This window comes from Ctenocephalides felis, unplaced genomic scaffold (assembly GCF_003426905.1).
Source record: "Ctenocephalides felis isolate EL2017-DRISC unplaced genomic scaffold, ASM342690v1 CF-g0.4_SCAFFOLD_01170, whole genome shotgun sequence".
Taxonomy (NCBI): Eukaryota; Metazoa; Arthropoda; class Insecta; order Siphonaptera; family Pulicidae; genus Ctenocephalides; species Ctenocephalides felis.
Genome location: NW_020537324.1, coordinates 13,799,071 through 13,869,339, shown reverse-complemented (window position 1 = coordinate 13,869,339; position 70,269 = coordinate 13,799,071). Strand labels below are relative to the sequence as shown.

The 70,269-nt window shown below is 29.0% G+C and overlaps 2 protein-coding genes and 4 non-coding genes across 6 annotated transcripts; 3 read left to right on the top strand and 3 right to left on the bottom strand.

The window, feature by feature from the left end:
- Positions 1–31,927: 31,927 nt before the first annotated feature.
- Trnan-guu lies at positions 31,928–32,001 on the top strand. Its single transcript has one exon. It is a non-coding gene; the product is annotated as a tRNA-Asn (tRNA).
- Positions 32,002–32,562: 561 nt separating this feature from the next.
- Trnac-gca lies at positions 32,563–32,634 on the top strand. The gene has a single exon. It is a non-coding gene; the product is annotated as a tRNA-Cys (tRNA).
- A 341-nt stretch (positions 32,635–32,975) lies between these two features.
- Trnaa-ugc lies at positions 32,976–33,047 on the top strand. The gene has a single exon. It is a non-coding gene; the product is annotated as a tRNA-Ala (tRNA).
- A 484-nt stretch (positions 33,048–33,531) lies between these two features.
- On the bottom strand, positions 33,532–33,605 carry Trnat-agu. The gene has a single exon. It is a non-coding gene; the product is annotated as a tRNA-Thr (tRNA).
- A 2,308-nt stretch (positions 33,606–35,913) lies between these two features.
- Positions 35,914–37,631, bottom strand: LOC113366601 (adenosine kinase-like). The gene is made up of 5 exons (XM_026608233.1): positions 37,490–37,631; positions 37,089–37,247; positions 36,856–37,029; positions 36,159–36,733; positions 35,914–36,089 (listed from the first exon to the last, which is right to left on the bottom strand). Exons 1-5 carry the CDS (start codon positions 37,528–37,530, stop codon positions 35,935–35,937), a joined length of 1,104 nt encoding a protein of 367 aa, XP_026464018.1. The 5' UTR covers positions 37,531–37,631; the 3' UTR covers positions 35,914–35,934.
- A 1,324-nt stretch (positions 37,632–38,955) lies between these two features.
- Positions 38,956–40,829, bottom strand: LOC113366847 (adenosine kinase 2-like). Its single transcript, XM_026608498.1, has 4 exons — positions 40,717–40,829; positions 40,473–40,640; positions 39,323–39,903; positions 38,956–39,116 (listed from the first exon to the last, which is right to left on the bottom strand). Exons 1-4 carry the CDS (start codon positions 40,827–40,829, stop codon positions 38,956–38,958), a joined length of 1,023 nt encoding a protein of 340 aa, XP_026464283.1.
- Between the last annotated feature and the right edge of the window lie 29,440 nt (positions 40,830–70,269).

Genomic DNA, 70,269 nt, shown 5'->3' with positions numbered 1-70,269 from the left:
TTTTTTGTCTCGATTAAATATTTTGCTTGATTTTATAATCAATAAAATAAAAGTAATTATCTTGAATAATAATTTAAAACTTACAATATAAAATTACATTACTATATATAAAATAAAGTTACTAAAAAATTAATAATATAAAAAATACTGTTTGCTTTGCTTGACTATATTATAAAAATAATATAATTGAATATTAATTCTCAACAACTGCATAATTTTACTCAAATAAAATGTTGAATATTATCTCAAAATATATTTTATTGATTTTGCTTTATAAAATAACTAAAAAAATAATATTTACATCAATAATATGCTATTTAAAATGTTTTGCTTTAATATAAACAGTAATTATTTAAACTAAAAATTCGATCAATATATAATCAACTTTTGCTCTTAGTAAAATAAGTAAATACTGTTTTTAAGTTAATTCATTTATTGATTATTTTTATCTCGACCATATTTTTCTCTCTCGACTAAATATTTACTTACTTTTTTAAATGAAATAAAATTAGAGGTAATTATCGAATAAAAATTTAAACTTAGATTTGCTATATAAAAAAAGTTACTATAAAATTTAATAATATAAAATAAATTTTAACTGTTTGTTTGAGTTTAATATAAAAAATAATAATTAAATATAGAATCTCAACGATTGTATAATTTTGCTCAAATAAAATTATTGAATATTATCTCGAAATATATTTTATTCATACTTCCTTAATTTACTAAAAAAAATAATATTTATATTATTAAAAGATGCTATTCATAGTGTTTTGCTTTAATATAAACAGTAATTATTTAAAACTAAAAATCAATTACTATTGCTAGTAGTAAAATATAAGTAATTACTATTTTTAAGTTAATTCATTTTTTTTCTCGACTAAATATTTTACTTGATTTTTTAATGAAATAAAATTAGAGGTAGTTATCTTGAATAAAATTGTTTAGAATTTGCTATATATAAAAAACATACTAAAAAATTAATTACTTACAATGATTCAATAAAATTCATTAATAAAAAAAATTGATTATAATACTCGACAACTATAATGTTTCTCAATAATTATTGAATTTATCTCTCGAAATGTATTTTATTGATATTGATTTATAAAAATACTAAAAAAGTATATTTATATTGATAAAAAAATGCTTTTTTTAATTTAATATGTTTAGCTTTAGTATAAATATTAAATTTTCTAAAACTAGGTAGCTAAAATATATCAGTATATAAGTAATTACTATACCGAATAGTAAAAAACAGTAATTACTGTTTTCAAGTTAATTAATTAATTATTATTACATGAATTATTAATATAATAAATAGATATTATTGGATTCAATTTGACCATAATTATTTGCAGAAAATGAATATTCTTTGTCAGTCAAAAATCTAATTTTATTTACATTTTCAAAAAAAAACACACAATCAGAATCCAGTCAGATGTTGGGCGTCATTGTCACCTTCACATTTTTAAAAATAATTATAGTTCAACACTTAAAATATATTAGTGTTTATAAATACCTTACTTAAGTACTCGTAATTCTTAAAAGCAGTCACTAAAATAGCTAAATGAGAAGTCGATATTTGTATAAAATTATCAAATTTTTGAATCTACAACGAACATTAACGTAAAATCAGATGTATTGGTATCAAATAAGAATATTTTATATATAAAAAATGAATAACTGCGTAGTATGAATGTTTTATACATAAAGATTTCGTTTACTTTTACGTCGATTTAAATAGTAGTTATGCAAATATAAACAAATCACTTAAGCAAACCATGACATGCTTGTTCAACGTATTTTTATAAATTATTAAATTACTAAACTATATGAAGAAATAATAATACAAACCTATATTGCATATCTTTAAACTCCTCTCATAAAAACCTAGGATCAACTCAAGATACAACAACACTTATTGCAGTTTATAAAACCATATGCCACACAAAACCACTGAATCACCGTTAAAAACTAATGAACGAAATCAATTAATACACTCGGATCAGATTAAAATTTTGTATTGACACGCAGTCGAAATACAAATAAATTGAGAAAGTTTTTTTCAAGTATTTTGTTGGAGAGAAACTGTTTAACAGAACGGCGTCTTTCACCTTCGGCGTTCGCCTAAGAACTCGCTCGAGACGACGCGAAGCGCTCGCCAAAGACGTTTAACGTAACACGAATCGCAGGTGAAGCGTGCAGACGCTCGGAGGTAAATATACCTGTACGGCGCCTGATAATCAGGTCATAGGTAGTCGTAAAAGTATCTTTGGTTGATAATCTTCTAGGTGTATTATAAAATAGTTTTAAAGGGGTATTCATGGCATATTCATGGTATTCTAGACCAGGGCTTCTTAAACTTTTTATATAGCAACCCCCTTCAAGCTTAGGAAATTTTAAACGAACCCCTCCTGCATATAATAAAATATATATAGATGTATATCGCACTATTTTACAATATAAAGGATTAAATAATATGTACCCATTCATATCACATATATATATATATATATATATATATATATATATATATAATTGGAAACGTTGACAATAAAACTATATATATATATATATATATATATATATATATATATATATATATTTGAAAATGTTTAATTTGATGTTGAATGTATGATTGATTTCTTGGAGGGCGTAACATCAAGTAAAAAAAAGAGAGTGAAGTAAAGATTTTTTTCAAACATCTTTATTTTTCCATACGTTTCGACGTAAAATTCTACGTCATCTTCAGTGGTTTTTGAATTATTTATATTATCACTAACACATATTAATATAACTTGTAAAAATTAATAATTATAGACAAGCACTAACTGTCAGTAATTTCTTTTTTTAATAAAAAGAATAAAAGATAAAAGTGATCAATAAATAAAATATTATACGTAATACACTTGCATCCGAGGCCAGTGCCAAACAGAAAAGAGGGCGTCCTGGGGTGCATGGTTCCAACCCTCCTGGTGATCCAAAACATAAAAAAGATGGATTCTTAATTATTATAGATGCCGCTATCGTATGAACCTTGATAAGTTAAAAAAAAAAAATTTGTTTGAATGGCGACAGTTTGAGAAAAAAATTTTTTTTCATGTTTTTTTTAACAATTCCGAATTTTTTAAAATACTAAATGAAAAGTTATAGTTTTGAAAAGGTCCATGCGATAAAGCGATGTATAGAGAAGATCCTCTCCAAATTTGAAGTAAATCGGTTCATTAGAACTCGAGATATCCTTACCGCCAGCTCGAAAAAAGTAGTTCCGAGAAAAACGCGTTCAAAGTTTTGAGACTCGGTCGGACCCAAACCGAGGCCACGTCACTTAAACGGATATAACTCAGGAAATAATAGTGATTTTGAAAAATCCTTTTAATGACATATTTCTGAATAACTAAACTTAGAAAATATGAAAAAAAAATTTTTTCGATTTTTTCAAAATTCTACAGTAGAAAAAAATTCAGCTTAAAAAATTCAGCTCAAAAAAGTTACTCAAACATTTAATAACATTTATAGTTCTATGTCTATTGTCGCATAGTGCACACATTCGTTTAAAAGTGCAGTAATTAATTTTTTATGAAGTGATAACGGCAAAGGCAGCAGTAAGGTGTAATCGACGCCTTAACGGATATTTTAGATATTTAATACTGAGATAAAATATCTTATAGAAAAAATAATATTTATAAATTAAATCTTATATCTTATCTTATAATTCTTATCTCATCTTATCTTATAATCTTATATAAAGACGCATTTCTTATACGCTAACACCTACATCATAGGTTCCTATTCGTGTATTTCTATAGCCTTACGTATGCCTATACGTTGCATTCTATACTACATGCCTTACATCTATACCATGCGCTATATTTCATCACATACTCTCAAATCCCTACATTGTATACCGAGTACACCTAACCTATATCTACTATATATCCTATTACCTATATTTTTTTTACACTATACATTAACCCTACCGAGAATCGAACCCGGGTCCGCCGCGTGGAACGCGACGACCTTAACCACGACACCACCGTAACGCTACAATCAACCGTCTTTTTTCGCGTGTCGTCGCGCCACCTCAGTATTAATTATCTAATAATTAGAAAATGACCCGCGGAAACAACAGTGCGTCCCATATTATATTATTAATGGGGGTACCCGATAGGGTAGTGGTTAAGGTGCGCGACTTCCACGCGGAGGTCCCGGGTTCAATTCCCGGTATAGACAATAGATAATATATATAATAGGTAGAGATAATACATAGGGCGTAAGGTTAAACCTATATAATATAGGTAAATATATAAATTAGACAGTAGTATTTATAAGAAGTAAAAGGCATGTAGGTATATAATAAGTTAATGACATTATAGGTATCTCACGGTATGATAGATAATAGATATCTATCTATGATATACAATAATATAATATAGTACGATAGGTAATAGGTTACCTATCATATTATTAGGTTATCTTATAAAGTATTGTAATAAATCTTGAGTACGTTTATATCATAATAAATACATGTAGGTATTAATGAATACAAATAATACCAGAATAAATGTAATTAATGTCATTGAAGAATATAAATTATGTACTCAATGATTGAAATGAAATTTTTGTAACTATATAATATACTAAAATTTTTGTCATTTTACTATACATTTTACTTATTTATCTTTATACTTTGTTATAACTATAACTTCAATTATTAAGTAGTGCGCATTAAAGTTATTCATTATAATTAGTTTATGACAAATAGTTGTTACTATAAGGTTACTAAAAGTGTTTAAATCTAATGAGTTCACATTTTGCAGCGTCACTTTTACTTAAGTTAGTAAAAAAACTCGATTTTTATTAACTTTATATAAAAAAACAAAGTATTTTTTATAAGTTTGTTAACTTAATTGTGAGCTAACAATTTTGATTTATGTTTAATTATTATTGCTACATTTTATTAATTTCGAGGGATGATGGTTATGTAGAAACCTCCCCTACCTGGTCGTCCTAGCCCCCTCCTCGGAGGTATCTAACTCTATGAAAGAGTACTTTCATATAAAAAACGATTCCCAACCCTTTATATTTTGCCTTGAAATTTTACTTAATTAAATAAGGATGTAAATGTAAATATAAAATACCACATTAAAACATCTGGTTCTTTTAAGTAACTGTATTTACCAAAATAGAATAAATACTTGTTTTATTGAAAAAAACTTTTGGTTTTATGAGATAACACAAGTTTTTGCCATCGGCGGTTTTGGCTTATTTTCGTATTCTTCAGCGCACCTTAGGAATCTCCTTGGCCTGTGGTATCCATAATCTATGGAATCCATAGAACCTAAAATTGAAATATTTAGTATAACATTCATTAAATAACATAGATAGATTCTATATCATTGTTGTATTTCTTACATAAATACATTTCGCTTCTCTCAAATCTTACAATGAGTTAAGACTTCAGAGTATCCTGAGCATTATCGTTATAAAAAACTACTAATCAATCATGCTTTACTATATTTAACACTTTCTTACCCATTCTTTTCAAATCCAAGATGACTCTTTTCTTGCTCTTGATCTTTTCGCGTTCCAATTTGATCTCGAAGGCTTTCATTACTTGTTTTTTGCTCGGTGGTTTTTCGAATGTTTTTGGTGCATTTTTCTTCCATGCTTCGGTAAAATGGAAATACATTTCTTGCAAAGAACATTCTGTCACCGCATAATCTTCTACGATGTCATGGGTCTCCTTCAGCAACTCCATGGAACGAAATATAGATGCCCAGTTGAGTTTTGGATCCATCAGCTGGTAGTGCAATACTCCCTGGGTAATAATAGGATATATATATATATATATATATATATATATATATATTTATATATAAATTATTGGTGTATAAAAATATAATAGTTACCGCAACGCTACTTCTCAATTGGCCAGTAAGTCTCACGGTCAGATCTGATTTTAAATCTTGGAGCTTCCTGGACACAAATAATATATATATATATATACATATATATATAATTCAAGCCTTAGAAAATTATTTAAATTTATAGAATTAATTTTCTTATTATTTCAACATTTACATATTAAATTCTCCACTGTCTGTTGCTCTAGTTTTAACTATCGCCGTGTATCCAACACCAAATCGCTCTTTCAAATCTTGTATTTTCCCAATACATTTGAATTGGCCTCTTGCTAAAATCGCCAATCGGGAGCATAACAAATCACAATCGGACATGCTGTAGTGAATATTGATATTTTATTTTATTTTCATAAATTGACTTAAATATAATTCTTATCTTTTTTTCCACGCAGAAGATTTCACTAATAATAGTAAGTTTTTTTCAACCGGGCTTTAGGCTACATGCAGGTGCTAATTGTAAGTTTTAACAGACACTATTTGAACAAATGCTAATTATGTATTTTTCAACATATTTTATTTTGAAAGACTGTAAATCGAAAAGTGTCTATAAGTTGTTAGGGTGTTAAAAGTAAGCAAAAATGTAATAAACACATTTGTCACATTTTTCTTTACTTCTCTACCCAAGTCGGATAAAAATAATCAGTGCATATAAAAACAATCGGTTGACTGCAACATCAATTTCTCTAATAAGGTTTGAATGTACCAATTGATTAAATTTATCAAAATTTTCTTTTTGTGACAAATTGATCCTATTCATTCAATTATTTTACTCTCTATGGATGTCTATTACAAATCAATTACAACTTTTACCTGTCTGATATCATAACGATCGCTTTTCCGGATGTTTGAATATACTCCAGTAAAGTATAAATGCCATGTTTCGATACAGGATCAACAGACTTTGTTGGGTGGTCCAAAATTATTATTGGTGCGTTTGATAAATATGCTATGAAAATACTCATTTTCATTTTTATTCCTGGTGGGTATCTATAGCAAGGCGAGTGCTGTATTTTAGTTAATCCTGAAAATAAATCGCTGTTTTATAAAATTCTATACGAGTAGTCACCAGGACATGAAAATTATAATTTACTCTGCAACATTGAATTCATTAAGGATGTTTTATAGTAGGTATTTATTTGTCGTGCAAAAAAATAAAATCATTACCTAAAAATGAAATCCAAAAATCGATTTCCTTTGCCTGATAATGTTTAGATAATCCAAGCAATGATGTGAAAAATGTCACTACTTCTCGTCCAGTCAGAGCAGTAAATAAAGCACTTTCGCATGGACTAAAACCAATATTGTTCATATACTAAGGGAAATAAAGAAAATACATTAGATATACTCAAAGCAGAATTAATCAGTAGTTTAAAACTTTATTTACTTTTTTTCTATCTTTCATCAGACTTGTGTTCATCAAATAAGCATCACCAGCCGATGGATTATCTAAACCAACTAATATTTCGAATAATGCTTTTTTGCTTGGACCATCTTCCCCGCAAATGCCAAAGCATTGACCAGGCTTCAAAAATAAGTAAGTAATAGTAATTAAATATTTTGATCATTTTAAAATTACAATTAGCCCTATTTGATATCAATAAAAGATTGATTTGGAATACTTGTAGCTCACAATTAGTTGATGTTAAAGTTAGATGTTATCGTTCCAGATCAATTAAATTAAATAAATAGCATTAAAGTAAAATTATTAAAATTAAAATATGTAACAGTACATAAAAATTATGACAACCTCTACATAAAAGCTTATGCCCCGCAAATGAATTTTATTCTTCGAAACTTTCTTAAGATCACGTACATAATAGAGTACTTCTTGCTGCCATTTATCTGAAACAATTACAAGATTAGAAAATTATTTATAATATTTGTTATTTAATCATTTACCTTTTAGTGTACTTTCAACAATTTTTCTTTCTACAAACACATCTAAATCATCAATATTTGGTTTTATCTTATCGATGCGGGCTTTTTTCTTGGATGTTGTTACATGATATGATTTTTTATTGATCATATAATATAATATAAACTGTAAAAATATTATGAAATTATCATAAGTTCTTATTCATAATGTAATTCGAGTAGAAAGTATATTATAATACTTACACAGTAACAACAATATTCAAAACTAACGTTATTACTGTAGGTAGGGATTGGTTCAAATATCTCTTATGTGTATAAATGCATCCTTGATCATCACAAACCATTTCTGAAAGTATTGGCAAATATTGTAGAAAATTGTTTTAACTATTTTTCTAATTAAGAAAGGATTAATCAATGTATCTTTTAATATTTAACCATAATCTAATTCAAATAATCGTGATACTTTTATCATATTAAGTCATGTAAAATTTCACATATATTCAAGCATATGCACACGCATACCTTGCCAATTTAATAAATCGGATTTTTTGGTAAAAACAATCGTTTCTTTGGGCGTTAAATATATGCATGATAAGTGGCAAATTAATCAATTCTTAAAAATTACGTGAATGTTATTAAAAATAAACTAGATGTTTTTTCAAAATGCATAAAAAGCCAACAACAAACATTCCTTACCACAGCAAGCTCTTTGTTCGTTACTTATTATTGTATCACAGGTTAAAAAATCTTTCAAGTAAAAACATCTACTTTTGTCAAAATTAACAATTTGAAAAATGACAAGTCCCAAAGACATCGCGTACATCGGATTTATCATCAGCACTCCATCTAAGATGTCCAATCCATATTTATAAATGTCACGAAACCAATACAGAACTAGGGAAACTGCACTCACTAAAATATATGGTATATTTACATATATCAGTCATTAAAAATTAGTATCCAGTTGCATCTATAAAGAAAATTTTTATAATAAGATTTGCCATTTAACTAGTTAGCTGTGATTGACGAGTAAGTATACCCATCATGAAGATGTGGCAAAAAATTTTAATTGGCAGAGTTTATAATTATAGTAATTGTATTAACTAAACGTAATTCACTCAAAACATTTCATTGAGTTCTAAAAATTAATTTTCTTTAATTCATAACAGAATATCTCTTATAATAGTACTACACACCAGAATATTGGTACCATTAAATATTAATTTGCATCAAAGATAATTGAATACATACCTGATATATAAGTGACAATCATTATGCTATAAATTTTGGACAACTTGGCATTCGTAAAGCTCAATATATACGAAAATAAGATGGCACAGATTCCAAAATACAGTACTAGTTGCACAACATAAACTAAAAAAAAAATTTTGTCAAGCAAATTAAAGGGTTGGAATTAATATAGGTTATTCTTACACCTATAAGAACTGGTTCTTACCCAAGACATGAATATCTTCGATGCCATTCAGGAAATATAAAGTGAATATAATGAAATTCGAGATTATAATGTAAAGTGTCAAGTCCATTATGAATAATGATATCCAATATTTAAATCGTGGGACGCCGGCGAGTAATATCTGGTGTTGAAAAAATGTCAATCTTTCCTTTTGTGGCAGTTTTATAAAACGTAGTGTATTTATTAGTAATGCTAAAAATAGATACAAATTAAGGCTATGCAGTTAATTTTTGTAAAAGTTTATGCTTATATATCATTTGATTATTAACTTCCCGTAGGGTAATTATAGTAATCGCAAAAAATCGAAAATGAAAATTTTTATATATCTTTACGTTTCAGAGGTTTCTGAACATTTTGGCATACCTTAGAAAAAATGGATGTATGTGTGTGTGTGTGTGTGTGTGTATGTGTGTGTGTATGTGTGTGTGTATGTATGTATGTGTGTGTATGTATGTGCGGATACAAATTTTCGTCGACGATTTCGGGAACACGGATCAACCGATTTGAATAATTCAAAAAACATTCGATCCGTATTGATAAGGAGACGTGCTGATTAGTTTTTGGCAAAGGCAGGTCAAGCCGTTCCGAAGATACGGGGCAAAAAGTTCCGAAAACGGTAACTCAGTTTTTAAGAGAACGGAGCGTCCGATTTGAATAATTCAAAAAAACATTTTATTTGTATTGACAAGATGAAGAATCGATACAACTTTCATAAAGGTAGGTCCAGCGGTTTCGGAGATATAGAGAAAAAAGTAAAAAAATGAGCCATTTGGCGGTCAAAAATGATCATTAGACATATGCACATCAAATTATCAGATATTTTATAGAGATTTTAACAATAAGTATACATTTTGTTAACATTCCTATGGGTTCCGTACCAATGCTTATGCGTTAGACAGCGACGCGGCGCTTACGCGCTTTATATTTTGTCCCTATGTAGTTAAAGCAGTACGATTGCTTTGAAAAAAAGTTCAGATCTTCCACAATATGTCAAAATAAAGAAAAAAAATTTTTTTTTCAAAAAAAAAAATTTTTTTTTTTTGAAAAAAATTTTTTTTTTAAAAATTTTTTTTTTCAAAAAAAACTAATTTTTTGTCCAATTTATAGTTTCTCAAAAATCTTATTTTTTCAAAGTAATTTTTTTTCAAAAATGTTAATCGTTTTTAAAAAAAATAAAAAATTTTGGTACGGGAAGTTCCAGCAATTTGCCTTAAGGCACGATGCCCTAATTGCCTTAAGACAGAATTCCACTTACAGCTAGTTTTTTTAAATATTTGAGTTTTTGAAGAATTATGCATTTACCTGTTGGCAAAACAAAGCTCCATAAAATAATCGAAGTAGGAGATTGGCTAAAGATTGATTGATGAAAATTTTCTCTGTGAACAAAATAGCTCTGTAATATTATATATACATATGTATATATATATATATATTACTCACTTTCGCATTATTCCCGTTAGAGGCACATTTAAGGCAGTGAACGACGTAATATAACTTTTATGAGCTTTTACTAAAAGATTGTTATAAAAATTTAGTGCATATGCAATTCCATGCAAAGATAAATGATTGTAGTAAACTCGGATATTGTGATACACAGATCCATCATCTTCTTTTTGTTCGTTAATATCAACTCCAATCTTCACATCGTAACAAAATCTTTCGAAGTCCTCATCCGCCAAGTTTAACAACTCTGGTGATAATTAAAATCTTGTTAATAATGTAAATACTGTGTAATTGGTTTTAACATCCCGAAACACTGACAAATAGTCAAAATTTGGCTTACAAACCCACGCATATACATTTTTAGAATTTTGGTGCGAAATGACTTGTAACATCGAGAAAACGGATTTTCTGGTAAAGACATAATTTTTTTTCTTTCGTAAGTTAATAATTAAAATTCGGCTGCAAGAGAAATGCATGTTTCAATCATAGTACGTAGTACGATAGCATGTTTAATTGAATTGCAATTTATTTATGAACTTGAATTAACTGTTAGTATCTATCATAAGAAGTATATTCGCGTTTTAGACTTCAATATTTTGTTATTAATAAAACATTAAACCTGTCAACATGTCTTCGTCTACTTCTGTGGATTTAAATTCAAATTCTTCTTCCATTGCCTGAATAGCATCGGCATAATTTCTGGTTTTACTATCAACATGGTAGAATACTTCTGAACCAGGATCAGCTCGAAGATCCATCGTTCTAGTAAATGTTTCAGGATAAACCGGATCTTTCAAAAGTAATAATATGATGCTAGTGGCTATAAAAAGTATATTGAGTACCTAAAACAAAATTATTTACATTAAGTTTCTAATTATTCATCTTTAAACTTGTCTTACTTCTACTTAAAAATTTTATATTTACCACATGCAGAAACAATCTCGAATCTTTCCACCAGCATAAGAAATTCTTTTTAAGTAATGCACGAAAATGGTTAGGTTTCTTACGAAATTTCCGTTTAGCATCTATTACAAATTTGTATTATTATTATTGTTTGAATCAAAAAATATTAATAATTTTTTACCAGAAAGTGATTTTTGACTCATCATTTGAGACATCATGTTTGTCGACTGCATTCCTTCATGAGTCTCGACGATTCTGTATTGTATTGTATTTAAATTGTTATATATATATATATATATATATATATATATATATATATATGTATATATATATATTACTTATATTATAAAATTTATTAATGTAAGCAGTTACTATTACCAGATGTTTTAAAGCATAAAAAGTTATTGTATCACCATGTTTCGGGATGTTTTGTATATTACTAATCACTAAATCATAGTCTTATAATAATTTGAAATATCTGTATTGGTGGAGTAAAAAACTTGTGAAATCAAATATATAAAAAACAGACTAACTTATTTACACCTGAATACTTATTATTGACAAATCTGTGTTCACTATTGGTTTAAAAAAGTCCACTTACGTGAGAAAAACTTCTTCCAGTGGTACAATCGAAAGTTCAACTCGTTCGATGCCAACGTTATATTTGTCTTGAGCCAAAGCCACGAAGAAATCAGCAAAATTGACAACCATTTCCAAAGGCAGAATAAATCTTATCACGTTAAATACCGTGTGCTAAAATATTATGTAATTAGTATAATTTAAAAAACTGTTCATAAAGTTTGGTGTTAGTCATGTAATACCTTGGATAAAACCTTTGTGAAGTTACATTTTGTGAAATATGTTCAGGAAAATAATATGATTACCTTTAAAACTGCTTTTGGCAAATAAGTCATAACATACTCCTCAATTTGGTTCGACGAAACAAAGTCTAATTTACTAATCGTTAAATTGTAGCCAATACCATAATGCATTTTCAAGAAATATATACTTCCATTACAAGCAAGTTTTCCATGAACCAAAATAGCAACTCTGTCAGCTATAAAAAAAACTAATAAAAAAAATGTTCAAGCTCAGAGTTTTGTACTTCGAGCTGCACTACTAGATCTATCATCATAAATCATACATTTTGAATATTTCAGTTAAGAATCATTGTATTTGTTATCACTTACCTAAAACATCAGCTTCTATCATGTTATCTGTGGTTATTATTACTGTTTTTGTACCACGTAGTTTCTAAAGAAATAAATATATATAGTCATTCGAATAAAATTTGTTGAATTTTCAAATTGAAACTTTACCATAATTATTCTCCATATTTCTTGTCTTGCGTTTAAATCCATTCCTTTAGTTGGTTCGTCCATGACAATATATCTATAAATAAAATTTAGAATTTCTATAAATACAATAAAGAATTCACATTTTAGTGATGATGAGGAAAATCATTTTGTTTTGAACACAATTCTATTTTATGTATATTACAATACAGTATATACATAGATACAAGCTATAATATTAAATATTGGATGGAGTGGATTGTAATTAATTATACTCACTCGGAATGTCCTACCAAAGCTATCGCTATCGAGAATTTTTTTCTTAAAACTAATGGCAAGTCAGCAACAACAAAATTTTTATATCGTTCTAATTCAACCAACTTTAATATATCCATAGCTTCCAGCTTTGCCTCTTTTTTACTCGAACCTTTCAGCTGCAATCACACAAAGAAATTAGATAATATGGTAAAATTCCTAATCAAATTACGACAAATAAAACTTTTGACATCCAAATAAAACGCAAATCTTGTTTGGTTAAATTAAAAGTAACTAGTTATAATTAAATTAAATTCTTAAATAAGGAACATGACCAATTTGTATTATTCTAAACTTAACCAATATACAAATTCGTAAAATTAAGAAGTAAAACAAACCAACTCGAAGATATTAGAAAAATGACACTTATACATTGTAGCAAATATAAATAATAGACATGAATTACCCTTCGAAAATAAATCAACTGCTGTATAATAGTGAAATAATGAATATACATTAAATGACTATTGCTCAATCCTATCATTGTACGAAGAATTCGTTTATTTTTAACGGCTTGTCCATCAATAATTATTTCGCCACTAGTTTGCTCTACTATTCCTGTAAATATAATAATAAATGGAAAATTTCATAATATATTTATGCAATAGTATATTTAATACCATAGATCGATATAATATAAAAAATCTGTTTTTGTTTCTTTTCAATTCTTTTTGTTAAAAAATGAGACTTTACCTGCTAGAATTGAAGCCAAAGTACTTTTTCCTGAGCCGTATTGTCCCAAAATAGCAGTAATTTGGTATTTATATATATTTAAAGTAATTCCTTGCAAAATTGATGAAACTCTTCCTGTAATTTTATTTGAATAATATTAATTTTTATAATCTATAATATAAATTGTATAATCTTTTATGTAATTTTTTTTTTATATTACCAACAAGGTTCACGTGGATTTTGTGTATGTTATTCAAACATATGGCTGGTGCTTCATTTTTACCCGTCATTTGGATGACAACCCTATCATTTTGCATTTCAGGATATATGTTTCTAAATCTTCTGTTCATAAAAAGCTGTGAAAAAGTGGGTAGATCGATTTTATTTCTATTAATAATAATATAATTATTTAATCTAGTTGATAAAAATATTTATAACGTGCTCGCAAGGATTTTCAAGGAAGCAATGTACCATTGAATATATTATAACTTACATCATGTTTTGGTTAAGAACATCGCAAAATAATAGTGAAAGGACCTTACGAGAACTTTTTCTTAAACACGGCTGCACCGATTTCAAAAATTTAATTTGATGAAGATGTAAGTCGGAATGCCACTTACGCCTAGTTCTGTTTAAAATTGTTAATTCATTTATATCTTATTTCGTTATATTAAATTAATACGAACCCCACGTGCAAATAATTTTTCCGGTATATATTTCAAATCTAAATAATCGTAGTTATATCCTCGCATTCCATGTATAAATAATGCCAGAATATAGTAAATCACATATTGCGCAAAGAATATACTGCATATTATCGAAGGCGTATATAGATATATTTTAAATTGATGAGTGTCGAGTAGAGATGCTTGAAGATCTGTAATAAATATAGAAATTGAATTGTTCAATAAATCATTCAAATATTGTGCGACATCACTTTAAATTATATTCTACTCGGATAATATGTTACTAAAAAGCGGATAACAAATTGCTAATTGCTAATTTTGGAAAGCAAATGTTTCATGATTCATTTAACAATAAATTAGTTATCTAAACGATCTACTTACATCGAACTTCATAATAGCATAAATCGCAAAATGCCCTGATGAAAGTGGGTCCTGGATGCACTGCGAAATACCAGTATTCCATCAGCCGCAAAGGCTGACTCCCTTTCAAGGGATCTTCTTTAAATATTGACATATGTATCAACCAACATGGTAAATAATTGCATACGACTGTCAAAAGTGCTGAAAAAAATATAATCAACGGTTATTTATTAAAAAATGTCTATTATCGATGATGATGATAGAACTAGTTTTCCATCCGTTCTTCAATTGAAGAAGGTATTGATATGAGATAAGACAGAAAGAATAATTTAAAAAAACGCCTATGTTATATAATTGCTTTCTATTGGTGGTCTCCAAATTACAATATTATTTGAAAAAAAATGGACACCTTAGTTATTTCTCCATTACTAGAATATTTTAATATAATTTTAAATATATTTTCGAACATTTTGTACTCACCATCATCAAAAATTTCCGCCATCAAACAGCTGAACATGAACATTGATAGAACGAATAAAAATAATATCATGAATAACAAATATATAGGTACGTGTTCAAATAATGCATAATGAAGGTAGATTGATACTGGCACCAATGATATAGTTAAAAAAAGATTCGCCATAATATGTTCCATAAGCAAATAATAAAACGCTGATGCACCCATCATGATGTGAACACTCTGTAACATTGAATAAGAAGTCAATATATAAATATTAATCGTGCACATTAGTTTGTGTAATGATACGGTTGAATGTGTCTGATTGAACATCATAAAATAGATTTACAGTAGAATCTAACCAATTCGGCACTATTAAAAACCAGAAGAATTTTTGGGTTTCTAGTAATCTATTGGACTAATTTCCAAAAAAAAATGGCCAGCGCGTCGGTAGCTGAACGTGTCGGATAATTGGAGGAATCTGTCTATCAAAGTGCCGGATAAGCGAGATTTTACTCATATTATTGTAGCGCTCACCCTAAAACCTGATGTTCGAATTTGCATTAGTTCAATCATTTGGAAACTGTATACGATTAATACCAGGCACACCAAAACTTTTGCAATTCCTATGGCATATCTTCTAATTTCTGTTTCTTTACCAGTGAACTCGTGTGGAAAATAAATGAATTTTAACTGTAAATTATATGTTTTTTTTATTTTTGGTATATTCTAATTCATGCACATTATTTTCTTGTTATACTCACACGCAAATTTGGTAATTTAGATTGTAATGTCGCGTAGGTGGTGTCTATCATAAACATCACAGCTCCTATACCGGACGTCCAATAGTGCTCTGTCGGATAGATTCAAGTGAATTACTAAGCTATATCAATTATATATATATATATATATATATATATATATATCCTTAATATGGACATTTTCGAATTTTATTGCACCCAGGGGCTTAAATGCTTCCAAATTGATAAAAAAAAATCTCTAAAAGTTTTAGCTCTTAATAATAACTTTTAGAAAGTGCGCAATTTAATCAAAGCTTTGTACGGAAATAGCACGGAAAAAATTTCGAAAATTTTAAAAAAAAGCTAGCGACAAATGAATTAAATGTTACAATTCGTCACCTTTGATTGAAAATTCGACGCTCCTGCATCAGCACGTCTCCTTATCAATACGAATTGAATGTTTTTTGAAATATTCAAATCGGTTGATCGGTGTTCCCGAATTGTCGACAAAAATTTGTATCCGCACATTCACACACACAACAATTTTTTCTAAGGTAATCCAAAATGTTCGAAAACCTTTGAAACGTAAAGATATATAAAACATGTTGGAATACCTTAGAAAAAGTGGATGTATGCCACGCCTAATCAGTTGCGCTCTCATTAAATCTCTTTGCGATTACTTAATATTCGTGTTCAATGTCGGGAGTTAAACTGTACTCTAAGGTAATACCAAATGTAAGAGGAGGGACCGAAAGTTAAGATCTATCTAGCTCCTGGTTTTCTGTATAACAAACCTCTAACCACCGGGGTTTGGCAAATCTAACGGGCGTAAAGCTCATTTGACACCCCTTGTCTACTTTACTGACCGCCTTACGCTTACAAACCTAGCCTATTGCTTTTGGGTTTGAGCTTTGAGTTTGGCCCCCAACCTCCCAACCGAACAATACCCGCCGAGTTAAGCAACCCCCATTTGGATTGGCATACCCAAACCGCCAACCTCCGCCAGTTTACAATACCTTAACTCTCCATTTTTGTGCCGTACACCACTAGTTATAATTTGTTTTGTAGAGCGTAGAATTTTGAATAAAACTCATTCATTTGTTCGCTAAGTTATATCTAAAAAACTTTTTTCTAATTTTTTGAAAGTTTTCCCATGCTATTTCCATACGAAACTTTGATTGAATTGCGTATTATCTAAAAGACAATATTAATGGCTGAAACTTATATAGAGGTTTTTTTATCATTTTGGAACATTTGAGCTTCTGGGAGCAAGGAAATACGAGAATGTCCACATTAAGGACCACCCTAACATATATATGTATATATTTTCACCTGTAAAAGATATAAATGGGCCATAATCTTGACGCACAGCATATTCTCTATCATTTGCGAAAAATCTACTTGACATAATCTCGTATTTCACAGGACCTTCGCCTGAACCGTTTATGAAGTTTATACCAATTGCAGTATAACCAGTATCATTAAATAACTCGTTGAATAAATATTTCTTGACTTCAATTTCCAATGTTTTACTATCATTGAACTCTTCCAAACCTAAAAATAAATAGATCCAATTTCATGACTCATGACAATATAGATATTTTTATGATTCACGCAAATTCACACTTAATGAAATTAGTTAAATAAAATAAAATTTCAGAATTTTGCTTATGGACCCTTATTTGTTGTGATTTAATTGTGGTAAAGATTATTTTCATCAAATTACAGCTAGCGTAGTGTATAGACTCATTACATGTTGTCAACTGAAATAGTTTTGGTTATATCATAAATAATAACAAAAATATAAATGGAACACAGGAATATTTACATTTCCTAAAAATAATTAGATAATTATTGAAGAAAAATGAAGTATTAGTAGATATCATCTTCGCAACATTAAGTTTTATTTAATAAAAATTACTCACCACCGTAAACATGCCAGAATATTGTATGTATCATATACATTATGCCTCTTTGTGAGAAGTCGTTTGCGCAATACATCAGTTTAATAGGTCTATGCTTAAATAGCATTATCTAAATTTGAAAAAAAAATTCAAAATTTGTTCTTCCTTTAATGCATTTATTAAATAATGCATATCGAATTATTATACATGCAATTTAAAATCACCTGATCAATATCTCTTAAATCCACTTCAGCTGGAGTAAATATTTTTCTTTCGGGTTTCGTTACGTACAGAAACACAAATGATCCAACTAATACAAGACCCACATCCAATGAAGTGCTGATGGAAACATTTCCGAACATCTACAATTATAAAAAAATCGATTTCATAAATTTTTCAAAACAAATATTTTAAATTCATACTTGAAAAACTCCTAAAAGGAGCAGCTTTATCATGGTCCAGATACGCATTATGACGTTGTTGTTACTATTAATGTACTGTTATTTATACGTTGAGGTTGATCAAAAATATTATACGAATCTCAATTTACATTATTTTGTAGATATTCATTTTTTATCATCTAGAATCGTTCAGGAAATGCCAACGTGATATAAGATATTTTCAAATAAATTTGGTTATATTATGACAAAAACAGATAAACAAAAGATAAAGTTTTCATTCTGAAATAAAAAGTGACATTACATTTACATAATATATTAAATGTATTATATGGCCAATTGGGAAAAAATATTCGATATGCATTACTATAACGTATCGACAAAACAAATTAAAACAGTATAACCACTTACTACTTAATTCACATTCTTTAGAAATATTTGATAAAAAATCTCTTACTGAAGGTACATTTGTGCATTCTCAAAGAAAAGTCTGTATTTTTAATATAAAATTTAGTGAAACTTAGATTGAAGTGTTTTGCTCTTTTTGAAATTTAATACAATTTTGCTTATTAGTATTATGATTATGCACCAACTGAAATTTTAAAATGGTTGTACTTTGCCTCAAAACAGTAAGAACATTTTATAATCATATATTTATTAAATTGTTGCTAAATATAGAGTTATGAATATATATATATATATATATATATATAATTATATATATTTATAACTCTTTACTAAACATAACTCGTATTAATCAAATGTATAACTTATATATTTTAAATAAAAGTGAACGAATTTCATTTCCAGCATAAATGTACTTGAGAACAACGAAATGTTTTCGAAACAAATTAACTTTATTATGAAAAAGCAGTTTGGCTTAAGTTTGCTTCCGACCATTACTAAAATTTAGTTTTTTGACTTTAAAAGGTTTTCACTCGACCAACGTTGAGAAAAAGGAACAAAAACGACTCGACTGATCATCTTTTATTATCAGCCTCTTTTTTAATTTTATTGAAATATATTTTCAAATTAATGAAATCGATGCAGCTGAAATAAAATTCTTGAATTCTGCAGAAATATCTCATAATCGAATATCAACTTGTTCATTTGCTATTTGAAAAAACATGTATTATAAAACTCAAAACAAATACAAATTTATTCAAAAATAGTATTGTCTTTTTAAATAACTCTAACAATATTTTTCATAAAGACATTTTTTATTCAAAAAGTTTTTGTTTTTACGAAATAACACAAGTTTTTGCCATCGGCGGTTTTGGCTTGTTTTCGTATTCTTCAGCGCACCTTAGGAATCTCCTTGGCCTGTGGTATCCATAATCTATGGAATCCATAGAACCTAAAATTAAAATATTTAGTATAACATTCATTAAATAACATAGATAGATTCTATATTGATGTTGTATTTTAAAAAATATATTTTGCTTTTTTCAAATCCTTCAATGAGTTACTTCAGAATATCCTTAGCATTGTCGTTATAAAAAACTACTAATTAATCAATCTATATTACGCTAAAACTATCCTTAATATCTTACCCATTCTTTTCAAATCCAAAATGACTCTTTTCTTGCTCTTGACCTTTTCGCGTTCCAATTTGATCTCAAAGGCTTTCATTACTTGTTTTTTGCTCGGTGGTTTTTCGAAAGTTTTTGGTGCATTTTTTTTCCATGCTTCGGTAAAATGGAAATACATTTCTTGCAAAGAACATTCTGTCACCGCATAATCTTCTACAATATCATGGGTCTCCTTCAGCAACTCCATGGAACGAAAAATAGAAGCCCAGTTGAGTTTTGGATCCATCAGCTGGTAGTGCAATACTCCCTGAGTAATAATAATAGGATATATATATATATATATATATATATAAATTATTTGTATATAAAAATATAAGATTTACCGCAACGCTACTTCTCAATTGGCCAGTCAGTCTCACGGTCAGATCTGATTTTAAATCTTGGAGCTTCCTGGATACAAATAAAAAATATATATAATTTAAGCCTTAGAATATTATTTAAATTTATAGAATTAATTTTATTATTATTTCAACATTTACATATTAAATTCTCCACTGTCTGTTGCTCTAGTTTTAACTATCGCCGTGTATCCAACACCAAATCGCTCTTTCAAATCTTGTATTTTCCCAATACATTTGAATTGGCCTCTTGCTAAAATCGCCAATCGGGAGCATAACAAATCACAATCGGACATGCTGTTGTAAATATTGATATTTTTATTTTAGTTTTATAATGAGACTTAAATCTAATTTTTTTTGTCTTTTGCTTTAAATTGAGTATTCACAAAGCTCCAGATACACACGGTCAATCTGATATCAAGCAGTATTTTTACTTAAAAGTATAGATAAAAAATGTTTCCAAGTGTAGGCTGTCATAAGGTTTTTGATCAAACGTTAATGTTAGTAGCCATCAACTACTAAATTTTTTTATATTATTAATGTTCTTGTACGATATGTCTATTATAAATGGATTTTTACCTGTCTGATATCATAACGATCGCCTTTCCTGATCTTTGAACATACTCCAATAAAGTATAAATGCCATGTTTCGATACTGGGTCAACAGACTTTGTTGGGTGGTCCAAAATTATTATTGGTGCGTTTGATAAATATGCTATGAAAATACTCATTTTCATTTTTATTCCTGGTGCGTATCTGTAGCAAGGATAGTCCTGTATTTTAGTTAATCCTGAAAATAAATTGTTTTTTTTTATAAAATTCTATACAAGTGGTCACCAGGATATGAAATAATATATAATATACTCTCCAAGCAGTAAGTTACCTGATTTGTCGTGCAAAAAATTATTTTTTTACCTAAAAATGAAATCCAAAAATCGATTTCCTTTGCCTGATAATGGCGAGATAATCCTAGCAATGATGTGAAAAATGTCACAACTTCTCGTCCAGTCAGAGCAGTAAATAAAGCACTTTCACATGGACTAAAACCGATATTTCTCATATACTAAGAAAAAAAGGAAAATATATTAGATATAATCGAAGCATGATTAATTAGTAGTTCAAAATTATATATTTACTTTTTTTCTATCTTTCATAAGGCTTAAGTTCATCAAATAAGCATCACCTGCCGATGGATTATCTAAGCCAACTAATATTTCGTATAGTACTCTTTTGCTTGGACCATCTTTCCCGCAAATGCCAAAGCATTGACCAGGCTTCAAAGATATTAATGATATAATATATTATAAGCAGTAGGTAATATTAATTAAATATTTAGAGTGTAAATTCTAGGCCATTCCAAAATTACGGTTAGGCCTTTTTGATACAATAAAAGACTGATTTGGAATACTTGTAACTCACAATTAGTTGATCTTCGTTCGAGATCAATTGAATTTAATAAATATCATTAAAATAAAAATTAAAATTATTTAAATTAAAATATGTAACAGTACATAAAAATTATGACAACCTCTACATAAAAGCTTATGCCCCGCAAATGAATTTTATTCTTTGAGATTTTCTTAAGATCGCGTACGTAATAGAGTACTTCTTGCTGCCATTTATCTAAAACATTTACAAGATTAGAAAAGTATTTATAATATTTTTTATTTAATCATTTACCTTTTAGCGTACTTTCAACAATTTTCCTTTCTACAAACACATCTAAATCATCAATATTTGGTTTTATCTTATCGATGCGGGCTTTTTTCTTGGATGTTGTTACATGATATGATTTTTTATTGATAATATAATATAATATAAACTGTAAAGATATTATGAAATTATCATAAGTTCTTATTCATAATGTAATTCGAGTAGAAAGTATATTATAATACTCACACAGTAACAAACAATATTCAAAACTAACATTATTACTGGAGGAAGAGATTGATTCAGATATCTGTTATGTGTATAAATACATTTTTGATCATCACAAACCATTTCTGAAAGTATTGGCAAATATTGTAGAAAACTTGTTTGATTTATTTTTTACTTAAAAAAGTATTAAGCAATGTATCTATTAATATTTAACTATAATCTTGATTTAAATACTCGTGATATACCACATTGAGTATACTTTTATTAAATGATATAAAACTTCACATGCATACATATGCACACGCATGCTTTTCCAATTTAAAAAGTTGGATTTTTTGGTTCAAACAATCTTTTCTTTAGACGTTAAAAACACACATGATAAATAGTAAATTAAATATATCTTATAAATCAGGTGAATGTTAAGAAAAATAGAACTGGATTTTTTTCTTCAAAATGTATGAAAAATCATCAACAAACATTTCTTACCACAGCAAGCTTTTTGTTCGTTACTGATTATTGTATCACAGGTTACAAAATCTTTCAAGTAAAAACATCTACTTTTGTCAAAATTAACAATTTGATAAATGACAAGACCCAAAGACATCGCATACATCGGATTTATCATCAGCACTCCATCTAAGATGTCTAATCCATATTTGTAAATGTCACGAAACCAATACAGAACTAGGGAAACTGTACTCACTGAAATATATGTAATATTTACATCTATTAATCATTAAAAGTTAATATCCAATATTATGTATAGAGGAAATTTTGCTAGGAGATTTGTCATTAAACCAGTTAGCTGTGGTAGACGAGTATACCCATCATGTAGAAAGGCAGATTTTTTTAAATGACAGAGCTTATAGGAATTGTATTAACTAAATGTAATTCACTTTAAATATTTCATTGAGTTCTAAAAATTAATTTTATTCAATTCATAACAGAATATCTCTATATATTGCGTGTACTAATAGTACTACATACTAGAATGTTGGCACTGTTAAGTATTTATTTGCATCAAATATATTTAAATACATACCTGATATATTCATGACAATCATTATGCTATAAATTTTGGACAACTTAGCATTCGTAAAGCTCAATATATAAGAAAATAAGATGGCGCAGATTCCAAAAAACAATACTAGTAGCAAAACATAACCTGAAACAAAAATTTGCATCAACTAAATTAAAGGTTGGGAATTAATATGGGTTAGTCTTACACTCATAAGAATCAGTATTTACCCAAAACTTGGATATCTTCGATGCCATTCAGGAAATATAAAGTGAATATAGTGAAATTCGAGATTAAAATGTAAAGTGTCATATCCATCATAAATAATGATATCCAATATTTAAATCGTGGGACGCCGGCGAGTAATATCTGGTGTTGAAAAAAAGTCAATCTTTCCTTTTGCGGCAGTTTTACAAAACGTAGTGTATTTATTAGTAATGCTAAAAATAGACACAAATTAAGGCTATATATCTACTTTATATGCAGTTAAATTGTTTAAAAGTACTTGATTAAATATCATTTAATTTTTTTCAATAATCTTTTTTATTGATAAATTTATGATATTTGAATATTTATTATTTTGAAGATACTCATTATGAATTTTCGCTCTGTAAATTGTTGTTAACCCTCTCTCCCTAGGAGTATCGCTTTTAGACGACATCCAGTTCTTAATGGAATCACGATTTTTTGGTAAATAAACAAAATAAATGAAAATATTTAAGTTTGCTCATTTGTTTATAGTATTAGTATTATAAATTTACCTGTTGGAAAAACAAAGTTCCATAAAATAATCGTAGTAGGAGATTGGCTAAAGATTGATTGATGGAAATTTTCTCTGTGGACAAAAAATTACAATAAACATATATATATATATATATATATATATATATTTTACTTTTTCATTATTCCTGACACAGGAACATTTAAAGCAATGAATGTCCCATTTTTAAAATATCCATGTGTTTTCAATACAAGATTGTTAAAAAAATTTAGTGCATATGCAATTCCATGCAAAGATAAATGATTGTAGTAAACTCGGATATTGTGATACACAGATCCATCATCTTCTTTTTGTTCGTTAATATCAACTCCAATCTTCACATCGTAACAAAATCTTTCGAAATCTTCATCCGCCAAGTTTAACAACTCTGATAATAAAAAAAAATGTTAAATTTAAATATAGCGAATAGAAATATGTCAAATAATCGAATTTTCTGGCGAAAACATAAATTTCTTCTACAGTAAGTGAAATAAAATTTGACTGATTATGGTAGCTTATCCATCAAATTCAATTTGACGTTAGATAAATAGTTAATGCGCGTTAAAATCGATATTATTTTGTTTTGGTTTTATTAATAAAATAAATACCTGTGAACATGTCTTCATCCACTTCGGTGGTTGAGAACTGAAATTGATCTTTCATAGACTCAATCGTATCAGCATATTTTCTGGTTTTACTATCAACGTGGTAGAATACTTCCGAACCAGGATCAGCACGAAGATCCATTGTTCTAGTAAATGTTTCCGGATAAACCGGATCTCTCAAAAATAATAATATGATGCTAGTAGTTATAAAAAGTATATTGAGTACCTAACACAGAATTATTTAAATTAAATTTCAAACTCATATTTAAACTTGTCTTATTTCTACTTTGAAACTTTATATCTACCATATGCAGAAACAACCTCGAATCTTTCCACCAGCATAAGAAATTCTTCGTAAGTAATGTACGTAAATGGTTAGGTTTTCTACGAAATTTTCGTTTAGCATCTGTTAGAGAATTGTGTCATTAGTATTATTTAAATTAAAAAATATTATCAATTTTTTACCAGAAAGTGACTTCTGACTCATCATTTGAGACATCACGTTTGTCGATTGCATTCCTTCATGAGTCTCGATGATTCTGCATTATATTGAATTGGATATATATATATATATTATATATATATATATATATATATATATATATATGTATATCAACGTGTTAAATGCGCACCGTGTAATATGAAAACCGTATTATGAAAAGCTCAGAAACAATGCGAATTATAGAATCATTATTATCGAGTTTGGGTCAATATTGGTTTGAGAAAAATGACTTACGTGAGAAATACTTCTTCCAGGGGTACAATCGAAAGTTCAACTCGTTCGATGCCAACGTTATATTTGTCTTGAGCCAAAGCCACGAAGAAATCAGCAAAATTGACAACCATTTCCAAAGGCAGAATAAATCTTATCACGTTAAATACCGTGTGCTAAAATATTATGTAATTAGTATAATTTAAACAACTCATCATAAAATTCCGTGGTGTTTGTCATTTAATAACTTTGGATAAAACTGGGCAATGTAACATTTTGCTAAATATGTTAAAAAAAATAATATGATTACCTTTAAAACTGCTTTCGGCAAATAAGTCATAACATACTCCTCAATTTGGTTCGACGAAACAAAGTCTAATTTACTAATCGTTAAATTGTAGCCAATGCCATAATGCATTTTCAAGAAATATATACTTCCATTACAAGCAAGTTTTCCATGAACTAAAATAGCAACTCTGTCAGCTATAAAAAAATATTATTAATAAAAAAATGTTCAAACTCAGAAGAATCCAAAGTTTTGTACTTTAAGCTGCACTACTCAGTCCATCATCATAAATTTTGAACAATCCAGTAAATAATCATTGTATTTGTTATCACTTACCTAAAACATCAGCTTCTATCATGTTATCTGTAGTAATTATTACTGTTTTTGTACCACGTAGTTTCTAAAGAAATAAATATATATAGTCATTCGAATAAAATTTGTTGAAATTTCAAATTGAAACTTTACCATAATTATTCTCCATATTTCTTGTCTTGCGTTTAAATCCATTCCTTTAGTTGGTTCGTCCATGACAATATATCTATAAATAAAATTTAGAATTTCTATAAATACAATAAAGGATTCACATTTTAGTGATGATGAAGAAAATCATTTTGTTTTGAACACAATTCTATTTTATGTATATTACAATACAGTATATACATAGATACAAGCTATAATATTAAATATTGGATGAAGTGGATTGTAATTATTTATACTCACTCGGAATGTCCTACCAAAGCTATCGCTATCGAGAATTTTTTTCTTAAAACTAATGGCAAATCAGCAACAACAAAATTTTTATATCGTTCTAATTCAACCAAATTTAATATATCCATAGCTTCCATCTTTGCCTCTTTTTTACTCGAACCTTTCAGCTGCAATCACACACAGAAATTAGATAATATAGTAAAATACTTAATCAAATTACGACAAATAATACTTCTGACATCCATATAAATCGAATCATGCAAATCATAATTGGTTCAATTATAAGAATCTAGTTAGACTATATTCAATTCTTAAATAGGAAACATGAGTAATTACTATTATTATAAATTAAATTAGTATTAACCAATATACAAATTCACAAAATTAAGAAGTACAACAAACCAACTCGAAGATTTAAAAAAAATAACACTCGTAACACTTCTGCTACAACTTGTATATTGTAGCAAGTATAAATAACAGGCATGAATTATATTATTTACCCTTCGAAAATAAATCAACTGCTGTATAACAGTGAAATAATGAATATACATCAAATGACTATTACTCAATCCTATCATTGTACGAAGAAGTCGTTTATTTTTAACGGCTTGTCCATCAAGAATTATTTCGCCACTAGTTTGCTCTACTATTCCTGTAAATATAATAATAAATGGAAAATTTCATAATATATTTATGCAATAGTATATTTAATACCATAGATCGATATAATATAAAAATCTGTTTTTTTTTCTTTTCAATTCTTTTTGTTAAAAAATTAGACTTACCTGCTAGAATTGAAGCCAAAGTACTTTTTCCTGAGCCGTATTGTCCTAGAATAGCAGTTATTTGGTATTTATATATATTCAAAGAAATTCCTTGCAAAATTGATGAAACTCTTCCTGTAATATTTAATTGAATAATCTTAGATCTTCAATTTGTAATATAAATTATATAATCCTTTATGTAGATTTTTTTTTGAATATTACCAACAAGGTTCACGTGTATTTTGTGAATGTTATTTAAACATATGGCTGGTGCTTCATTTTTATCCGTCACTTGGAGGACAACCCTATCATTTTGTGTTTCAGGATATATGTTTCTAAATCTTCTGTTCATAAAAAGCTGTGAAAAAATGATTAGCTCGATTTTATTTCAATTGATAATACTATAAGTTTTTAAACTAGTTGATAAAAATATTTTTAACGTGGTCGAAAAGATTTTCAAGAAAGCAATGCATCATTGAATATATCATAACTTACACCATGTTTTGGTTAAGAACATCGCACACAAAATTTTAGTATCACATTTATTATTTAAATAATAAATTGTTATTAACTTCTTTAATGAGAAGTTTTTGTCTGAAAATCAGATTTGCAATTTTTAAGTCTTCTCTATGTTTAAAGTCATTCTAAATCGTTTGACTAAAAAAATAGGAAAAACATATGTTTGTAAGCGAAAATTAGACCTTACGAGGACGTTTTCTTAAACACGGCTGCACCGATTTCAAAAATTTAATTTGATGAAAATTGTTAGGAACTATCGTCGATTAGTTTTGTGCAAAGATCGGCAGACAAGATAGGCAAGTTACCTCAAATAACTTGCTGAAAGTCGGAATGCCACTTATACCTGTTCTGTTTAAAAATTTTAATCCATTTATATCTTATTTTGCCATATTAAATTAATACGAACCCCACGTGCAAATAATTTTTCCGGTATATATTTCAAATCTAAATAATCGTAGTTATATCCTCGCATTCCATGTATAAATAATGCCAGAATATAGTAAATCACATATTGCGCAAAGAATATACTGCATATTATCGAAGGCGTATATAGATATATTTTAAATTGATGAGTGTCGAGTAGAGATGCTTGAAGATCTGTAATAAATATAGAAATTAAATTGTTCAATAAATCATTCAATTATTGTGCGACATCACTTTAAATTATATTCTACTCGGATAATATGTTACTAAAAAGCGGATAACAAATTGCTAATTGCTAATTTTGGAAAGCAAATGTTTCATGATTCATTTAACAATAAATTAGTTATCTAAACGATCTACTTACATCGAACTTCATAATAGCATAAATCGCAAAATGCCCTGATGAAAGTGGGTCCTGGATGCACTGCGAAGTACCAGTATTCCATCAGCCGCAAAGGCTGACTGCCTTTCAAGGGATCTTCTTTAAATATTGACATATGTATCAACCAACATGGTAAATAATTGCATACGACTGTCAAAAGTGCTAAAAAAATATAATCAATGGTTATTTATCCAAGAATGCCCATTATCGATTATGATGATAGAAATAGCTTTCATCAGTTCTTTAAGGTATTGATAAGAGATAAGACAGAGACAATAATTGAAAAGAAACGCCTATATTATATAATTACTTTCAATTGGTGTTAGCCAAATTACAATATTATTTGAAAGTAAAAAATATGGACACCTTAGTTATTTCTCGATTACTAGAATATTTTAATATAATTTTAAATATATTTTCGAACATTTTGTACTCACCATCATCAAAAATTTCCGCCATCAAACAGCTGAACATGAACATTGATAGAACGAATAAAAATAATATCATGAATAACAAATATATAGGTACGTGTTCAAATAATGCATAGTGAAGGTAGATTGATACAGGCACCAATGATATAGTTAGAAAAAGATTCGCCATAATATGTTCCATAAGCAAATAATAAAACGCTGATGCACCCATCATGATGTGAACACTCTGTAACATTGAATATGAAGTCAATATATAAATATTAATCGTGCACATTAGTTTGTGTAATGATACGGTTGAATGTGTCTGATTGAACATCATAAAATATATTTACAATAGAATCTAACCAATTCGGCACTATTAAAAACCAGAGGAATTTTTGGGTTTCTAGTAATCTATTGGACTAATTTCCAAAAAAATGGCCAGCGCGTCGGTAGCTGAGCGTGTCGGATAATTGGAGGAATCTGTCTATCAAAGTGCCGGATAAGCGAGATTTTACTCATATTATTGTAGCGCTCACCCTAAAACCTGATATTCGAATTTGCATTAGTTCAATCATTTGGAAACTGTATACGATTAATACCAGGCACACCAAAACTTTTGCAATTCCTATGGCATATCTTCTAATTTCTGTTTCTTTACCAGTGAACTCGTGTGGAAAATAAATGAATTTTAGCTGAAAATTATTTGACTTACATTGTTATTGCATTTTAATAAATAATAGTTTCCTGTTATACTTACTTCAAGAGGTGGCATTTGAGGGCTCATTAAACTCGAAAACGTGTAGTCAATAAAAAACATAACACCTGCTACACCGGACGTCCTATATTGTTCTGTTGAATAGGTTTTTAGGTAAATTAATATATATATATATATATATATATATATATATATATATATTTGTGCACCTGTAAATGATATAAATGGGCCATAGTCTTGACGCACAGCATATTCTCTATCATTTGCGAAAAATCTACTTGATATAATTTCGTATTTTACAAGTTCAGGTGTAATGTTAACAAAGTTTATACCAATTGCAGTATAACCAGTATCATTATATAACTTGTTGAATAAATATTTTTTCACTTCAATTTCCATTTCTTCACGATCATGGAAAGCTTCCAAATCTGAAAATGAATGAATAATTGATTCAATTTCTTGAGCCTTTATAGATAGTTATGATCAACACAAATTCACATTTTAAGAAATATGTAAAAATACGCTTATGGTTTCTTATTTCTTAGGACAAAACTGGTTGATATTATTCCCAACAAAATCTATCTAACGCAATGTATTGACTGATTAAAAGTTTTACATTTAAATATTTTCAGATACATCATTAATTATTACAAAAATATAAAAAAACTCCTACTTCTATCCGCCAAAAACAATCAGATAATTCTTCGGAAAAAATGAAGTGTTCATATACATCATTTTTATTTCGTACAACATAAGCATAATCTTGACTGCTTGCAGAAAGCATAACTTATTATAATAAAAATTACTTACCACCATCAGTATTCAATAGCTGGTGTGTCATTTGCATTAATGAAGGTGCAGGCTGTAGATTACTTGGGCAATACATCAACTTAATACGTCTGTGTTCATACAACACTCCCTAAAATCAATAATACTTATTAGAGTTTCACTCTAAATGCAATTACTATAAAATGCACGTCGATTGGTTATACACCAAGAAACAGTGCACATAATTAAAAATTACGAAGTCAACATCTCTTAGATCCATTTCAGCTGGAGAAAATATTTTTCTGTCAGGTTTGCTTATGTACAGAAACACAAATGATCCCACTAATACAAGACCCACATCCAACGAGGTGCTAATGGAAACATTTCCGAACATCTACAATTATAAAAAAGTCGATTGAATACATTTTTCAAAACAAGTATTTTAAAGTCATACCTGGAAAACTCCTAAAAGGAGAAGCTTTATCATAGTACAGATGCGCATTTTTACGTTTGTTACCATTAATGTGTTGTAATTTATACGTTGTCAGATTAGTCGGAAATATGAACGAATCTTAATTTAAATTATTAAGTAGATGTTCATTTTTTATGATCTAAAAACGTTTAGAAAATGCCTACGTGATATCTTAGCATACATTCGGTTGAACAAAAATTAAAAATTTCATTGTAAAATAACGAGTAACCCAGAGTAACCATTACAAAATGCCATACGAAATACGAAAAAACCGGCATAACGTCTAAATTTTTGGCGGTATTAACCCGTTTCACTCGGATGCCGCCGCTCTGGCGATAAAATTCATATAAATCTCGGAATTAGCGAGTGGAAAGGGTTAATACCAATATGTACTTTTAAAATAACATAAGTTATTTTTAACACAATAAAATAAGTTTTTGGTATTGAAACATAAGCGCTGTTGATATCTGTTATACACTTGAATTTAAGTTGCTCGGAAATATTTAAACTTTAAATCTCATATAACAAAAGTCTTTTTAGATTCTTCTTTTATATGAACAAGGGTCGAATTATTATCTCGAACCGCCATTAAATTGGATATTTATTGCTTGCATATGCATTTCGGGTTTTGAGAGAACGGAGTCTTCGATTTGAATGATTCAAAAAACATTTCACTTATATTGACGTAATAAGCAATCACTTGAATTTTGGCAAAGGCATGTCGAACGGTTTCGGAGATCCAAAGGTAAAGTTTAAAAAATGCTATTTGGCATTTGGTTGAAAATCAGATATTTTCGACGGTATAGATTAACCGATATGAATGGAAATTGAATTTTCACTATATAAATTTCTGAAATTTTCAAAAATGTTCAAAAAAATTTTTTCCTGAGCTCTTAAAAAATTTAGATTACAATATGGAAAGTTCCACCAGTTATTGAATTTTGGTCACATTTTTTAAAATAATATTTTTAACTCGGATGGGAAAGTTCATATAAATCTCGGAACTCGCGAGTGGAAAGGGTTAATACCGATATTTTATTAAAAATACCTGGGAAACCTTATTCGAAACATTGGGTTTAGCGAAGTCCACTAACTTAAAACGTGATAATCGACTGTTACTCGTGTGCCTCCGTGGCGCAATCGGCTAGCGCGTTCGGCTGTTAACCGAAAGGTTGGTGGTTCGAGCCCACCCGGGGGCGATTTTTTTTCAAAAAATGCAAAAAAAAAATGGATAGAAAATTGTCTATGTATTAAATTTAACCCTTTCGACTCGGATGCAGCCGCTCCGGCAGCGGCAAAATACATACAACTTCCGGAATTAGCGTGTGGAAAGAGTTAAATTTAATATTGTGGTTATTTTTATGCAAAATTAACTCTTTTGACTAGGATACCGCCGCTTTGATGGCAAAATTCATACAAGTTTCGGAAATCGCGAGTGGATAGTGTTAAAAATAATGGAATAATGCAGTGGCGTCGGAACCGTGTGGGCTGTGTGGGCTTGAGCCCACCCATCAATCTCAAAAAATGATGTCTAAAAAAACGAAGCCACTGGCTGCCTATCAAAAAAAAAAAAACGAGCCCACCCATAAAAAATTTGCTTCCGACGCCACTGGAATAATGCAAAATTGAAATGAATGGTATTCTGATTGTTATTAAAAAAAAATAATAATAAGAATAGTATAGTTTTAGATGTCTCTTTGCATATCGTCTGTTATTAGCGTAGTGATATAAATAACCGTAAGAAGACAATCTTGGTATCTGGGGATATAGCTCAGTGGTAGAGCATTCGACTGCAGATCGAGAGGTCCCCGGTTCAAACCCGGGTGTCCCCTAATAATATATTTTATTTATTTTAATTATAAATGATCATTGTGAAAGGAATAATTTTTGGTATAGGTTCCCAAACTTTTTTGCGTCGTGGACCTTTTGGGCTTAGCAATAGACTCTCTGTTTACACGATATTGATTGTTTTTATAAAATTGTAATTGATAATTACAATAAACAAAAATAATAATAATGAAAAAGTAAACGAGAAAAAAAATGTACAACTATTAATTTCATTTATCTTTAGTATAAATTTTATTCAGTTCATAAAGTAACACGAAAAGCAACGCTAAAATTATAAGCAGCTTTGTTGGATTTCACATACGTATATTTAGCGTTGTCCATCAACGGGGATGTAGCTCAGTGGTAGAGCGTTCGCTTTGCATGTGAAAGGCCCCGGGTTCGATCCCCGGCATCTCCAAATATTTTTGCCCCTAGACAAAAGAACAGTATTGTTTTACCATATAACAATAGCATTTTACTGTAATTAATATAATTAAAATAATTTATTTTGCGTAATGAGTGATATTTACGCAATATAATAAATTACTGCAATACAATAAAATATTTACTATGGAACCGTTCAAGTATTACGTAAGCACTATAGGGGGGAAGGGGGGTTATTGATTTGCTTATTTTCGGTAAGAAATTTGCTACTTTTGCTGACAAAGGGGCGGGGGGAGGGTAAATAATTGTAATAAATCTGCTTACGTAATACTTGAACGATCCCTATGTATTTTCATTTATAGCAACAAAGTAGCATTATTTGTAATCTTACCTGTTTGTGAATTTAAATACTAAATATAAAAACTTAAAATATTATTATTGTGATTATTATTAATTAATCATTACTAAATAATAATTATTAATTTAAAAAAATAGTTTTCTAGGTCATTCGACCCAGTAGGCTCCGGCGAGATTCGAACTCGCGATCTCCTGTTTACTAGACAGGCGCTTTAACCAACTAAGCCACGGCGCCGTTGTGAGCAGCCCAATGTAATGCGCAATATAACTAGCATATCAACGGAACACAATATTACGCCTAAAGTTAAGCGAACATCATAGATAAAAAAGTATAAACGGGTAACATGGTAACATATATTAATTTCAAATTCCCGTAGGGTGTTATAGTAATCACAAGAAAATCGATGAAAATTTTTCCATATCTTTTCGTTTCTGAACATATTGGCATACCCTAGAAAAAAATGTTATATGTTTGCTCGAATACAAATTTTCGTCGACGCATTCGGGAACACGTATGAATCTATTTGAATAATTAAAAAAAACATTTGATTCGTATTAACGGGGAGACGTGCTGATTAGTTTTTGGCAAAGCCGAGTCCAGCCCTTTCGAAGATACCAGGCAAAAAGGTCCAAAAATAGTAACTCAGTTTTTGAGAGAACGTCCGATTTCATTCATTCAAAAAGCATTTTATTTGTATTGACAAAACGAAGATCTGATTGAATTTTTGAGAAGGCAGTTCTAGTGGTATTTGAATAAGAAATATTCAAAATTAAGAATGATTCAAGAAGCATTTTATTTGTATTGACGAAACGAAGATCTGATTGAATTTATGAGAAAGCAGTTCCAGCGGTATTTGAATAAGAAATATATAATTAAAATATATGAGTTTGTTATCCAAGGGTATTTGGGTATTATACACTCGCAATATGTAATAGATGGGGAAAAAAGTAAACAGATCAACAATTCCCCAAAAAAGACCACATTTCAATGATTGCGAAGGTTATTACACGTTAGACATCATAACTCTCTAACAAAGAACAATTTTAAAAATTTAAAATTAATTTTCCGTACAGGAAGTTCCAGCCATTTGCCTTAAGGCACAATGCCATGCTTCTGAACCATTAGTTAGGGGGCGTACACTAATGACGTGATCGATTTTGTAAGGATTTTTGGACTTTTCCTCCCCTTGGTGACACGTGGTAATATTCAAAATTACGTCCCACTATAATTTCCCACACTTTTTTGCGTCCTGGACCTCTTGGACTTTGCAATAGACTCCCGTGAATCGTGATCGATTTTTTAAGGATTTTTGAACCCCTCCTCCCTCTTGGTGACACGTGGTAATATTCAGAATTACCTCCCACTATGGGTTCCCAAACTTTTTTGCGTCGTGGACCTCTTGGTCTTTGCAATACACTCCCGTGAATCGTGATCGATATTTTAAGGATTTTTTAATCCCTCCTCCCCCTTGGTGACACGTGGTAATATTCAGAATTACCTACCACTATAGGCTCCCAAACTTTTTTGCGTCGTAGACCTCTTGGTCTTTCTGATTTTTTAAGGATTTTTAGTGACACGTGGTGATATTCAAAATTACTTCCCTCCAGTACCAAAAATCCCGTATATTTTTAGTTACAAGAAAAAATTGTGAAGCTTTCGATTTTTTTTTTCAAAATGTTTGGATTCTTTTTTAAAATCTGGTTTAAAATAAATACAAAGTGATATCTTACTATACCCCTCCCTCCCCCAGGGATTATTAATGATTTTTTGTCAAACCACGCTACTTCTCCCCAAAAATCTCACGGCCCAGTAGATAAACAAGTATCAAGAAGGGTATTTGGGTATTATACTCTCGCGATATGTAATATATGGATAAAAAATGGAAAAAGATCAGCAATTATCCAAAAAGAGCGCCCCCTTATGTTAGTTTTTGACAGCTCTTAGTTGACAGACCTGAAATGTTACCCACTTGCGCAAACACTTTGAATCGTCTACTGCGCATGTGACAGTAACGTCTGTTACCGAATTGCGCCAATTCTTTGACATCGATTTGCTTGAAGAAGAATCGATTAAGTAGTTATTGATTTTAATCGATATCGATTATTTTTTTTCATTGCAACTATATTCACAGCGATTTTTTGTGACAGCCTAAGAAAGGAGGTTATGGTCAGTATCCCACGTGCAATTGAGTACCCTAGACAATATAATAATATTGAGTGCAATTGAGTACAATGTGAGGATTTTACCGATGGGCCCCATCGACAGAACTGGGACCCCAAATAGTATCTTTACTGCACCGGAAAATTTGCTGTCATCCTGCGATTTCACAAGGATTTCAATGTAAGTACTGAAACTCAAACTACTTAGCACATATCTTTACTCATAACAATATTTAACATGTTACATTGTTTAATTTTTTAACCCTTAATGGAAATTGATTTGTACTGTAACAAATTGCCTAAACCATTTAACCAAGCCAAGGCTTTTAATCTGATCTAAGATTTGTACATGTTATATTTTTATAAAAAAAACACATTTTATCAAATTGTTCCAAAACCATCATTTATTTATTCATTTGTAGAAATTGAGGTGTTAAATTGACTCCAATCCTCTTAATAATGTCGGCTGCTACCCTACTTCCAAATTCTGAACAAGTTCGTAAAGTATTGTCCTGCAAGAATTTATATAAGAAGCCAGCGAGGAATGCATCACCTGCACCTGAAATTGAAAACAAAAGTAAGTCCATTTTCATGTATTCCACAAATTTTTTCTAGATTCATTTAAAACCTGTTGTATCTTTTATAAGCGCCGATGGAATTTTCTCGATTTCAACAGACATTTTGCAAATCTTTTCATCTTGTTGGTGAAATATGGTAACTGGTTTTGAAGCATCAGTTGCTATAACTATCTTACTTTTGAAACTAGTGCATTTCTTTTTTAGAGGCTTGTAAACTTTAATCAAATGCTCCATAACACTATCCAAGTTATTGAAATTATAAGCCTTGCCTAATTCTAAAAATTGCTCAGCGTTTCCAAAGACTAGATCTGCAGATTCTGCTAGCGTTTTACATTCATTCGGATAATTTTTGCAAATATAAGTACCACTTAAATTCATTATAAACACTATGCCGTTCTTTTCACATATATCTTTTAATAGATATTCACATATTTGATATCTATTGGGTATAAAAAATCCTTCTACATATATAAAACTAGTATTAAGTACGTCTTGCATCAAAGATTTAGTTACAAAATCTATTTTATAATGCATTGCTGCACCGATATCAGCTATTAAACAAGAAGAGTCTTCGTGCGTTAAACATAAACAATTTGCAGTTGATTGATCTGGAATGACTTCGTACCTAAAAAACGAAACTATTAAGACATTGATTCACAGGTACATCATACATTTTCTTGTTTGTCTGGTTCTATCTTTTTATCTAGTTATCTATGCTTTCCTTTTACATAATTTATTATTATGTACCTTGTATCGACACATGAGGGTGTCAGTAAATTTAAGAGAGTTTTACCATTCGAATCATCCCCAATTGAACCGCAGTGCATCACTCGGTAATCAGGTTGTAAAAGCAAACATAAAATTCTTAAAGAATTCAAGGCAGATCCTCCTGGGTTTATACTGCTCTTACCTTCAGATAACCTAAAACATGTCATATTTACATGTCTGCTTAAACTCTAATTTTGTAAAAAAATACTAACTTTAGAGCATCTTCTTTAATTTTTTCAATATGTTCAGATGGTCTCTCTTCAGGTTGATTTGCATCGAGATTAAATTTTGTAAATATATCATCGCTATTAATTTTAATAGTTACATCTAGTATGGGATTTCCGAAGGCAATTAGTAGAGGATGAGATTTGCTGAAATTAAATTGATGTTGAGAGAAATATTATATTTTAAATCTTGATTGGCTACATATTCATTGGATTTGAGACGATAATTCTTGCATTCAATGTTGCAAGATCTAATTGGTTTGTAACAAACAATTATCACCATGTATGTACCATAACGTTAATTTATAGAGAAACAATATTAAATAATATCGTTTTTAAAATAACAATGAATTAGTAGTATGAAAAATTTACAACTTCATTAAACTTACTTTTGGTAAGCAAGGTTAGGAAATTTTACACCACAATTCATATTGAAATAATTAAAACAAAAACTTTATTTATAAATTATTTCTTTCTATTTCAACCTTTCCACTTGTCCATTAAATATTTTACCTATTTAATAGTTTTATGGAATGCTTCTGACAAAATGTCATTTCATGCTTAGAGTTTTTGTTTGGATTGGTTTATACATTGACAGTTCAGGGCTCTGCAACCTTTTTAGTTTTTAACTTCCCGTGGGGTAAGTTAAACTAATGGTCGAAAATCGAAAATGAAAATGTTTGCATATCTTCACGTTCCAGCGGTTTCTGAACATTTTGACATATATCAGAAAAAATGGATGTGTGTGTGTGTTTTGTATGTCCGCAATTTTTCGCCCACGTTTTTCGGGCGCACGGATCGAGCGATTTGAATGGTTTAAAAGACATTCGATTCCTATTGATACAGAGATGTGCTGATTAATTTTTTGCAAAGGCAGGTCCGGCCGTTACGGAGATACGTAGCAAAGATGTAGAAAAGATAAATTGAGTTTTTGAGGGAACAGAGTATCCGATTTGAATTATCCAAAAAACATTCAAATTGTAATGATTGGGAGAAGTGGTGATTAGTTTCTGGCAAAGGCAGCTCCCGTCATTTCGAAGATAAAGAGCTAAATGTACAAAAATTGGCAGTTTTATTTACTTTTTTGTAAAAATACATTAGCTGCAGATTTTATAATAATCTATTTGAAAACATTAAATATTTATTGAATACTTCATTACGGTACGGAAAGTTCCAGCTATTTGCCTTAAGGCACGATGCCATACACCACTAGTTTGATTTTAAATTGTATTTATAATACATACTAATAATTTAATTTAAATTTTTAATAATATATTATTATCAATAAATTTATTACTAATTATATTTTGTTTTGCATTTTTATTAGTGATGTGGGACAATAAATGTTCATCTTATGGCGTTTTGAAATCTTGGTTAAAAAATCGGTGGTCTTTTGATAGTGCCAAAAAAAACTTTAAATTTATCAAAAAATGTTTAAGGAAATGATGTTTACTATGAATTTTAACTTTTTTTTCAAACCAAAATCTTAAAAATTGAAATAAGCAAGTTAAGGAATTCAAAGAGGTTTTAGTAAATTTGTAAGAATAGGATTTTGTATCCAAATTTTCATATTTTAAAGTTTTTTTCAAATTCAAACTACAATTAAACTTCAAGTTGAACATCTGGATTTTTATATTTGCTGACGGTTTTACTCCCATGACTACATCTTTTTTCATCACTGAGATATGAGATAAGAACGGTTTGTTAGATAAGATATGATTGATATCAACTGTTGTGATTTCAATAAATCACGGAAAATATTTTAAGATATCAAATAATTATAATTGATAAAATAGCAAATTCATTTAATGGTATTTATTCACATATTTTACATATAACTTTTCATTAAAAAAAGCTACACTTTTGGCGTATGACGAGTAAATCCTCTACTTAATGTAACTCCATATTGGTCAATGATATCAGCAGATACCTTTGACCCAAAAACTGCGCATCTGAGAGGAGATTTATTAGCCAAATATCCTCTCAAAAATCCTGCCAAAAATGAATCACCAGCGCCTATAAAAAATAAATGTATCATTAAGGATCATAAAATATTTGTTAAATTGTTTTATGTATTGGCAGATATTTATTAAAGTATTATATATTTTTCATTATGCTATTGTTTTTATCCAAGTAAAGCAACAAACGGCGGTTATTGCTGTAAAATTGGTTGGTTGATTGCTAGATCAGTTGATATTTTATGTTTAGCTCAATATTTTTACCTGTAGTATCTTTTATATCTTTCTCTTGAATGAGAGGTGGTTGATATACTTCATAGCAAAGGAAATCCTTCTTGGTGTTGTACATCATATGGATAGGTTTAGAGCCATCGGTTGCTACTGCTAGTTTACTTTGGAAATGTTTACATCTCTTCTTAACGCAATCATGCCCTTCGAACGTTCGTTCCATAATTTCCTTTAAGTTTTTCGTTTTATAAACTTTTCCCAAATCCATAAACTGCTCAACATTTCCAACGACAAAATCGGATTTTGAAGTTATGAATTTAGATTCTTTGGGGAAAGTGGTACTGATGTAAGCTGCGCTCAAATTCCAGATAAATACATTATCTTGTTTTGCACAAACATCATCCAAAAGATATTTGACTTCTTTAAATCGACCGGGAAGGAAAAATCCTTCTACGTAAATGAAATGCGACTTATCGTAGTATTTTTGCATTTTTTTGGTGCACATGTGCTCTAATATATAGTTCTGCGATGCACCAATATCAGCAATTAGACAAGCATTTTCTTTCCAAATTAAGCACAAGCAAGTACCTGTCTGAACTTTAGGTATATCCACAAGTCTGAAATGATTGGAAGCGGAATTAAGGCAAACATTTTATTGCAGAGAATATTTTTATCTAAAATCATTAGTGACATCTTAAAACAATTTATCAATTTAAGAAAAGTTGGATTTACTTTTGATTTATATGGAATTATTAAAATATATACTATTTCCATTCATAAAACTTGCTCTGATGCGTCACGTAAAGATGTTAATAGTAATTGGTACTATCTCATAAAATTTATGAAGTAATTTTTATAAGTACTAGTGAGTGTGAGATTACAAAATATAGGTGCAAATAATTTTTTAAACTGTTGAAATGGCTTTCACATTGCTTTTTAAAAGGCATCCCAATGGCTTTACTATCTATTTTGATTTATTTTATATTAGAAGGCAATCCTAAGGTCCATTATGGTAATATAATAATAGACATGATGTAATCTTCTTGCACCATTCAAAAATATGTTTTCATTCGGAAGCATATTCTTTGGTCACAACTGCTTGATATCAGGTTGAATTTTCAAATCGGACGCTTCGAAGACTTTTGTTTTTAATATTTATTGCAGATAAGTTACGATTTCAACTTACTCGAGTTCTACATCTTTGACCATATTTCTCATGTTTTCTCCGTGTTTATCTCTACCAACGGCTCCGCAGAATAAAACAGTTTGTTTTCCCTTAAGAAGTGTGCCAAGAATTTTAGCCGTGTTTAAAGATGATCCTCCTGCACTTTCATGCATTTTTCCATTGGTTAATCTGAAAAACACGTTAAATGTATGGCAAAATTGGAATTAACTCTAGTATTTTCATTAAATCATATTTTTATACGTACTTGAGAGCATGTTCTCTAATTTGGTTAATTTCTTTTGTGGGCTTCAGATATTGACTGTTTGGTACTAAATTAAACTTTTTGAATATCGAATCATCTTTTAGTTTAAATGTCATGTCGTATATCGGATTTCCAAATGTTATGAGCAAGGGCCATTTTTTACTTCTGGAAAAAATAATAAAAATATTTATTAATATTTATAGCATATTCTTTACATAATTTACATGAGCATTTGGTTATGTATTTATTTCTGATTTATAGTATCTGTAAAACACTGTAAAATTATACTTGTTCATCTATGATGAAATCCAGAAAACGTATCAAATTAAAACATGTAAAAAAGTATCCACATTGGAAATCAAATTTATTCTTTAGTAGTATTTTTTGTTGTCACTCAAATATATTCTTTAGTAGCACTTTCAAACAAATTAACAGATAAAATAATTTTTTTTTAATGATTTATCTTGAGAAAAATTGCCAGTCGATAATTTGGTTCAAAAAATTTTACTTATCGGTTTAGTACTTAATTGTTAAAATATAAAAATATTAGATTAATGGTTAGGTATGTTATTAGAGTTTTTCCTTTATGATACATTTTTAAATATATTATATTTGTAACTGATAATATCGAGTTCTATAATCTTAAAGTTTCAAATATTAATTAATAAAAAAATCAATTATTTATTCAATTAATTTTTTTATGATTATTATGTATTTGTCATAATTTTGATACGTATCAGTTTTGTGCTTAATTAGTTTTGCTATATAAACTGTTTTAAAATCTTAAGGGGGTATTTTAGTGTAGAAATTCAAAAAAATGTTTTTTTTTTCATATTTTCAATTTTTAACTATTTACGAATATGTACGAGAGATTTTTTTAAATTTAAATTATTTTCGAAGATATGGCTGTTTGTTTGACCATAATAATCCTCATATATTTCTTTCCTTCTGCAAAATTTTTAACGCGTTTTTCTCAAAACTGTCTTTTTCAATACGATGTCTATGTCGATGTGTTGAAATTTTCAGAAAATCTTCTTTATAGACTTCTCTCAGACATAATACTAGCCTTATCTCAAAAGTTTAATTTTTAACTTCCCGTAGGGTAAGTTATTGTAATGGGCCGAAAATCGGAATTGAAAATTTTTACATTTCTCGACGTTTTGAAGGTTTCTGAACATTTTGGCATACCTCAGAAAAAATGGATGTGCGTGTGTGTATGTATGTAAGTATGGACACAATTTTTCGACCACGTTTTCGAGCGTACGGATCAACCGATATGAATGGGGTTCAAAAAACATTCGATTCCTGTTGATAAGCAGTTGTGCTGATTAGTTTTTGGCAAAGGCAGGTCCAGCAGTTACGGAGATAAAGTGCAAAGAGTGCGGAAAATAGAAATCGAGTTTTTGAGAGAACGGATCATCCGATTTGAATGATCTAAAAAACATTCAATTAGTAATGATTGGGAGAAGTGGTTATTAGTTTTTCGCAAAGGCAAGTTTTTGAGAGAACTAAGCGTCCGATTTAATTGATTCAAAGAACTTTCTGCTTGTCTTAACAAAATAATTGATTTTGGAAAAAAATTGTTTCAACTTCTTTTTTTTCAATTTTTTGTATATCGAAAATAATTCAGATTTTATTTTTAATTCTACTTACTAATATACTTTACAAATAATTTCAACTTTGCAATACAGTTTATATAATACTTATAAATATTCAGTTTATATATTTCTTATAAATATAATTTTTATAAATATTAGACAATGTAACAATAATTATAATAATCTATTTGAAAACATTCAGTATTCCTGGAACATTTCGTTACGGTACGGGAAGTTCCAGCAATTTGCCTTAAGGCACGATGCCACCCACCCCACTAGTTGATATTTTTAAAAACTACGAGGAACCCAAAAATGTGATAAGAAATTGATCCTTTTTTAAAACAATCATTTTGTCAACAATGGATTTTTTAACTTAATCTTAGTATATACCAAAGCGACATCGTTCTATATTAATTTTTTTTTAATTTCGAGTTTTTAGGTCTGCAATAGTGGGCATGTCAATGTTTGGAACCCCCACTTCAATAATTGCTACTTTAAAATTATTAGCTTTTGTTTGTTTTTACTTCATTTCTGCATTCTTGTAACCTTGATATATAAATTATAGAAATTTAGAGTAAAAATACATTATAGAAAAATTTATAGTAAAAAAATGATTGCCTTTTCTTTGTAATGATTTAAAAATGACCTAAAACTTTCTACACTAGTATAACCCCTTAATAAAATAAGATAGATGCAATTTTTTTTTTTTTTTTTTAAATCTTGATATCAAGTTTTATAACCCTGATATTTCATTTGATTTGCTCATTTATCATTGCGCAAGTCCATTATTACAGGTGACACTCTGTCTGTAAAAAGCGCGTGTCATATCTTATTACTGCATGGTAGCCATGTAGTTTTTAGGCACGTTGTCCAATATATTTTATTTTGAAACTCAATATTATTAAAAACGATATCATCTTATTTTATTTCATTTATATTATTTTTCACATAAACGGGGAAAAATCAGTCGTGGGATTACATCTCATAAATATGATATTTAGGTAAATGATACTTTGACATACTGAATTCAGGACGTATGAGGATATTTATCATTTAGGGTTAATATTTGTTTATGATTTTCGGTCTGGTTTTAAATGCTCTTTTAGAAAAAGAAGTAAAAAAGAACTAGCAAGGAGAACCTTATGGTAATTCTTATGGGATTTTGATGAAACTTTGCATTGGGATGGATTTGATAGTCAAGCCTAAAAATATTATAGGTTTATGAGAAGAGGTTTAATTATAATAATCAATTGAAAAATAGGCTGCGCGTTACTAAAAAGTTTTATCATTTCTGATGATGACCACTTTAGTCCTGAATTTTTTATTATCTGAACATTTTTGATTATATATTACAGCATGTAAAACAATATATTTCTATAAAGTTGACAACGAATTGAAAAATGTGTGATTGGTATCGAATTATGCTATATAAATTAAAGGGCAAACCGAATTTTTTTCATATCCGAAGTAAATTTTTGCAAATAACCGACATTAATATTATGATCTAACATTAACTCAAGAAATACAGTAACCCTTTTTCATTACTTCACATTTACTATTAATTTTCTTGGTCTAATTAAAATTTCTTGAACCAGTCTCATCAAAATAAATTGACACAGTATTGGCAATAATTTATTTTTTCTATTTTATTCTGTTTTTATTGAATTTCATGCTAAGGGATTCTTCTGACTAATCTAATTTTTTTTTGTAAATAATACAGGTAATAATGAGATGATTATTAAACCATGTTGTAAACTTTTATTATCAATTTTCTTTATTTCTGAATGATTATATGGACGTGTTAAAAGTTGCAACTTCTGTGGCTCTGACAAATAGTTTTCCGAAATAAAAAATAATTCCAAGAAACAATTTGAGAAGGAATGTATTTCATTTTTTAACAATTAGATAAATTAGCCTACGTGCTCTAATGAGATTTGAATAATTGTTCAAAGTAAGCGCTTACATCGCATAAGTTGAGCGCGTGTGGTATATCGAAATTCAATATATGTGAAATGTTGGTCGAATGTATTTACTGAAAATTCTCACGCTAATTTACATCAGCGAGTTTTTTAACCTCAAGAATGATGTAAAATTTTTGTGGAAATGATAATAAATTAGACTAGAGTCTAGAGAAAATTTGAATTTTTACGAAATATCGAAGCGCGTAAGCACCTTCTTTACTCAAATTCTGAAACCGATAGACCTGCCCATTCCCAAAAATTTAATCAATTCATAATTTTGTCAATACAAGTAAAATGTTTATTATGGAAATCGGACGCTCCGTTCTCTCAAAATCTGAAATAACCATTTTTGGTACTTTTTTCCCCGTATGTCCGAAACGACTGGACCTGCTTTGACGAATGTGTTTTGAATCATTCAAATCGGTTGGATCGTGTTCCCGAGCATTGACGAACTCTTGCAATTAAACCACATTCCGCGTTACATTGTTTTAGGTTGTTTGTTAAGACTATGTCTTGCATAAAGTTTCATCAAAAAAATTTTTCAATAATTAATTACAAAGAATCGGCTTTGTCGATTTGTACCATAAACCAATTATCACTATCCTCAACAGTTCGATGTTTTTTGAAATGCTTTGAATTTTGAAAATCTGATCAGGATTTTTGGCGAAAACGTGTACAAAATATTTTACATTGTTTGTGAATTCTTAAGAAACTGCTCAGCTTATCGAGTTACATCAAATGGCTTTTAAATGTTTGAAATCGGTTCAACCGTTTTTGGGAAAACATCGACAAACTGACAAATTTTGGTTCACATGCACACATACTTTTTTTGAATTTTAGTGTCAATCGATTCAAAATCTAATCTGATTTTCTAGCGTTTTGTTAGAAGTTAAAAATAAATGTCAAATAAAATGATACATACATTTATGACTCATTAGAAATAAATTACGAATTGTTTATTCAAATATGCGTCTTTTGGTTTTAAGGCTTATGAGTCAAGTATTGTTCATTCAGTGAAAACAGAAAATTTGATATATTATTGAGTCCACTAAATAAACGAATATAATATTGAATTCCATCTAAGTAGTGGTTCGACGGTTTTACTTTGAAAACACCTATCGTCAAAAACAATCATGGAAATCTTTGATGGAAATTATAGGTCAAAATCTGTGATAGCTCTGTTGATTTCATACTATTATTACTTTCTCTATTGTATATATAGAGAAATATGTTTCATATAATATGCAAATGCTACAAAATATTTTCTCACTTTTTTCCACCTTTTCCACACGATTTTGAGTCATTTTTGTCGGTTGTGCCTAGATATCGAACTTGACTTAATTCACTGCCTTTTGTCAACTTGCTGGACAAGTTGATTAAATTCTTTAACTTGATCATTTTTGCAAAATAGAGGTGCAATCGGTGATTAACAATTGCTTGTTAATATTTTTTCTTCAATGATCTGGGAGACTTTATTTATAATTTTATAGATTCCATCCATTCACACTGAATCTTCATAGCCAAATTTACTTAAGCCTTCACTTAAATTAAAAAAAAAATCAATTATTTATAAAAATAATAATAATAATAATAATAGTAAACAAAGATTTTGTAAGTTATCTCGTAATAGTGTTGTACAATTAATGGGAATGAATATTTAATAAATGCAGTTGTTTTGGAGCATTTTTTCAAAAAGGACAAGTACGAAGGAAAACATACAAGATTTATTTATTGATATCATTATTGTCAAAATAAATAGTTATTTATTTATTAGTTCGTATGAGCTACTCTGAGGGAAAACTATAATTTTTTATTATTTACCTTATTTTGTTTCATCGCATTTTTGGAAAAAAACCGAAAACTCCGTATTAAAATTGTTAACTCACATTGTAGTTGTTAATGATTACAAGAAATTTTGAAAAACTGAATTTTGAAATATGGTGAATAAATACGTTGACGATTGTCAACTGATGATCGTGTTTTATTACAAAAAACCTTCAAAACTGTCACTACATTTAAATTTGTTTTTAAATCCATATTTGAGAATTACAAATTTAGAGAAAAAAATGTAACTAATTACGCTGCACTAATTAAAAGTTAATATTAAAGATAAGTATGTTTAAAATATTCATTACAACAATTTTATTTCATTTATTCTGGCGTCATAATACCTAAATATTTTATCGTTTAATTTTAATTGCCTAGTTAAAATTCTTAATTGTAATTACTGTAACGATTTCTTATGGTCCAATATATGTGCCTTCGATAAATCGATAATGAAAGAAATTTTAATAGTTTCGAGTTTTTCAAGGATCTGATATGAGTGAATTGCTTTGACTTGGATAATAGTTGAAATTCATATCGGGAATTAGTTGCCGAAAGTTTTTGGAATAACAAAGAAGGTTTAAAAATTACTTTGGAACAGTGCTATACTTTTGTAAGTTTATTTGGCTTTATATGATTATTTAATCAAAATTTTTTATGAATATACTGCATTTTATTTTAAATGCATAAATCAATGCAAAATGATTGAGAAATTTTGATCTTATAAACGTTCTTTATTGTTTTTGATGGTTAATTGAAAATCAAGGTTTGATTGTAGATAGCATATGTGAAAAAATATACTTCAATTGAAAATGTTATTATATAAATATAATAATAAAAGACGTGAAAGATTTATTAATTTGTTTCTTGATTTACTAACTTTCCCAAGGAGAAGTTCCTGTTTTCTCCAGAAATCTCAATTTACTAATTTCGTTTTTTTTACCTTTCAAGTCATTTTCATACCAAAATTGAAAACAGTATGTTTGTGAGTGTGTGAGCTAAAATTTGATATTCCATCGACATTTACTCAGAAACATCAATTTCAAAAACTTCAAACTCATTTGATTAAAGTTGACAGGGACTTTTGTTGATTAGTTTTGCGCGACTATAGGCCAAGCCGTTTCTTCATAACTAGCAGAAATTTGTGAAAATTTTTGTCCACGTTTTCGTCAAAAATCCTGAACTGATTTTAAAAATCCAAAAACTGCTAGTAAGTTTTCAGTGAGGAAACGTTTTGTTATTTTTTTATAAAGATATCAAGTCTTGCCATCGTTATTAATTGTTGAAATTGTTTTTTTTTGACTATTTTGATTGAACTTTGGAGCTCATGGTCTTCAGAACAACATCTTGAATTATTATAGTCCAACGAATTGGTTTCATTTTATAAATCCATCAAGAGATGAAATAAGGGATTATGTCAATATTTTGAAATTTTAATACTTCATTTATTATTTTAGTTATTTATTTAAACATGTCGGGAAGTTTTTGCAACTTGACTTAAGATGACTTATGTCCCTTACTTCTTAATAAGTAATTTAATTTTACCAAAGTTTTTGATCTGATATTAACCTGTGATAATTTTTTACTGTTATATGGTGACCTATTTTCAATAATTGCATTTGAAATAAAAGAAACACATTTGCGTCAATGATTTAAATACAAAGTGGTTTTTCCTCGTAGTCACAGTATCTAGTTGGCTCAGGGCCCATCAGATTGACGCGACACGCCGATAAAACTCTATGCCAGTCGTTAATTTATGTTGACATTACTTATATTTAAAATATAATTTACTCTATTGCCAAAAAAACATGCCAAAACATTATGATTCTGACTAGACTTGAGGAAACTATTACTTGCAATTTACTGTGACAGAAATAAAACTGTGAATGTTGGACTTAAGGACTATAAATTATGAACTAGGAAGGAAACAGATGTGAAAATCTGGTTCATTATGGTGCTGACTTCTCTGAATTTTAAGTGTTAAACTCACAAATTTAGGAAATTGAAATGGCTTGAAAAATCGAATCTAATGGACAGTTCTTTTGATGTTTGATGTTTCTTCGATTTTTTTCAAAACCAGCAGCATTGATTTTATAAAACTTGATAAGGACTTGCATTGGTTAGTTTTGTGCAATGATCGGCTCAACCGTTTTTTCATAATTAGCTGATAACTGCGTGATTTTTTGCATTTCGAGATGTTCGTGCAGTTTCCCTTAAGTGCCACCTAGTTTTATAAACTTCAAGTCAATTATTAATGATATAAAAGTTAATGTTGAACAATATCTTTAGTTCAATGTTTGACTAATTAAAATATGTTTAAAATTAGTCATAATTTAAAATTTTTTTTTACGATTTACTACTAAATTTAATTATTTCAAATATTTCTCATGCATTGTTTTTATCAATTTTACAATTAATTTCATTTCATTGATATGAATTGGACGCGCGTCAATGAATTCACACAATTCTTATCACCAGCAATTATTTGAAATTAGTGAACAAAATTGTTTTTCGACTAAATTATCGTAAAATTTTACAAACCATTCACCAATGATTACATTATCATATTAATTCTTATGAAACAGATGATATGCAACGTGCTCTTGGATTTTTAGATTTTTTAAACTGGTTTATTATCAGAAATGTTTCGAATACGTGCCTACGATAACGGATTCAGAGGAATTAGTATGAATTTTGTAAAACCAAGTTGATTATGATTGACTCATTTATGGTGATGGGTTTATTGACAGATTATTTTTGGGACATGATATTTTCCCACTATTGTAAATCTGTAGCATTTTTTTGGTCTGTAAATTATGTTTTTGAACGTTATACACATGCACAAAATAAAATCGAGAAAATCACAATTTTCTGTGTCTAAGTGGTTAGAGCTATGGATTTCAAGTCACAAGTTCATGTTCAATATCCGGTTAGGACAGGCTGATGTCAAGCAGTAGTGATATCGGTTTCCACATGGAAATATAGATAGCAATACATTTCTGAAATAGCCCTTGCCCGGCATTGCTGAATCAATATTTATCTGTATTACGGAAATTGTAACAATAAATTCACCAGAGATTGGAAAATCCTCTGGATTGCCATATATTAAAGGCCACATCCGTTGATCATTATTGTTTAAAGTTACCTATCAATTGCTTAGAGATATTTACGGATATTTACAGATAGTTACAGATATTTCTAGATACTCACGGATACTCAGAGGTGTACTCAGAGGTGTACTCAGAGGTGTATTCAGAGGTACTCAACAGCTTTACTTAATAACTTGAACATTTGCATAGAAAAACTTTTATATGATAAATAAAATTCCTAATCTACAAAATTTGAATCAGATTACATCATTTATAATACTGATACATATATCTATCATATTCTGAATGAATCAGTCAAGGTATAATACTTTGTTTTTATCGACTCAATTAATTTCTAACTGGTGATTCACAATCTATTGCCCAGATCAAATATCACAATATTTCTTTTGTGGCAAAATATTATTGTTTTGCTTAGAAGAACTCACGTGTATCACAACCATCTGCATTTTGAAGGAGTCATATTCGGATCGATTCATATCTTTATTCGAACTTCGTGTAAAGGCTTTTTTGCATTGGAAGGAAAATGAATTAATATTTTTTACTAATGAGACCTATAATCTGCTGTGATGATGTTTATTAATTACGTACCTATATCAGAATGCCACCCAACGGTTGGCCTATCTCTATTTGGTGTATTTTAGCTAATAAAATTGATCTAATAATGATGATTTTTAATTTGATGCAACTTTGCCGGGAGGGCCACTTTCACTAAATATATTGCTTACTATGGGACCAATTCGGCCGTAAATTAGACTATTGCTGTTTGAAAATTATAAAAAAAATAGTTTCATCTAATCAATGTTATAAAAATTTGGCTAAATCCTGGAATAATATAACAATATTATAACGAAAATCCCAACAAACTCTTTTGATAATGAAATTAAGGGCTTTTAATCGGAAGTTTCAGGTTCATTCCTTCCTCGGACAGCTTGATGTTAAGCAGTAGTGACATCAGTGTCTATTCGGAAATATATAGACCAGTTTTGTTGCAAAATAGACAAATGTTATGGCAAGGCCATGTTATGTTGCAGTTTTCATATAAAGTGGTACCAAAAACTGTTAAAATCCCATGTGGATAATGTGCAGTCAGGCGTTTTAGATAGAAAAGTTAACCTAGAAAACGCGAAAAATGTCGTAGAAATGATTTTATCATAACTGGATCTTCGATTTATGGTTTGATAACACATGAGTGAAGTTTCATTTTATGTGTAGAACGCCTGGTTGCTCAGCAAATACATGAAATTTTGACAGGGTTTAGTAGCATTTTGTATGAAGACTGAAACGTAATATACCTTTGCCATAACATTGGTCTATTTTACGGCAGAATAGACACTGATGTCACTATTGCTTAACATCAAGCTGTCCGAGGGGCGTGTATAAAACCTGGAATTTCTGATTGACAGATCATAATTTCATTATTGAAGGGAATTTTTAGAATCACCGTTAGGATATTGTGATATTATTCTACCATTTAGCACAGTTTTTGTAATATTGATTAGACAAAAATGTTTTTTATATAATTTTTGAACAGCAATCAGAACTTATTAGACTTATAAGATGTGTGCTAAATTGTCTTAATACTAGTTTGTTCGACAGATGACAACCCAAACAGTTGTCCAATCTATGTAAGATATATTATTATTACAATTTCTGTAATAGGGCGAATATTTTTATTGATGCAGGGCTATTTTCACTTAGCAAAATATTGCTAGATAAAACTTTGTGAAATATTTTATATATCATTTCTTCATAAATGATTATTAATTTTAGTAATAACTATAATAGGAATATTAAACAAGGAAGGTGGGGAAATCATGGATTTTGTGGTACCTTCAGACAGACTACTATTTATTATTTCTTTGCTAAGGTGTAGCTTGGGCTTTACTCTCACAATAATATTTATGTTTTGCGTAGTGTTAACTTACTGCAGGTGTGTCTTTGTTATTATTGTGATGACCGAAATCGTGATCTCGTATGAGACATTGATAATAATTCTGTTATGTTTGGTTCTGATCTGTCCGGATCGGAGTCAATCACCGCAGCCGGTATGTCTCTCACGAAGATTCGAGTATCAAAAGCACGTCATATGTTGTAGTTGATTTTTGATAAATAATCAGAGGCACAAGGATATCTTTGGTGATACGTGTATCATCTTATAGTATTACTAATTTGGTATATTTAGAACATTAGTCAAATGCGTGGTAACGTTTATAGACATTCAGAAATTTTATCATCGAACGTGTGCAATTTTCGAAAAGCGCAATTACATGACATTATTTTTATTTATTTTATTTTATACCTATTTATTGTTTTATTTTCCATTTCAATATGATTATTTTTCATAAATTGCCGTCTTTTAGCTATTAATTATAAATATTTCTAATAATTAATATTTTGAAAATCACCTTCTTCGATATTAATCGTAAAACGTTTGGCGATTCTGTAGTTAACATGTTTTCCTTTTTATTTTGTTTTTTTTTAATTTTTTAACTTCCTAAAGGAGAAGTTTGTTATCGCGACAAAATCCGATTTTCTAAATTTGTTTCCTCGACGTTTCAAGTCATTTTGAATCGAATGAGACTAAATTTGCAGATTTTTGTTTTTTCGTCGGCGTATTCTCCTGAACTGGTTTCAACTACTGAACTGGTTTCAAAAATTTAGGAACCATTCGATGTAACTCGATAAGGTCTATCGTTTCTTGTGCAACGATCGGTAAAGCCGTGTTTTTGCAATTAACAAAAAATGAAATTTTTTTATTTTAGTTTTAGCCAATAATTCTGAATCGATCCTAAAAATTCAAAAACTATTTGAAAGACATTATGGAATAGGGAATCGTACTGATTAGTTTTGGATAAAGATCGGCCGAGCCGTTTCTTTGATGAGACTTTCTATGTTGATAGACATACTAAAATATTACGGTTCTACGACAAGTCGTTTAATTTTGAAAATTTATCAAAGTTTGAAAAAATATGATAGTCAAAATTTGTGTCAAAAGTCGCTTTTGTGATGTGATAAGTCAGAATTTGAAATTCATAAATTTCAAACCCCTTGGAGTACCTTGATAAGAAGCCGCGATAGGATTTGCGAAAATATCGGCCAAGCCATTTTTTTTGGATTTAGCGGAAAACTAAATCTACAAAACTTTTCTTTCATTACGTTTTATTAATAATTATTTTAAATTATTAAAAATGAGCAGGCGCTTATCTTTTATCTTAACGATCAAATTATATTAATGGCACATAAGTCATGACAAGTGCGACCTTAATGAAATGAAAACATATCTCTATTATGTATCACATATATAACTTTTGCGATGAATGAACAAATTAATTAATAATATTAAATTTTTATCTCTTCAGTCTTTAATAGGATGTTGAGCCTTGAACTCCAAGTACTCAATCAATTTAAAGTAAAGAACAATAATCGTCTGTCTCTATGCGAAGGTCTTTGGGAAAATTCACCTTCAAAGTTGGACAGACGTTTTAAGATTTATTTTTGTATATTTAAGTGAATGATTTGTAGAGAATATTGAATCCCAGCGTAAAATATTTATGATTAAGCCAATAACTAATACAACAAATATTTGTCAAAATTGTCAGATATTAGCATTTTTTCCAAACCAAATATATACGAACTTAAAGTAATTTCATTTGTAACTATATTTTTTAGTTTTACACGATTTTTATGTAGTTTTTACAGATTGAGTATAAAAATTAATTTACCTATTCAGATTCTTGTATATCTTTTTGGTTGAATTTTTTAGTCATATATGGCGACCTTTGTCGAATATTTTATTCTAAGGGCATAACTTAGTTTAATCCAAAACAATATCAGCCAGAAATTTCTTACATATGGATTTATGCTATCGTAGATTATGATAGGTAATTTAAAACCAACAGAAAAAATAATGCAATACTTAAGATTATTATGTATGATTTTTTGATTAAATTTACAATCCATTTCTCGATATTTTTAAGACCAGTTTTTTGACGTTGATTGAATTTACACTTCATCAAAGTTTTCTTGAAAGATGCTGAATCGATTTCAAAAATTCAAAAACCATTCGATGTAACTTGATAACGTTTCTCAGTTTTGCACGACGATCGTTCAGTTCAAGCCGTTTCCTTGTGATTAGCAGAAAAGTGAAATAATTGAAACTTCTTAGCAAAATGTTTTAATTCGATTTTTAAAATTCAAAAACAAGAAGTTCAAGGTTTGATGCCCTGACCTCGTACAGCCTGATCTCAAGCAGTAGTGACATCGGTTTTCATTTGAAAAAGTAGATTGCAATATATTTGTTAGTGAAAATAACAGTAGCTTAGCATTGCCAATAAAAATAGGTAGCATTAGAGAATTTTCATAAGAAAATTTATGAAATAGAGATAAATTAACGGTTGGGTTAGCCTTCTAAAAAGCCATGTTATTCAGAAGTCAACATAACATGCTTATGAGACTCTCGAGTTCTGATTGCTGTTAACAATATTAATCGATGAATTAAAGGAATATCATTTTATAATTCAATATTTAATAGATATAAAGCAAAAGCATGATAAAAGCGATAGTAATTTTTGATTTAATATGCAATCTTATTTAAAATTTAATTTTATAGTACTTAGTGTTTTTAATTCGTTGGCAATTAAAATTTAATTACAATTCAATTAATATACATTAATTTTTTAAGTATGCTCAATTAATATAAGTATTTAATAATAGCTCGTCCTGTACGACTGCATTACAATAAGCATTAAAATCCGGAAACGAGTCTTACCTACGCAAAACAACGACAAAATAATTACATCATTGTGTAAACTGTAATAATTGTAGGAAAGCAATAAATTTATATAACTCTTAGTAATTTGTCAAATTAATTCAAGTCGACTTTGTACAAATGACTTCCTGTCCTCGCCGAAAGCGCGCGAGATTTGAATTTTGAATGTTGACCTCCGCTCGGACAGCACAAATACATTATTTTTTCTCCAGGAGCGTTAATTGATTAAATCTATATGCATCGCGAGATAAGAAAAAGCCAAATTTGTTTATATAATTATGTAAACCCCGACAAATGCTTGTTTCATGAGAAATGTATAACCTTGTAACCTTAGATGTTGCAGCAGATTAAAAAAAATTCTACGTCCATGTGGATTTTTAAACATATGTATAAATGCGTTTGATCTTGACAATTGAACTTTTGTGTCAATACTATCGATAGCTGTATAATCGATTTAGAAACCTGTGCCAGAGGTTTTTATACATAGGTTATTCTGACAGGGCTGGGAATCCAATCAAAAATTATTTGAAATATAATTTTTACAAAGACTTCATCTCAGACAAATTGCTGCAATAGATTTAAGCATCCTATAATGCGGCATATAACGCTAAATTTACACCTTACGATTTATTTATATGCATTTTGATTGTTTGCAAAATCATAACCCTGATCTCTCGAATATTTTTTCAATATGCCACTAGTTAATTTTTATTTGCAAAAAAGTAATTGCAATTAGTATTGAAATAGTAGATAACCATAAAAACGGCAATGCTGACCTTCAGATGTAATGTCTTAATTTACATTATTGGTAGGCGGCAATTATAAAGCACTTGGTTCTTCAATAAATAAATCTTGATGAGCTGAAATGGCTATTTAGTTGCATAAGAACTTTAGCACATTGTAACATGTCTGTTCTAAAGTTGTATAACAATTATTTTGTACTTCTTAGACTTTTGCTTTTTTCTACTAAAATTTAGCAATGATTTTCTGAAATAAAAATGAAAAAGATGAATGGTTGGGATTAAAATAATGATTTAATCTAAAATAATTTAACTAAATAATTTGGGATTACTTCTTTGATTTTCTTCATTAATTACAGGTTGCTTTTACAAAGGTTTACTAATTTATAAGATATAGGTACGAAGATTGTTGAATTATAGCTCTGAAATGTTGCTCAGTAGTTGGCCTTTTATTGATTGATTAATTGAATTCAATTGTGCAGTTCTAATTTAGGAATATTGTTGATTCAAAATCTTAAGTTTCAAAATCATCAAACAAGATCTATAAATCGTATTAAATTTTATATTTCTCAACTAAACTTTTCAATATGTAGAGAAGATTATAGAGTTTACTTTTTGAGAGTATTAAATGATTAAAGAAATGATTAAAGTAAATATGCTTCAAAGATTTGGAAAATCGTCTGAAAATTCCCTGAAAATCAATGAAAAATTATTATAATATAAAAAAACAGATTATTATTAATTTTTTTTTATTTCGTCATTGGAATGTTTACAAATTCACATAAGTGATCAAATCACATTCTATACAAACATGGTTACAAGACTAGATTATTATAAATATTTTTTTTAACATCATTAAAATATTTTAGAATATTTAATCGTGGTATATTAATATTTAATACATCTTTTAACAAAACACGCAAAACTTATTTTAGTAATAAAGCCAATGATTATTATTCGTTGGAATAAATGTGTTGTTACTTTTACAATTAAAAATGAACAACATGTCCTGAGAAGTAATGAAATTATAAAAGTGCTTGTTACTTAGTTTAACTATTTTATAACTGCTTTTGGCTACAAAGTAAATGCACTTGATGAATATCACATGTCGATTTGAGGAGATGTTAGGTATATGATACATTTTACTGTTACTATTGTCAAATACAATTTTGACAATTAACAATATACTTATTTATGTGATGTTTACATTTTATGTGATAATATTATCCAACTCTCTTCCAAAGAAAGATTATCTAATTTCGTTGAAAGGAGTTCCGATTGTTACTCGATGATTCATACCAAAGCACCGTGATAATTATATTTGGTATTGTTCGGTACTTTGAAGAAAACCGTTCTTATAAATCTTCTCATCATCAGCTTTGGAACCCAATTGTTCGCAATGGATCATCTAATTTCGATCCGGTGATCCCTAGAGGCACGCGAGTCTGCTCGCTTTTGGCTTCCTCAGGAATGTAAGGCTTGCACACACAAATTAATAATTTCACTATTATTTCACAAGCAAGTAAAAATGCAGAAATCGTTGAAAATTTTAAAACAAATTTCTGCATTTTTGTCATTGTGCAGGAAAGCGGATTGCTTTTGGGAAGAATGCATTGTGGAAGAAGGTTTCGTGGTTTCTTTCCACGGAACGTTGTTCCCGGGCGTTCATCTGATGATCGGACATGTCGTCTCCAGACCAGAGTTGCTGCTCCATTACGAAGTTCAGCAACTCTGAAGTGCTTGTTTTTGACCATACTGATAACTTTTTGTTGGCATCAATCTGTAACAAGAGAAAACGACATTATTATCTACTTATTCAGTTGGGAAACGTCTTATTCTAAGCGTCTTCAGGATAAAGCGGCGAGCATGGTCTTGGTCTTTGTTCTACAAAAAATTCTTAAAAATAGTTCTTATATTTATTGGTAGAGGTTCAAGCCAACTATTATGGAAAACCCAGAGTTATGTTATTACTTTCATTAATTTACTATTTCCTGATACTTTCGAATTTGTAGCTAATTCCAGCTAAGTTCGTTGGGTATGTCCTGTTTCTCTATAATGATGTCAACTCGTCGTAATCTTGGGGAACTCCCATTAAGAAACTTTGATGCGGATCGAAAAGTCGCGTTTTGCAATGTTATGTAATTGTATGTTTGTTTTATGATTGTCTTCATTAAGAAATTAATTGTGTAAAATTGACTCGTATATTATGAAGGAGACTAATAAAGTTTGTAACGCCGGCTGAAATTGTTTGTTAGATTGTTTAGCAAATTTTTTATTGCTTTGTGCCATATGAAATTGTAAGGTCTATATCAAATTATATTCTATTAATTATTAATTTAAAATTTTAATTCTATCAATTGGCATCATAGGCCTGCATAGCTTACCTTTACCCAGAGTTCGACTGAACTTTTGACCTCCTTTTTGGAAAAGGTACAAAGCTTTTATTATACAAATTTTTGCGAGTCATTAAGATCAATTCATTGAATTACGTTTGATTATTTCAAGTGTCATTTCATTGACAAGAAAGTTATTCAAAAACATAATGTTACTGCGTAACATGTTCAATATCACTTTCCAAACGTTCGATGTATGTCAAGTATATGCTCAGTTTTGAGTAAATAAATATACCATAGTATTGGTTGTAATGAATACATTTTTAGTATTCCAAATGCAGATTTTTTTTAATCATGACTTTCGCTTTCAGTTTGATTTTATTTTGAAACAAAATTGTATTAATTAATCATGAACGCGTAGTGTGGTCAGTAACTACGTAGTCAAATAAAGTATTAAATTTCCAAATATGTAGTTGATTTCTAACTAAGTATAAATATTTATATAAATATAAATAGACGATAAGCAATTGCTAATGTAAATAATAAATGTGCGTAGAACCTTTATTATTTTAGTTTACAATTTAAGCTTTTTGTGTGCGTTGCATATAGAATTAGCATTTGCATTCAAGCAGGTGAATCATGAGAGCTACTATAAACTATATTGGTGCCATTGTCTTGGAATAAGAATACGAATAACAGATTGCGCATAAAATTCTATTATTGAATGATTCATAATAAATTAATAACATATTTATAAAAATTCATAAATTAAGTGTTCACGCGATAATCTTTGACCTACACGTGAAAAATATTACAGTACGCTCCGATTTATCAATACAATGTTGATATAATTATTAATACTTATCAGATTTTAATAATAATGTATTTTAGTAATAATGTATTGGTAATAAATGTACTGCTCTCAAACACATCCAACATTTATTTACAATTTTTGATAAGCAAGAAAAATAATTCCTAGAACACCTATTATAAATGTGCGTTATCTGTACCTGTGAATCCGTCTACAATTTTTTTACGCATTATGATAAAAAATCTTACGCAATTTTTAACATGAATGAACTAGTCGTAAAAATTGTCTAACACTTTCATATCTTATCATTGGCTACGTGTTCGCGCCGCAGACTTATGTGTATCAGAGAAATTCTTTATTTTGTGGGTTAAGGTCAAATAATTCAATGAACTTTCACTTTGTGTCTACAAAATATTGCCAAAACTTGTACAATGATAACAAGACTATGACTTACAAACATATTGTGTGAACTTCTATTTTTGTAAAAAAATAGATTGTCATCTCCGATCCTTGAATACATTTACCATTGTTCGAGCAAATGTGGCCGTTGTACCGTTAAGTGGCTTAATTGTGGAATGCTAATTTTCATATGACTTATTGACCACAGGATCATAGTACGCATGTGGAATGACTTGCGGTATGTGAGACTTATACATATGATAGTAGTCGACATCGAAAAAGTTGTATTAAGAATTTTGATAACGTAATTATTTAATTTTTTAAATTTTTATTTAAATCACTAGAAATAACCTATGTGCTAACATCTGCTTCTTCATTACATTTATAATACTTTGGTTTTGCTACTATTTAGTAAATTATGTTTATCAACTCATATGCTCCTTCTCGAACCTAACTTAACCTAAATTGTATAATTTTGGGTTTAATATTTTAATTAGTTTTTTTGCCATTGTTCAGTATTTTTTTACTGCTAAATGATTTGATTGTCGAAACTGTACAGTTTTAAATATATTTGTACTTATATTACAATATGATAAATAATAAAGTGATTAATGATCATTAATTAATAGTAATGAAACGATAGTGAGAATAATAAACAGGGGAGGGATAAAAAATCATTCAATGAACTTGCCTTAGGACAGACTACTATTCATTATTATATTACAATGTATAAAGCTTAAATTTTTCAAGAACCATTTTATTTTATTGGTGGTTGGTAAACCCTATTGCTTTGGGATCATTTTTTTTAATGCTGATTCAATTTAAATGCAATCAGTTTCAGATTAGACTGGCACTTGCAATGACTATCAATATACCCCAGAAAATACAACTTATAATGTTTATCTTTTTTCGAATCATAGAAAAAAATTATAAATGGCATTTTTCCTATTATTGTTATACCCGATTATTAGACTGTGTCAATATTTACATTTCCATTATTTTCTGATTGCACACATGTTGTTTTAAATCTAATTTAATCTAAAGTATCGTCTTCTAAGTACTCGTTCAAATTACAATTACCTATAACTTATTACAAAATTCTGTTTGTGTTTAGAATAAAGCAATTAGTTCATTCTGAGAATTTGCGTGTAACTATGTTATGTGTTTTTTACCTATTATGTATATTTATTATCAGATAAAATGTCGGTGTGCCTCGGAAATCGTTGACCATGATGAAGCAAAAATTTCATCCAACTGTTGCGGCATATTATGAAATTCGAATTGAAATCTTGGTGAAATTGTTCCGTGATTTTGCATCAGTCGATTCATTATAATACAATACATTTACATAGCCGAATTGTGCTGAGCGATGATTCACCCAAAGTTTTTTGACTTACTTTTTGCTCTTTTAATGTTCCCGAGGCGTGCGTTAAGGTGAAATATTTTTTCCAAAGGAATGCGATCGGAATTTGTAAAAAAACGGAAGTTATCTCGTACGTTACTTTTTTATTTAATTTATCTGGGTAAAGAATGTTCGTTATGATTATGGGCGTAACATTTTTGTGGTCAGACTGTGGGATCGTAATCTTATAAAAAAAAAATCAACCAAATACTTTACGCATACTACTATTGCCTTTTAATTATATGTTACACATTATATATTATGCATCTTTTAAAAGATTTAACATGTAAAATATATTTATAAAGGTCAACCTTTATCAAAAATTTAAACCCAACGTGTTCCATTGATCAACATTTGATACTTCTATTCAGTTCAAAGAACATTTGCAATATTTATATGTAAAAGATTACACTAATCTCTTAATTTTGCACTAATCAATTGATAAATTTCTCTTTCGATAAAGTAAATATTTGCAGATCAAATTCCAAAGTCTGTTAACAGATGCTTATCATACTTTTTAAACAAACATCATTACCATTACAAATATTGGCTTTATAGATTTTTACAAATCTAATCATGATTTTAAGATGGTTTCATTGCAATGAACTCTCAGGAGATAATATACAGATCTTGATATTATTTGAGACGCACTCAAGTGCGTTTGTTATGATAATTTTAAAAAGTGTAATTATAATAGCAATAATAAACTGACGTACTGTTTTGTTTATTCTTCGATATCAGATAAAAGCATGACGTAATTAGAAAATATTTCAATTCCGTATTAATTTCCCACCAATTGATTCCGATACATTTTCATAAAATTCCGCCTTATATTACGGGAACTGATTACAAATGACTATGCAACATTTCATACGATTACTATTCGAAAAAAAAACCTCTGTACTGGACAATGATTAAATTATAATACATTACACACATGACGTAAAAAAAATTATAATATCGTTCCAAAGGTGTCTTTGTACAACAGACGCCGGCAAAAGAAATTCAATGTAAATTGCGACAATATATATAGCCTATGCTGGATTTCCTATACCCTTGACCTTTTATCTAACTGTTATTATAATATTTATGGATATCGGCGTGTGTTAAGTCTTGATATACATCATATAAACATAAATTAAACAATACAAACGATAAAGAAAATCACGATCGATTACATACATGTCTCATAATGTGACTGCAGGGACTTTTGCTTGATTTATGATGACGGGTTTCTATGAATTTAATTACTTTGATATTAACGGAAAAGGTGAAATGGTAATTGATACCTTGTCGTAAGAAAATTATAAGGGATATTGTGACTCTAAAGTTACCAAAGACCAAGTTCAAACTACTTGCCTCGTGATCAAAAATTAAGGAAACATTGGAAGTCTTATATAATAAATTAATTTTTCCTCATCTTACCTTTATTATTACGATGCCGTTCTCCACATAGAGTGCTTCCAGGAGCAACTCTCGTAATCTAGTAGCCTTTTTGTTACTATCCCTTTGTACAAGGACAGTTTCGAAATGCACTGAGGTGTTGTGCCCTATTAGGACGTAAACGCAATTTGACCCGAAGTGCACGGAAACGTGGGACTCCGACTCGCGCTCCACCAGCACGTTGCCCAAAGTCTCTGCCATTCTGTAATGACCAACAACTAAAAAACATATTTTTTGAGGAATCATGCAATGTATTAGTAGATTATTGTAACATGCAATTTGGTAAAAGATAAAGTAACTTGATATACTTGAATTAAAATTAGTGGTTATGTATAATTGAACTTGTCTTAATCCAAAAACTAATCATTCACCCTTCACTCTTTAGTCTGCATTATAATGATTAATATTAGAGATTATTCGATTGAAATTTTGATTTGTGTTGATGAGGAGACATGCAGATTACTTTTTAGCAAAGGTAGGTTTAGCTGTTTTGGATCAAAAAGGGTGAAGAGATTTTGAGAGGAAGTAGCATCCAATTAGAATTATCAAAAAACATTTTGTTTGTGTTGTTGACAGTGTTAAGAAATGGTTAGATTTTGATAAGACAGTTCCAGTGGTTATATTAAATATCAAATTTTTTTTAAACATCATAATTATTATTTTACATAGTTTTTGGGAACATAAGAAAGTTCTAAGATGCATTGATTTTAACTTGACTCGATTAGGATTTGTTAATTTATTGCGATCCTTCTAAACATATATAAAAATCGTCGCCCAAATATAACCACTTATATTGTATTAGATCTATAAAATACGAATGATGAAATTTACAGTATGTATAAAAATTATTTGAAAATTTCTAACACAATGGGTATTAAGCATTGATCATTTTTTATTGATTATGGATTGATTTTTTTTTGAATATTTAATATTAATGATTGTGCTTTAAAGCATGCACCACTAGTTTCATATTAAAATCAATTTTAAATTTCACCTAAATTTTTAGATTTTAATTATTACTTCTATTGTATAATATTTATCAGTTCCCAGAACGAAAGCAAAATTCTCAAACACTTATTTTCTTTTCCAAATCAATTTATTAGCACATTTAATTGAAGAAATTCGTTCGATTGTTTATTGTTAACGTGTCCTAGTTACATAGACGTTCCAAATATTGGTTCATAAGCACCTATCTAAACTATCATCTTCATATAGTCATGACCTACATTTTGACAATGAATTACCGAATTGCACTTTTAAGCAACTAATTATAATTTGTAATTAATATTGTCGCTATGTGACCGTTGGCTATGTAGTAATATGCCATGTGCTCGTGAGATTATGGTAATCACTTTCACAGATGAAATAATTTAATAAAAGTATTAACACATTCACTGCTGGCATAAAAGTCAGGCGCCGAACGCAACAGGTGCGTTCGTAGTAACTAGTTGTATAAAATGTTTAAATTGAAATTTTGTACTGTAATTATTTCAAATAGAAATAGTCCTATAAATATAAATATAAATATAAAGTCCTATAAATTTTTTCTATTTTATTAAGTTTTTTTACTTTTCAAAAATGGTTTTATTTAATATTAATCGAATACGAATGGAGCAACTTCAAGTCAGCAGTGAATATGTTAAACTTATTAATTTTGCTTTTGTTCAAATTGTAATTTGTTTAAATATGTAAAATAGAGACCTGACAGACATATGAAAATTATAATAAAAAACAGTTACTAAAAATCTCATTAAAAATCTTTAAATACAACTTAAACTGACATGCATTTAATTTTTTTTTTTTTTTTTTTTACTATTTACCTCTTTTGTTTCTGGCATATGTCTTGATAAGTAGCAACTTCCAAACACATCTTGGATGATTTTTTCCGGTAGGATCCTTTGAAAAACTTATTGGTTTTGTCAAACAATAACTTATCTTCTGAACTGTTATTATCACTCACAACTTTCACTGACCAATCATCATTTTCAAAGCCGTTTAATAAGCACAATAAATATTTAAGAAAAATTTTAAATATTTTTTTTAGAACTTTACGTTAAAATGGAACTGAACGTCCTGGTAAGGATAATGTTTTGTACACTTGAAACTTCAATTAGCACTATTAAAATTGATTTATTTATTTAATTAATAATCAATTAACCTCGTGTTGTTTTGTTTATATCGTGTTAGTATAATTTGTCGTATCTCTGCTGTAACTTGTGTAATAATGACATGCGGTCCGCGGTTCATATGAGTATTTATAAGCGCCGCGATCAGGCCTGGTGGGGATCCCTGTCTGATAGCCGAAGTCTGCGTGCGTAAACCTGTGCTTTGGTTCTTCCTACAGGGAATTACAGAGTTTGCTTGGAAATTTAAATACGAATACAAGCCATTTACTGCGAATGAGTTTGCAAATTCATAACTCCTGCCCCGGGTTAAGTTGTGTTTTGGTTTTGCCAAAAGGTAATCAATGATTTTCGTTTTTTTGCTGAGCAACATGAATGGAACTTGGAAATTCCGTTCATGAATGACTTAAGTTTTGTTGTATCTGGTCCTTATATTTATTTATAATGTGGATATTCCATAGTGTCTATAATATGAGATTGAATGCGATCATTATTATTTATTTAACTACTTTTAGTTAGTAGGTTTATTATTATTAAACTAGTGGTGCATGGTATTCAAATGGTATTTGAATCATTCAAATCGGGTGCTCTGTTCTCTCGACATTGCCATTTTTGCTAATTTTTACTCCATATGTCTAGAACTGCCTTTGCCAAACACTAATCAGCACTCCTCACCAATAGTCTCTCAATACTCAGTTTTTTGAATCATTCGAATCGGATGATCTGTGATGATCTCTCGAAAACATGGACGAAACATTGTATCCAAATACACCACACACACACACACACAAGCACACGCATACATCAATTTTGTCAAAGTGTTCCAAATGTTTTTCCAAAATGAAGAATGCAGAAAGTGGAACCTAAAGATATATAAAAAAAAACATTTTTGATTTTTTTACGATGATTATAACTTGCCCTAAGGGAAGTTAAAAATGTTTAATTATTATATCAGTATTTTTTAATTCATTCTTTCTGCCCCGGATTAAGTTGTTCTTCGGTTTTGCCAAAAGTTGCTCAATGATTGTAGTTTTTCATTTTTTACAACATGTTAATTTGTTAAGTTTTAAGTCATTTAGTTAAGTTTTGTAATTTAAGGTCTTTATATTTGTTTATAATGTGGATATTCCATAGTGTCTACAATATGCGATTTAATGCCATCATTATTTTTATTATTTATAAACTAGTGGTGCATGATAGTTAAATGGTATTTAAATCATTCAAATCGGGTGCTCTGTTTTCTCTGAAATTGCCATTTTTGTTACTTTTCACCCTGTATGTCTAGAACTACCTTTGCCAGAAACTAATCAGCACTCCTCATCAATTGCAATTGAATGTTTTTTGAATCATTCAAATCGGATGATTCGTGCTCTCAAAATAGTGGACAAAACACACACATCCATTTTTTTCTAAGCAATGCCAAAATGTTCAGAAGATCTTGAAACGTAAAGATATATAAAAAAGGTTTTTTTGATTTTTTTGCTATTACTATAACTTATCCTTAGGCAAGTTAACAATATTTCTTATTCTCAATATTTGTTAATAGGTTATATATTCCCGGATTAAGTTGTTCTTCGGTTTTGCCAAAAGTTACTCAATGATTGTATTTTTTTTTCTTTACAACATGAATGGAACTTGGAATTTCCGTTTGTGAATGACTTAAGTTTTGTTATTATTGCTGGGATTTTATTTATTTGTTTATAATATGGTTATTCCTTAATATCTAAAAGATTGGATTTACTGCGATCGTTATTTTTGTTTATTAAATAGATTAAACTCTATTAAATGCATGAATACAATGTTGATAATTGAAGTCGTTAATTTATTACAAAGTAGAAGTTGATTTATTACAAAAATATAACCTGACTCAATTCGAAGAGTGCAATTTATCATTGTTTAATTATAACAATATTTTACCCCTTTTTGCTTTCTTCTTGTTTAAAATATTGAATTATTAAACTTATGTGTAATAAAAAAATTAACCTAATTATTCGAAACTTATTATTGTTTGATATGATTATTTATTATTTATTCATATTTAATGTTTTTTTCTCAGTATTATTAAAAATTTTATTTTTAAAGTTTATATGTACAGCGTGCCCTAGAACTCAACGTCGACCCTAAAGGGGGTTTGTGGGTAGTATTGATCAGTCATGAAAAAATTTAAAAAAAATCTCACGTAGAAAATTATGAGCTTTTAAATGCACCCTAGAGCTTTGGTGAAAATATGACTATTGTTTGGTTATTGTCGTAAATTTTTATTAATTGTTAATTGAAGCTTTAGATTCGTGATAACAATTTTAGGACTATAGCCAAAAATAATGACACAATATCCAAAATGTAAAAAATAAATAAATAGGTAAAATACTTCATAGTATCTTATAAAATAATAGAGTAAATAAAAATGACTATACAAATTTTCAGTAGTTATTCTATTTTTTACATGACAGTTATGATCCATACTCTTACCCCGTTTCGGCTTGACGTTGAATTCTTAGATACCCTGTATATATGTCTATATAGATTCATTTATGAAAAAGAAACTGGTGCAACTACAAATTTATTACTAGTGAAAATGATTATGCTTCCATCTTATAATCAATTAAACAACAATTGATTATGAAAGATATTCTTTTTTTGATTCTGAAGACAATAGTATTTATTATACCATCGATTAATTGATTATGCAAATCTTGATTAGAAATTTGGTCCCAAATTTGAAGTGTGCTATACTACTTGTGGGAAATTCAAAGTTCAAATTGTGGTATTGGTGTTTTGTGGCTTATCAAAATTATTATTCGGGACTGATGTAGATAACTATCAAGAATTTGTGATTATCGTTATATCAAATTCTTGCTGAAACCAGATTTTCCGCAGCTAACAATCGGCGTTATCTATCGTGGAATTTTAGTAAAGATTTTTAAAAAATTCCAACTGTCAGTGATTACTTACCTTTCTATCATTATACTATGATTTTTCGTTGTTGATTATGGATTGCAGCTGTGGGATTTGAATCAAAAGTTCACCAGGTTCTATATCTGCCGTGGACAGTCTGTTTTGTCAAGTAGTAGTGACATCAGCTTTCATTTGAAAATATACTTAGCAATATATTTAAGGGAAAAGTCCTTCTTTTAGATACAGGAATTGTGACAAAATATTTCATCATTAAGTGATATTGTCTAGTCATTGTTGTCATAAAACCTCATAGGACTCATTAAGTACTGATTGTTGTTAAATTGGAGCACAAAAGAGATCATTAGTGCTATATCAAACCGTGTTCTAAAGATAGTTGTCCAATTATCGACGTGGTTAAAAATGATCAATTGATTTGGGAAGTGTAGCAAGGAGATGGAAATTGGGAGTTGCATATATTTTTCTATGAAGATATAAATATTTTTATAAAGATATAAATAATAAATAAAAAATAAGTATTAGTTTAGCAATTTGTATCATTGCCAATTCGATTTATTATCATTTTTGTAACTGGAACACTAAATATGGGGAACCCATAATGCGTCATAGTCGAGCAGATGTTTGAATTTTTGTTTAACACCTAATTTGAATTCGGATTAGATTATTTTCGCGGAATCGCTTCATGGGCTGACAAGAGATAGCAAGTACGCACACGATCGGCCGAATTCGCGAATTTGCGAATTCGCAAATATTGTCCGGCGGACGAAATGCGTATATGGTCATCGAGATAACGGTGAAATTCGGCGCCAATTGATATATGAATATATTTAAAACCTTGCCTTTTTTGTGATATTGTAAATAACGCCTGTGGTCGTACTTGTCAAATCGAATCAGTTTAATGATTATGTCTTGATTTTATATTTCTTGAATTTGCATAAATTTTATTTAATATGGCAACACAGAATCTGCAGACTTTTTGAATAATTTTACAAATCAACTCATCAATTATGCTTCTAATTAATTTTATTATTATTATTATTTGCTTTTATTTTATATTAAATCAATATACTATGGATATCATTTTATTGAAAATTCTATTCTTTATTTTGTGCTTTTTTTATTAAATTTATGTGATTGTTCCTTACTGTTGCTGAATGTTAATAATTTAGCAATTGTGACAAATATAGTAATTAAAAAAAATTATGCTTCTATTATATTTAACGATAATTTTTTGAAGTTTCATGACATGTTTGTACGACGATCGGCCAAGCCGTTTCTTTGTAATTAGCAGATTAGTCTGAATTTTCTGTCAACATTTTAGCTCACAATCCTGAATTGATTTCAAAAATTGAAAAACTGTTCGAAAGATATTGGTGGTAAATCGCCTTCATTAGTATTTGTTATAGATTGGCCGTGCAGTGTCTTCATAATTAAATGTTGAAATTTATTTTGACGATTTGACGAAACTTTGTATAACGATATGTTGTATACTAAAATATTATAGGCCTACGATAAGCGGTTCAATTATGAAAATCCATCAAAGTTTGGAAGTTTGCCGTGCGATTAAAAGATTCTAATCAAAATCTATGCCGAACATCTATACGTTTGTATATACGTTCCGTGTTTCGAAGTCGTGAGTACTGATTACAGCTGACGTCCACACTTACATAAAATACATTCTTAGAGCATGGAATACATATTTATAAAATTGGAGATTTTATAAGAATGTTTGTAAGATATCAGCTTTCTTTTCGAAATAAGTGTTGAACATTTTACCTAGATAACTGAATTTCAATTCTTATTAATTTAATTATATGTATATGATTCAAAAACTTCCTGCAACTTGCCTGAAGACTTACTTATTGACTTACAACTAGTTTATTTTTAGTCCTGCCTTTTTTGTTACTTGTCAATTCGATTATGTCTTGGTTTTACGTATATTTTTGATTTTGCATAATTTTTATATAGCAATTTCTATTAACGTTTTGATTAATTTTGTATAGATTATCTCAAATATTAAGTTTTTATTGAATTATATAAGCGTGCGTTTTAATGATTATTGAAGTAATTGAACTTTGTTAAAATCTTCGTAGAGCAACCTTATATGGAAATCCTAATAATATTTAAGATTATTTTTTGAAGTTTGTTAAAATGTTCATAGAGTAACCTTATATGGAAATTCTAATAATATTTATATGGATAATGATGCAAGAGTTCATAACAAAGAAAATTCACTTCCAAAAATGTATTCATTCATAAGCTCTTGCTTCGAAATTTTATTAATTTCTAGCCTTACCGTTTTGTCATATTGTGAATAATGCCCATGAATTTAATAATTTTATCTGTTTATATTCTTCGATTTGCATAATTTTAATTTGGACGATTTGATTAATTTAATAGATTATCTCAGCAATCATTAAGATTCTATTGAATATGATACGCGTGTGTTTCAAGATTACTTTGAATTTGATAAAATATTTGAAGAGTTATGACCTTATATGGATATCTCAAAAATATATATATAGATAAGAATATAAGCGTTCATAAGAAAGACATTTCACTTCCGAAAATTTATTAATTCGAAACTGTCCTACAATCAATAATAATAAATACTGATTAACTAACTTTTATAGAGCTATCTCAGTTGAGATAACAGTAAAGTTTGTTTTTTCTCATTGGATAGATAGATGGATAGATAGATTATTTAGCCTTGTTATTACACAATTTTACTTGTAAAATCATTAGTAAATAATTAAAATTATAAATAATTGTAAATATATTTTATTTCTATATTCAGAAATATATTGATCTGACTAATAAAGAAAAAATAACATGTCTTGTCACTTCTAATCCGTCTGTCCGAAAACATAAACTTTTCCTAGTTAAAAAAATCTTAATTTTTACATTATATTTCTGAATACAAACAATATTATTTATATGCAGTTCTAATAAATATTTTGTGCTAGAAACAAAATTCCCCCTATCCAATCTGGAAAATTAAACATAATCATTTAAATCAAACAACTTCACATAAAAATTAGTAGTGCTTAGATAATTTATTGCAGTGTTAATAAATCTGCATAAATCGCAGATGTTGAGTCCATTTAACAAAAAATCTTTATCAGAATATATCCCTCGCGGGAATTCCATTATTTTGCTGCATCATTGTTACCGCTGCAAAATATTTGCAGCCGCATTGTTTCCGTGCAAGCAAGAGATATGCAACACGCATATTATCGCATTGAAAATATACATATGTCTAGAATAGACGTCAGCAATAATTAATTTACTCTTATTTAATCAGATCTTTAAATTGATTCAATAACTCGACCGTGTTGAAATTCAAAACTTCGAATGAGGAAGTATTTTCAGCCGCCTAAACAATCTCTGTCGCCTGATACCAAAAGGTTATGTTCGATTCAGGTGTACGTGCTTTTTAGTCATTGTTTTGATCTAAAAGGAAATCGAGTATAGTGGTGATCGATAATAACGCGTGTTTTTTGCTTGTTCAGCTATTTTAGAATAATCGTGAAAAATGACACATGACTACTTTCTTCGACTTTTGATGGTTCTGGCTGACACCACTCACGTAGTCCCGCGAATAATGTTGACTATTACCTATATGCGTGTGAATAAATGCTTGACACAATTACTTCGAAATCGAATTATTCATTTTGAATTCATGATACCTGTCACATCAAAAATATTTTGTTTATTTATATCGGTAATTGAAGACGATGCGTAATTAAGTTGCTATGACTTTTTATTAATTTTCGTACTAATTGGGATATGATTGGTCATGTTAATCATCTACTTATGAGAGTGTGTTGTAAAACTCTTATTTAACCCAGATAGTCATATATTTTAATTTTTTTTTTTTTTAAATAATCAAGTCATTTTTTAGGATTTTGTTTCCCTTCTAATGCCAAATATTTCACGTATGATATATATATATATATATATATATATATATATATATATATATATAAATATTAGGTCTTAAAGTTCATATAAAAATAATGAATTTTTCCTAACCTAATATATTTATTAAGTAATGTAAATAACCTTAAGGCAAGATGCGTCAACTTTCCGATATGTATACATAATCAACTTAGTCAATAATTATTGAGA

Excerpts from the sequence above, each read along its gene's own strand:
- LOC113366847 (XM_026608498.1), bottom strand. The coding sequence starts at position 40,829 with ATGACATTTAAACTAAAAGATGATTCGATATTCAAAAAGTTTAATTTA. Across the intron at positions 40,641-40,716 it reads ATTAGAGAACATGCTCTCAA|ATTAACCAATGGAAAAATGC; the intron begins GTACGTATAAAA and ends CGTGTTTTTCAG. Across the intron at positions 39,904-40,472 it reads GTCAAAGATGTAGAACTCGA|ACTTGTGGATATACCTAAAG; the intron begins GTAAGTTGAAAT and ends CAATCATTTCAG.
- LOC113366601 (XM_026608233.1), bottom strand. The coding sequence starts at position 37,530 with ATGAATTGTGGTGTAAAATTTCCTAACCTTGCTTACCAAAA. Across the intron at positions 36,734-36,855 it reads CCCTCATGTGTCGATACAAG|GTACGAAGTCATTCCAGATC; the intron begins GTACATAATAAT and ends TTCGTTTTTTAG. Across the intron at positions 36,090-36,158 it reads GCTTATAAAAGATACAACAG|GTGCAGGTGATGCATTCCTC; the intron begins GTTTTAAATGAA and ends TTTCAATTTCAG.